Genomic DNA, 72,089 nt, shown 5'->3' with positions numbered 1-72,089 from the left:
AGTTGAGGTCACTTGGTCTATAGTACTGGCAGGTTTCGAATAAAGGCGGGGCTTTGGGAGCATGGCGAAATTCGCCATCACGCCATGGAAATACGTTTGTCTCTCATTTCTTCAATCATTGTGACATCGCCACACAATTTCTGATGAGTGATCCTACTCTGACCCCTAATAGAATTGGACAGCTGAAGTTTGTGGGCGTGGCCTATTTTCTGAAATAGCGCCCCCTAGGACCATTAAAACTGTCAGCCCCAAGCCGTGCTTTGACTGAGGATCACGAAATTTGGCACACTAATGTAGTGTCTCAGGACCTACAAAAAAGTCTCTTGGAGCCAAGCGCAATGTCGCACAGGAGGTCGGCCATTTTGGTCCAAGTACTCGATTTAGTGGTTTTCGCACACGTTATTAGGAGAATGATGTCTCGTCGCCCTTTCCACCGATCACCTTCAAACTCTTGCTATATACTCTTAAGACCTTAAGACATAGAGGAAAAGATTCAACCGTCGGATTTTAAATAAGTATAAAGGTGTGGGCGTGGCTAAGCCTCAAACTTTGACCAGTCGCCATTACGTTACTTGACTCAATAACTCCCTTGTGCATGATCAGATCAATTTCAAACTTTGTCCGTGTGATCACTGACCACATCTGAAGACAGTGACAATGTGGACAGCTGACATCACCTAAGCCCCGCCCCCTGACTACAGGAAGTCTTCTGTTTTATGGTGAAATTCCCATATTTGTCCCCTCTAATTTAGTCAACATAACACTAAGGTCATGCACTGTCTTCATGATGTTGTAATGACTATTCAGATCTGATAGCTTTTCAGAAAGGGAGGAGCTTTGATGCCATGGCGATTTATGGCGTGACGCTGTGACCTTACGTTTGACTGTAACTTCCACAAACAGCCTCCGATTTGCCAGGGACTGAACATCACATCACCAGTGTGGTAAAGATAGAGTATCTCCTAGTGGTGAGACGTGTAATGCTGGGCTCAGAGGGGATGCTGAATCAGGGTGAGGTGTGTACGAGGAGGCCGTTCACGGTTTCTGGTGTCGGGGTGGTTGACTTTCTGTTCTGCCAGACGTGCCCTGGTGCCCCCGGCTGCCAGCCAGGATGGACAAGCGCGGAGCTGGGTTTGGAGAGCGTCGGGGATGGAGCGGAGGGGGTGCGGAAGGAGGGCGAGCAGCTTCGCTGCGAGGGCCGAACGACGCTGCTTGCAGCTTTAATTAGGCCCGAGCAGCGAAGCGCTGCGAAGGCCTATTGTATCTGCTCCGTTTATTATTTTTTTTTTTCTTTCTTTTTCTTCCGCGTCTTTGGACGGCCTTTAGGGGGTCTTAGCATATCCAAAAACTCACCAAATTCTGGCCCAATATAGAAAGTGCGTGAAATTTACGTATTTCAATGGCAACGTGAAAGTTGGTAAAAAAATGTTTCAACAGCGCCCCCTGGAAAATTAAAAATACCCCTCCGCTTTGACCTTTTTTCATAGTAGAGTTATGAAATTTGGTACACTTGTAGAACTCAGCAATACGCACAGAAAAGCCTCTTGCACCCATGGTCAATATCAAACAGAAAGTCGGCCATTTTGGACTAAAGTGGCCATTTTGACCACGTTTTGGCCATTTCTAGGGTCTATATTTGGTTGAACAGTTTGGTCATTTTTCGCACGATCGTCTCAAAAATAGTGTGCGATCGAACAGAAGCGATGGACGATTAAAATGAGACAATAAAATTGACTTTTCGTAAATACTGAAGGGGCGGGACCAGGCCTCAAATTTCGAGCACTCGCCAAAAAAATTCAAATTGCTATAATTTCATAAATGAAAGAATTACAGTTAAAGTAACTTTCTATGGACAATCGGCATCGTCCCACGAAGACAAATGAATGGTCGATTGATGATGTCACATAAGCCCCGCCCCCTCAGGACTTAAAAGGTCAAGTTTTACTGGGAAATTTTCAAAAATTCGCCCTTTCAAGTAATCATCCCAAATTTGTAGCAGGTAACTGAAGACAAGTTGGGGTTGCTTGGCGTCACTTTATGGGAGTTTTCTGCAGAAGGCGGGGCTGTGACGGCGCGGCGAAGTCAGGCGTACCGATGTGGCCTTACGTTTGCCTCCCATTTCGCCATTTCTAGAGATATCGCCACAAAACCTCTTGGGAGTGATCCTAGTTCGGCCCCCCACAAAATGTGATGTGAACATCCGGTGGGCGTGGCCTATTTTCTGAAATAGCGCCCCCTAGGACCATTAAAACTGTCAGCCCCAAGCCATGCTTTGACTGAGGAGTACAAAATTTGGTACACTAATGTGGTGTCTCAGGACCTAGAAAAAAGTCTCTTGGAGCCAAGTGCAAAGTCGCGCAGGAAGTCGGCCATTTTGGTCCAAGGACTCGATTTAGTGGTATTCGCACACGTTGTTTGGAGAGTATTGCACCATTGCCCTTTTCATCAATCGCCTTCAACCATCTGCTATATACTCTTAAGACATAGATGAAAAAATTCAACCGTCGGATTTTATATAAGTATAAAGGTGTGGGCGTGGCTAAGCCTCAAACTTTGACCTGTCGCCACGCCACTCTTTTTTTCACAGCTCCCTATTGGACTCCTTTTAACCAATCACCAGCAATCTCTGGCAAATGGCAGCAGACAAGTTGAGGTCACTTGATCTATAGTACTGGCAGGTTTCGAATAAAGGCGGGGCTTTGGGAGCATGGCGAAATTCGCCATCACGCCATGGAAATACGTTTGTCTCTCATTTCTTCAATCATTGTGACATCGCCACACAATTTCTGATGAGTGATCCTACTCTGACCTCTAATAGAACTGCACAGCTGAAGTTTGTGGGCGTGGCCTATTTAATGAAATAGCGCCCCCTAGGACCATTAAAACTGTCAGCCCCAAGCCATGCTTTGACTGAGGATTACGAAATTTGATACACTAATGTGGGGTCTCAGGACCTACAAAAAAGTCTCTTGGAGCCAAGTGCAAAGTCGTGCAGGAAGTCGGCCATTTTGGTCCAAGTACTCGATTTAGTGGTATTCGCACACGTTGTTTGGAGAGTGTTGCACCATTTCCCTTTTCACCAATCGCCTTCAAACATCTGCTATATACTCTTAAGACATAGATGAAAAAATTCAACCGTCGGATTTTATATAAGTATAAAGGTGTGGGCGTGGCTAAGCCTCAAACTTTGACCTGTCGCCACGCCACTCTTTTTTTCACAGCTCCCTATTGGACTCCTTTTAACCAATCACCAGCAATCACTGGCAAATGGCAGCAGACAAGTTGAGGTCACTTGATCTATAGTACTGGCAGGTTTCGAATAAAGGCGGGGCTTTGGGAGCATGGCGAAATTCGCCATCACGCCATGAAAATACGTTTGTCTCTCATTTCTTCAATCATTGTGACATCACAACAAAATGTCTGATGAGTGATCCTAGTCTGACCCCCAATAGAAATGGACAGCTGAAGTTTGTGGGCGTGGCCTATTTTCTTAAATAGCGCCCCCTAGGACCATTAAAACTGTCAGCCCCAAGCCATGCTTTGACTGAGGATTACGAGATTTGATACACTAATGTGGGGTCTCAGGACCTACAAAAAAGTCTCTTGGAGCCATGTGCAAAGTCGCACAGGAAGTCAGCCATTTTGGTCCAAGTACTCGATTTAGTGGTTTTCGCACACGTTGTTTGGAGAGCGTTGCACCATCGCCCTTTTCACCAATCGCCTTCAAACTTCTGCTATATACTCTTAAGACAAAGGGAGAAAAATTCAACCATCGGATTTTATATAAGTATAAAAGTGTGGGCGTGGCTAAGCCTCAAACTTTGACCTTTCGCCATTACATTACTTGACTTAACTCCCATCTGCATGATCAGATCTATATCAAACTGTGTCTGTGTGATCATTGACCACATCTCAAGACAATGACAATGTGGACAGCTGACATCACCTAAGCCCCGCCCCCTGACTACAGGAAGTCTATTTTTTATGGTGAAATGCCCATATTTGTCCCCTCTAATTTAGTCAACATGACACTAAGGTCATGCACTGTCTTCATGATGTTGTAATGACCATTCAGATCTGCTAGCTTTTCAGAAAGGGAGGGGCTTTGATGCCATGGCGATTTCTTACTCTGACCCCTAATAGAATTGGACAGCTGAAGTTTGTGGGCGTGGCCTTTTTTCTGAAATAGCGCCCCCCTAGGACCATTAAAACTATCAGCCCCAAGCCATGCTTTGACTGAGGATCACGAAATTTGGCACACTAATGTAGTGTCTCAGGACCTACAAAAAAGTCTCTTGGAGCCAAGTACAATGTCGCACAGGAGGTCGGCCATTTTTGTCCAAGTACTCGATTTAGTGGTTTTCGCACACGTTATTAGGAGAATGATGTCTCGTCGTCCTTTCCACCGATCACCTTCAAACTCCTGCTATATACTCTTAAGACATAGAGGAAAAAATTCAACCGTTGGATTTTAAATAAGTATAAAGGTGTGGGCGTGGCTAAGCCTCAAACTTTGACCAGTCACCATTATGTTACTTGACTTAATAACTCCCATGTGCATGATCAGATCAATTTCAAATTTTGTCTGTGTGATCACTGACCCCATCTAACTTCCACAAACAGCCTTCGATATGCTCGAGACTGAACATCACATCACCAGTGTGGTAAAGATAGAGAATCTCCTAGTGGTGAGACGTGTAATGGTGGGCTAAGAGGGGATGCTGAGTCAGGGTGAGGTGTGGACGCGGAGGCCGTTCACGGTTTCTGGTGTCGGGGTGGTTGACTTTCTGTTCTGCCAGACGTGCCCTGGTGCCCCCGGCTGCCGGCCAGGATGGAGAAGCGCGGAGCTGGGTTTGGAGAGCGTCGCGGATGGAGCGGAGGGGTTGCGGAAGGAGGGCGAGCAGCTTCGCTGCGAGGGCCGAACGACGCTGCTTGCAGCTTTAATTATTATTACGCTTTCTTTTTTCTTCCGCGTCTTTGGCTGGCCTTTAGGGGGTCTTAGCATATCCAAAAAGTCACCAAATTCTGGCCCAATATAGAAAGTGCGTGAAATTTACGTATTTCACTGGCAATGCGAAAGTTCATAAAAAAGTGGCTGAACAGCGCCCCCTAGAAAGTGAAAAATACCCCTCTCCATAAAGCTTAGTTTATCGTACAGTTATGAAATTTGGCATACTTGTAGTACTCAACAGTCCACACGGAAAAGTCTCTTGCAACCATGGTCAATATCAAACAGGAAGTCGGCCATTTTAGGTTGAAATGGCGATTTTTAGCCATTTTGGCCATTTCTAGGGTCTATATTTGGTTGAACAGTTTGGTCATTTTTCGCACGATCGTCTCAAAAATAGTGTGCGATCGAACAGAAGCGATGGATGATTCAAATGAGAAAATAAAATTGACTTTTCGTAAATACTGAAGGGGCGGGGCCAGGCCTCAAAGTTTGAGCACTCGCCAAGAAAATTCAAATTACTATAATTTCATAAATGAAAGAATTACAGTTAAAGTAATGTTCTATGGACAATCGTCATCGCCCCCCGAAGCCAAATGAATGGTCGATTGATGATGTCACATAAGCTCCGCCCCCTCAAGACTTAAAAGGTCAAGTTTTACTGGGAAATTTTCCAAAATTCACCCTTTCAAATAATCATCCCAAATTTGTAGCAGCTAACTGAAGACAAGTTGGGGTTTCTTGGCGTCACTTTATGGGAGTTTTCTGCAGAAGGCGGGGCTGTGGCGGCGCAGCGAAATCAGGCGTACCGACGTGGCCTTACGTTTGCCTCCCATTTCGTCATTTCTAGAGATATCGCCACGACACTTCTTGGGAGTGATCCTAGTCCGGCCCCCAAAAGAATCTGATGTGAACATCCGGTGGGCGTGGCCTATTTTCTGAAATAGCGCCCCCTAGGACCATTAAAACTGTCAGCCCCAAGCCTTGCTTTGACTGAGGAGTACGAAATTTGGTACACTAATGTGGTGTCTCAGGACCTACAAAAAAGTCTCTTGGAGTTAAGTGCGAAGTCGCACAGGAAGTCGGCCATTTTGGTCCAAGTACTCGATTTAGTGGTTTTTGCACACGTTGTTTGGAGAAGGATGCTCCATCACCCTTTTCACCAATCACCTTCAAACATCTGTTATACACTCTTAAGACATAGATGAAAAAATTCAACCGTCGGATTTTAAATAAGTATAAAGGTGTGGGCGTGGCTAAGCCTCAAACTTTGACCTGTCGCCACGCCACTCTTTTTTTCACAGCTCCCTATTGGGCTCCTTTTAACCAATCACCAGCAATCACTGGCTAATAGCAGCAGACAAGTTGAGGTCACTTGGTCTATAGTACTGGCAGGTTTCGAGTAAAGGCGGGGCTTTGGGAGCATGGCGAAATTCGCCATCATGCCATGGATATATGTTTGTCTCTCATTTCTTCAATTATTGTGACATCGCCACACACTTTCTGATGAGTGATCCTACTCTGACCCCTAATAGAATTGGACAGCTGAAGTTTGTGGGTGTGGCCTATTTTCTGAAATAGCGCCCCCTAGGACCATTAAAACTGTCAGCCCCAAGCCATGCTTTGACTGAGGATCACGAAATTTGGCACACTAATGTAGTGTCTCAGGACCTACAAAAAAGTCTCTTGGAGCCAAGCGCAATGTCGCACAGGAGGTCGGCCATTTTGGTCCAAGTACGCGATTTAGTGGTTTTCGCACACGTTATTAGGAGAATGATATCTCGTCGCCCTTTCCACCGATCACCTTCAAACTCCTGCTATATACTCTTAAGACATAGAGGAAAACATTCAACCGTCGGATTTTAAATAAGTATAAAGGTGTGGGCGTGGCTAAGCCTCAAACTTTGACCAGTCGCCATTACGTTACTTGACTTAATAACTCCCATGTGCATGATCAGATCAATTTCAAACTTTGTGTGATCACTGACCACATCTCAAGACAGTGACAATGTGGACAGCTGGCATCACCTAAGCCCCGCCCCCTGACTACAGGAAGTCTACTGTTTTATGGTGAAATGCCCATATTTGTCCCCTCTAATTTAGTCAACATGACACTAAGGTCATGCACTGTCTTCATGATGTTGTAATGACCATTCAGATCTGATAGCTTTTCAGAAAGGGAGGGGCTTTGATGCCATGGTGAATTCTGGCGTGATGCTGTGACCTTACGTTTGACTGTAACTTCCACTAACAGTCTCCGATCTGCCCGAGACTGAACATGGCAATCAACAATCATGCCCTTTATTCAACGAGGCACACACGGTTGGTGAAAGTTGTGTAATGTCACCACAGCGCCCCCTACACACCATTAAAACTGTAATAACTCCTACAGATGAGGTCGTAACTGCACCAAACTTGCTATGTGTACTCACACAATGGCACCCACCACAATCCTGTGGTAAGTTGTTGATATCGCTTTAGCTCCGCCCCCTGACAGATATTAGGCCCTGAATAACACATGCATGATGCAATTCACACCAAACTGCACACAAATGACTGTCATCAACCTACAAACTTCTTCATGGAATATTTCCTAAATTTGGGACAGCGCCCCCTAGATACAAAAAACCTTTGTAACTTCTGCAAAAAAGCTGCAAACTACATCAAACTTTGTGGGAGTAATCACACAACTGCAATCAACACATGTATGTGATCAATTGTTCAATTCACTTTAACTCCGCCCACTTACAGCTTTTTGTCTCTAGATGACCCATGCAACGTTTGATTGATGCCAAATTAACAGAAAACCATCTTTGATGACCAAAGATGACCTCTATGGCATTTAGTTGTAAATGATCACAACGCCCCCTAGAAGGGTTCAAACTTTATTAACTTCTAAAGTCAAAGTCAGAATGGCATTATACTTGGCTTGTGACATCACGTGACTGCACCAAGCACATTGATGTGGTTGTTGGTTCAAATCCCTGTAGCTCCGCCCCTTTCAGCTCACTGGCTTTAGATAACACACACAACGTCCGTTTGATGCCAAAATAACAGAAAACTGTCTTTGTCAACCAAAGCTGACCTCAATGGGATTTTTCTGGACTTGATCACAGCGCCCCCTAGATAACTTTAACTTTCGATAACTTTAATAAACATGGGGAGAAAAGCACTAAAGTTGGTCTGTGTCATCACACCAACAGTGTGGTAAAGATAGAGTATGCCCTAGTGGTGAGACATGTAATATAATGGTAGGCTCAGAGGGGATGCTGAGTCAAGGTGAGGTGTGGACGAGGTGAACTTTAGCTGTTCTTGGTGTCGGTGTGGTGGACGTTTCAGTCTGTGGACGTGCCCTGGTGCCCCGGGCTGCCGGCCAGGACGGAGCGGCGGGGAGCTGGGTTTGGAGAGCGTCGGGGATGGAGCGGAGGGGGTGCGGACGGAGGGCGAGCAGCTTCGCTGCGAGGGCCGAACGACGCTGCTTGCAGCTTTAATTAGGCCCGAGCAGTGAAGCTGCGAAGGCCTATTGTATCTGCTCCGTTTATTATTACGCTTTCTTTCTTTCTTTTTTCTTCCGCGTCTTTGACTGGCCTTTAGGGGGTCTTAGCATATCCAAAAAGTCACCAAATTCTGGCCCAATATAGAAAGTGCGTGAAATTTACGTATTTCACTGGCGATGTGAAAGTTCATAAAAAAATGGCTAAACAGCGCCCCCTAGAAAGTGAAAAATACCCCTCTCCATAAAGCTTAGTTTATCGTACAGTTATGAAATTTGGTACACTTGTAGAACTCAACAATACGCACAGAAAAGCCTCTTGCATCCATGGTCAATATCAATCAGGAAGTCGGCCATTTTGGACTAAAGTGGCCATTTTGACCCTGTTTCGGCCATTTCTTGGGTCTATATTTGGTTGAACAGTTTGGTCATTTTTCGCACGATCGTCTCAAAAATAGTGTGCGATCGAACAGAAGCGACGGACGATTAAAATGAGACAATAAAATTGACTTTTCGTAAATACTGAAGGGGCGGGACCAGGCCTCAAAGTTCGAGCACTCGCCAAAAAAATTCAAATTGCTATAATTTCATAAATGAAAGAAATACAGTTAAAGGAACTTTCTATGGACAATCATCATCGCCCCCCAAAGACAAATGAATGGTCAATTGATGATGTCACATAAGCCCCGCCCCTTCAGGACTTAAAAGGTCAAGTTTTACTGGGAAATTTTCCAAAATTTGCCCTTTCAAATAATCATCCCAAATTTGTATCAGGTAACTGAAGACAAGTTGGGGTTGCTTGGCGTCACTTTATGGGAGTTTTCTGCAGAAGGCGGGGCTGTGGCGGCGCGGCGAACTCAGGCGTACCACTTAGGCCTTACGTTTGCCTCCCATTTCGTCATTTCTAGAGATATCGCCACGAAACTTCTTGTGAGTGATCCTAGTCCGGCCCCCCAAAAAATCTGATGTGACATTCCGGTGGGCGTGGTCTATTTTCTGAAATAGCGCCCCCTAGGACCATTAAAACTGACAGCCCCAAGCCATGCTTTGACTGAGGATTACGAAATGTGGTACACTAATGTGGTGTCTCAGGACCTACAAAAAAGTCTCTTGGAGCCAAGTGCAAAGTCGCACAGGAAGTCGGCCATTTTGGTCCAAGTGCGCGATTTAGTGGTTTTTGCACACGTTGTTTGGAGAGTGATGCTCCGTCGCCCTTTTCACCAATCGCCTTCACACTTCTGCTATATACTCTTAAGACATAGATGAAAAAATTCAACCGTCGGATTTTAAATAAGTATAAATGTGTGGGCGTGGCTAAGCCTCAAACTCTGACCTGTCGCCACGCCACTCTTTTTTTCACAGCTCCCTATTGGACTCCTTTTATCCAATCACCACCAAACAGTGGCAAGTAGCAGCAGACAAGTTGAGGTCACTAGGTCTATAGTACTGGCAGGTTTCGAATAAAGGCGGGGCTTTGGGAGCATGGCGAAATTTGCCATCACGCCATGGAAATACGTTTGTCTCTCATTTCTTCAATCATTGTGACATTGCCACACAATTTCTGATGAGTGATCCTACTCTGACCCCTAATATAATTGGACAGCTGAAGTTTGTGGGCGTGGCCTATTTTCCGAAACAGTGCCCCCTAGGACCATTAAAACAGTCAGCCCCAAGCCATGCTTTGACTGAGGATCACAAAATTTGGCACACTAATGTAGTGTCTCAGGACCTACAAAAAAGTCTCTTGGAGCCAAGCGCAATATCACACAGGAGGTCGGCCATTTTTGTGCAATTACTCAATTTAGTGGTTTTCGCACACGTTATTAGGAGAATGATATCTCCTCGCCCTTTCCACCAATCACCTTCAAACTTCTGCTATATACTCTTAAGACATAGATGAAAAAATTCAACCGTCGGATTTTAAATAAGTATAAAGGTATGGGCGTGGCTAAGCCTCAAACTTTGACCAGTCGCCATTACTTTATTTGACTTAATAACTCCCATGTGCATGATCAGATCAATTTCATACTTTGTCTGTGTGATCACTGACCACATCTGAAGACAGTGACAATGTGGACAGCTGACATCACCTAAGCCCCTCCCCCTGACTACAGGAAGTCTATTGTTTTATGGTGAACTGCCCATATTTGTCCCCTCTAATTTAGTCAAGATGACACTAACGTCATGCACTGTCTTCATGATGTTGTAATGACCATTCAGATCTGATAGCTTTTCAGAAAGTGAGGGGCTTTGATGCCATGGCGATTTCTGGCGTGACGCTGTGACCTTACGTTTGACTGTAACTTCCACAAACAGCCTCCGATTTGCCCGAGACTGAACATCACATCACCAGTGTGGTAAAGATAGAGTATCTCCTAGGGGTGAGACATGTAATGGTGGGCTCAGAAGGGATGCTGAGTCAGGGTGAGGTGTGGACGAGGAGGCCTTTCACGGTTTCCGGTGTTGGGGTGGCTGACTTTCTGTTTCGACAGGCATGCCCTGATGCCCTCGGCTGCCGGCCAGGATGGAGAAGCGCGGAGCCGGGTTTGGAGAGCGTCGGGGATGGAGCGGAGGGGGTGCTGAAGGAGGGCGAGCAGCTTCGCTGCGAGGGCCGAACGACGCTGCTTGCAGCTTTAATTATTATTATTATTTTTTTTTTCTTTTTTTTTCTTCCGCGTCTTTGGATGGCCTTTAGGGGGTCTTAGCATATCCAAAAAGTCACCAAATTCTGGCCCAATATAGAAAGTGCGTGAAATTTACGTATTTCACTGGCAACGTGAAAGTTGGTAAAAAAATGTTTCAACAGCGCCCCCTGGAAAATTAAAAATACCCCTCCGCTTTGACCTTTTTTCATAGTAGAGTGATGAAATTTGGTACACTTGTAGAACTCAACAATACGCACAGAAAAGCCTCTTGCACCCATGGTCAATATCAAACAGGAAGTCGGCCATTTTGGACTAAAGTGGCCATTTTGACCCCGTTTTGGCCATTTCTAGGGTCTATATTTGGTTTAACAGTTTGGTCATTTTTCGCACGATTGTCTCAAAAATAGTGTGCGATCGAACAGAAGCGATGGACGATTAAAATGAGACAATAAAATTGACTTTTCGTAAATACTGAAGGGGCGGGACCAGGCCTCAAAGTTCGAGCACTCGCCAAAAAAATTCAAATTGCTATAGATTCATAAATGAAAGAATTACAGTTAAAGAAATGTTCTAAGGACAATCGTCGTCGACCTCCGAAGACAAATGAATGGTCGATTGATGATGTCACATAAGCCCCGCCCCCTCAGGACTTAAAAGGTCAAGATTTACTGGGAAATTTTCCAAAATTCGCCCTTTCCAATAACCACCCCAAATTTGTAGCGGGTAACTGAAGACAAGTTGGGGTTGCTTGGCGTCACTTTATGGGAGTTTTCTCCAGAAGGCGGGGCTGTGGCGGCGCGGCGAAGTCAGGCGTACCGCTTAGGCCTTACGTTTGCCTCCCATTTCGTCATTTCTAGAGATATCGCCACAAAACCTCTTGGGAGTGATCCTAGTTCAGCCCCCCACAAAATGTGATGTGAACATCCGGTGGGCGTGGCCTATTTTCTGAAATAGCGCCCCCTAGGACCATTAAAACTGTCAGCCCCAAGTCATGCTTTGACTGAGGATTATGAAATTTGGCACACTAATGTGGTGTCTCAGGACCTACAAAAAAGTCTCTTGGAGCCAAGTGCAAAGTCGCACAGGAAGTCGGCCATTTTGGTCCAAGTACTCGATTTAGTGGTTTTCGCACACGTTGTTTGGAGAGTGATGCTCCATCGCCCTTTTCACCAATCGCCTTCAAACTTCTGCTATAGACTCTTAAGACATAAAGGAAAAAATTCAACCGTCGGATTTTAAATAAGTATAAAGGTGTGGGCGTGGCTAAGCCTCAAACTTTGACCTGTCACCACGCCACTCTTTTTTTCACAGCTACCTATTGGACTCCTTTTACCCAATCGCCAGCAATCTCTGGCGAATAGCAGCTGACAAGTTGAGGTCACTTAGTCTCCAGTACTGGCAGGTTTTGAAAAAAGGCGGGGCTTTGGGAGCATGGCAAAATTCACCATCACGCCATGGCAATACGTTTGCCTCTCATTTCTTCAATTATCGTGCCATCACCACAAAATGTCTGGTGAGTGATCCTAGTCTGACCCCCAATAGATTTGGACAGCTGTAGTTTGTGGGCGTGGCCTATTTTCTGAAATGGCGCCCTCTAGGACCATTAAAACTGTCAGCCCCTAGCCATGCTTTGACTGAGGAGTACGAAATCTGGTACACTAATGTGGTGTCTCCGGTCCTACAAAAAAGTCTCTTGGAGCCAAGTGCAAAGTCGCACAGGAAGTCGGCCATTTTGGTCCAAGTAGTCGATTTAGTGGTTTTCGCACACGTTGTTTGGAGAGTGTTACACCATTGCCCTTTTCACCAATCACCTTCAAACTTCTGCTATAGACTCTTAAGACAAAGGGGAAAAAATTCAACCTACGGATTTTAAATAAGTATAAAGGTGTGGGCGTGGCTAAGCCTCAAACTTTGACCTGTCGCCACGCCACTCTTTTTTTCACAGCTCCCTATTGGACTCCTTTTAACCAATCACCAGCAATCACTGGCAAATAGCAGCAGACAAGTTGAGGTCACTTGGTCTATAGTACTGGCAGCTTTCGAATAAAGGCGGGGCTTTGGGAGCATGGCGAAATTCGCCATCACGCCATGGAAATACGTTTGTCTCTCATTTCTTCAATCATTGTGACATCGCCACACAATTTCTGATGAGTGATCCTACTCTGACCCCTAATAGAACTGGACAGCTGAAGTTTGTGGGCGTGGCCTATTTTCTGAAATAGCGCCCCCTAGGACCATTAAAACTGTCAGCCCCAAGCCGTGCTTTGACTGAGGATCACGAAATTTGGCACACTAATGTAGTGTCTCAGGACCTACAAAAAAGTCTCTTGGAGCCAAGCGCAATGTCGCACAGGAGGTCGGCCATTTTGGTCCAAGTACTCGATTTAGTGGTTTTCGCACACGTTATTAGGAGAATGATGTCTCGTCGCCCTTTCCACCGATCACCTTCAAACTCTTGCTATATACTCTTAAGACATAGAGGAAAAGATTCAACCGTCGGATTTTAAATAAGTATAAAGGTGTGGGCGTGGCTAAGCCTCAAACTTTGACCAGTCGCCATTACGTTACTTGACTCAATAACTCCCTTGTGCATGATCAGATCAATTTCAAACTTTGTCCGTGTGATCACTGACCACATCTGAAGACAGTGACAATGTGGACAGCTGGCATCACCTAAGCCCCGCCCCCTGACTACAGGAAGTCTTCTGTTTTATGGTGAAATGCCCATATTTGTCCCCTCTAATTTAGTCAACATGACACTAAGGTCATGCACTGTCTTCATGATGTTCTAATGACTATTCAGATCTGATAGCTTTTCAGAAAGGGAGGAGCTTTGATGCCATGGCGATTTCTGGCGTGACGCTGTGACCTTACGTTTGACTGTAACTTCCACAAACAGCCTCCGATTTGCCAGAGACTGAACATCACATCACCAGTGTGGTAAAGATAGAGTATCTCCTAGTGGTGAGACGTGTAATGCTGGGCTCAGAGGGGATGCTGAATCAGGGTGAGGTGTGGACGAGGAGGCCGTTCACGGTTTCTGGTGTCGGGGTGGTTGACTTTCTGTTCTGCCAGACGTGCCCTGGTGCCCCCGGCTGCCGTCCAGGATGGACAAGCGCGGAGCTGGGTTTGGAGAGCGTCGGGGATGGAGCGGAGGGGGTGCGGAAGGAGGGCGAGCAGCTTCGCTGCGAGGGCCGAACGACGCTGCTTGCAGCTTTAATTAGGCCCGAGCAGCGAAGCGCTGCGAAGGCCTATTGTATCTGCTCCGTTTATTATTTTTTTATTTTTTCTTTCTTTTTTTTTCTTTTTTCTTTTTTTTTCTTCCGCGTCTTTGGACAGCCTTTAGGGGGTCTTAGCATATCCAAAAACTCACCAAATTCTGGCCCAATATAGAAAGTGCGTGAAATTTACGTATTTCACTGGCAACGTGAAAGTTGGTATAAAAATGTTGCAACAGCGCCCCCTGGAAAATTAAAAATACCCCTCCGCATTGACCTTTTTTCATAGTAGAGTGATGAAATTTGGTACACCTGTAGAACTCAACAATACGCACAGAAAAGCCTCTTGCACCCATGGTCAATATCAAACAGGAAGTCGGCCATTTTGGACTAAAGTGGCCATTTTTACCCCGTTTTGGCCATTTCTAGGCTCTATATTTGGTTGAACAGTTTGGTCATTTTTCGCACGATTGTCTCAAAAATAGTGTGCGATCGAACAGAAGCGTTCGACGAATCAAATGAGAAAATAAAATTGACTTTTCGTAAATGCTGAAGGGGCGGGGCCAGGCCTCAAAGTTCGAGCACTCGCCAAAAAAATTCAAATTGCTATAATTTCATAAATGAAAGAATTACAGTTAAAGTAATTTTCTATGGACAATCGTCATCACCCCCCGAAGACAAATGAATGGTTGATTGATGATGTCACATAAGCCCCGCCCCCTCAGGCCTTAAAAGGTCAAGTTTTACTGGGAAATTGTCCAAAATTCACCCTTTCAACTAATCACCCCATATTTGTAGCAGGTAACTGAAGACAAGTTGGGATTGCTTGGCGTCACTTTATGGGAGTTTTCTCCAGAAGGCGGGGCTGTGGCGGCGCGGCGAAGTCAGGCGTACCGATGTGGCCTTACGTTTGCCTCCCATTTCATCATTTCTTGAGATATCGCCACAAAACCTCTTGGGAGTGATCCTAGTCCGGCCCCCCAAAAAATGTGATGTGAACATCCGGTGGGCGTGGCCTATTTTATGAAATAGCGCCACCTAGGATCATTAAAACTGTCAGCCCCAAGCCATGCTTTGACTGAGGATTACGAAATTTGGTACACTAATGTGGTGTCTCATGACCTACAAAAAAGTCTCTTGGAGCCTAGTGCAAAGTTGCACAGGAAGTCGGCCATTTTGGTCCAAGTACGCGATTTACTGGTTTTCGCACACGTTGTTTAGACAGTGATGCTCCATCGCCCTTTTCACCAATCGCCTTCAAACTTCTGCTATATACTCTTAAGACATAAAGTAAAAAATTCAACCGTCGGATTTTAAATAAGTATAAAGGTGTGGGCGTGGCTAAGCCTCAAACTTTGACCTGTCGCCACGCCACTCTTTTTTTCACAGCTCCCTATTGGACTCCTTTTACCCAATCACCAGCAATCTCTGGCAAATAGCAGCTGAAGAGTTGAGGTCACTTGGTCTACAGTACTGGCAGGTTTTGAAAAAAGGCGGGGCTTTGGGAGCATGGCGAAATTCGCCATCACGCCATGGCAATACGTTTGCCTCTCATTTCTTCAATTATCGTGACATCGCCACAAAATGTCTGGTGAGTGATCCTAGTCTGACCCCCAATAGAATTGGGCAGCTGAGATTTGTGGGCGTGGCCTATATTCTGAAATGGCGCCCCCTAGGACCATTAAAACTGTCAGCCCCAAGACAAGGTTTGACTGAGGATTACGAAAATTGGTACACTCATGTAGGGTCTGTGGACCTACAAAAAAGTCTCTTGGAGCCAAGCGCAATTTCGCACAGGAGGTCGGCCATTTTGGTCCAAGTACTCGATTTAGTGGTTTTCGCACACGTTGTTTGGACATTGATGGCCCGTCACCCTTTACACCGATCACCTTCAAACTTATGCTATGTACTTTTAAGTCAAAGGGGAAAAATTTCAACCGTCGGATTTTAAATAAGTATAAAGGTGTGGGCGTGGCTAAGCCTCAAACTTTGACCTTTCGCCATGACATTACTTGACTTAATAACTCCCATGTGCATGATCAGATCTAATTCAAACTTTGTCTGTGTGATCACTGACCACATCTCAAGACAACGACAATGTGGACAGCTTACATCACCTAAGCCCCGCCCCCTGACAAAGGGAAGTCTATTGTTTTATGGTGAAATGCCCATATTTGTCCCCTCTAATTTAGTGAAAATGACACTCAGGTCATACAGTGTCTTCATGATGTTTTAATGACCATTCAGATCTGATAGCTTTCCAGAAAGGGAGGGGCTTTGATGCCATGGTGAATGCTGGCGTGACGCCATGACCTTACATTTGACTGTAACTTCCACAAACGGCCTCCGATTTGCCCGAAACTGAATATGGCAATGAACAATCATGCCCTTTAGCCAATGAGGCACAAACGGTTGGTGAATGTTATATAATGTCACCAAAGCTGACCTCAATGGGACTTTTCTATAGTTGGTCACAGCGCCACCTAGATAACGTTATCCTTCGATAACTTTAAAAAACATGGTCAGAATAGCATTAAAGTTGGTCACTGTCATCACACCACCAGTGTGGTAAAGATAGAGGATTCCCTAGTGGTGAGACATAAAATATAATGGTGAGCTCAAAGGGGATGCTGAGTCAGGGTGAGGTGCGGACAAGGTGGCCGTTAGCCGTTTCTGGTGTTGGGGTGGTCGACGTTTGTGTTCTGCGGACGTGCCCTGGTGCCCAGGGCTGCCGGCCAGGCCGGAGCGGCGCGGAGCTGCGAGGGCCGAACGACGCTGCTTGCAGCTTTAATTATTAGGCCCGAGCAGCGAAGCGCTGCGAAGGCCTATTGTATCTGCTCCGTTTATTAGGCCCGAGCAGCGAAGCGCTGCGAAGGCCTATTGTATCTGCTCCGTTTCTTTTTTTTTTTCTTTCTTTCTTCTTTTTTTTTCTTTTTTTTTCTTCCGCGTCTTTGGACGGCCTTTAGGGGGTCTTAGCATATCCAAAAACTCACCAAATTCTGGCCCAATATAGAAAGTGCGTGAAATTTACGTATTTCACTGGCAATGTGAAAGTTGGTATAAAAGTGTTTCAACAGCGCCCCCTGGAAAATTAAAAATACCCCTCCGCATTGACCTTTTTTCATAGTAGAGTGATAAAATTTGGTACACCTGTAGAATTCAACAATACGCACAGAAAAGCCTCTTGCACCCATGGTCAATATCAAACAGGAAGTCGGCCATTTTGGACTAAAGTGGCCATTTTTACCCCATTTTGGCCATTTCTAGGCTCTATATTTGGTTAAACAGTTTGGTCATTTTTCGCACGATTGTCTCAAAAATAATGTGCGATCGAACAGAAGCGATGGACGAATCAAATGAGAAAATAAAACTGACTTTTCGTAAATACTGAAGAGGCGGGGCCAGGCCTCAAAGTTCGAGCACTCGCCAAAAAAATTCAAATTGCTATAATTTCATAAATGAAAGAATTACAGTTAAAGTAATTTTCTATGGACAATCGTCATCGCCCCCCGAAGACAAATGAATGGTTGATTGATGATGTCACATAAGCCCCGCCCCCTCACGCCTTAAAAGGTCAAGTTTTACTGGGAAATTGTCCAAAATTCGCCCTTTCAACTAATCACCCCATATTTCTAGCAGGAAACTGAAGACAAGTTGGGGTTGCTTGGCGTCACTTTATGGGAGTTTTCTCCAGAAGGCGGGGCTGTGGCGGCGCGGCGAAGTCAGGCGTACCGACGTGGCCTTACGTTTGCCTACCATTTCGTCATTTCTAGAGATATCGCCACAAAACCTCTTGTGAGTGATCCTAGTCCAGCCTCCAAAAAAATTTGATGTGAACATCCGGTGGGCGTGGCCTATTTTCTGAAATAGCGCCCCCTAGGACCATTAAAACTGTCAGCCCCAAGCCATGCTTTGACTGAGGATTTCGAAATTTGGTACACTAATGTGGTGTCTCAGGACCTACAAAAAAGTCTCTTGGAGCCAAGTGCAAAGTTGCACAGGAAGTCAGCCATTTTGGTCCAAGTACTCGATTTACTGGTTTTCGCACACGTTGTTTGGAGAGTGATGCTCCATCGCCCTTTTCACCAATCGCCTTCAAGCTTCTGCTATATACTCTTAAGACATAAAGGAAAATTTTCAACCGTCGGATTTTAAATAAGTATAAAGGTGTGGGCGTGGCTAAGCCTCAAACTTTGACCTGTCGCCACGCCACTCTTTTTTTCACAGCTCCCTATTGGATTCCTTTTACCCAATCAACAGCAATCTCTGGCAAATAGCAGCTGACAAGTTGAGGTCACTTGGTCTGCAGTACTGGCAGGTTTCGAAAAAAGGCAGGGCTTTGGGAGCATGGCGAAATTTGCCATCACGCCATGGCAATACGTTTGCCTCTCATTTCTTCAATTATCGTAACATCGTCACAAAATGTCTGGTGAGTGATCTGAGTCTGACCCCCAATAGAACTGGACAGCTGAAGTTTGTGGGCGTGGCCTATTTTCTGAAATAGCGCCCCCTAGGACCATTAAAACTGTCAGCCCCAAGCCAAGCTTTGACTGAGGATCACGAAATTTGGTACACTAATGTAGTGTCTCAGGACCTACAAAAAAGTCTCTTGGAGCCAAGTGCAAAGTCGCACAGGAGGTCGGCCATTTTGGTCCAAGTACTTGATTTAGTGGTTTTCGCACATGTTGTTTGGACCTTGATGCCCCGTCGCCCTTTTCACCGATCACCTTCAAACATCTGCTATGTGCTCTTAAGACAAAGGGGAAAAAATTCAACCGTCGGATTTTAAATAAGTATCAAGGTGTGGGCGTGGCTAAGCCTCAAACTTTGACCTTTCGCCATTACATTACTTGACTTAACTCCCATGTGCATGATCAGATCGTATATCAAACGTTGTCTGTGTGATCACTGACCACATCTGAAGACAATGATAATGTGGACAGCTGACATCACCTATGCCCCGCCCCCTGACTATTGGAAGTCTAGTTTTATGGTGAAATGCCCATATTTGTCCCCTCTAATTTAGTCAACATGACACTAAGGTCATGCACTGTCTTCATGATGTTGTAATGACCATTCAGATCTGCTAGCTTTTCAGAAAGGGAGGGGCTTTGATGCCATGGCGAATTCTGGCATGACGCCGTGACCTTACAATTCAATTTAATGGTGAGCTCAGAGGGGATGCTGAGTCAGGGTGAGGTGCGGACTAGGAGGCCATTTGCGGTTTCTGGTGTCGGGGTGGTTGACGTTTCTGTTCTGCCAGACGTGCCCTGGTGCCCCGGGCTGCCGGCCAGGCCGGAGCGGCGCGGAGCTGCGAGGGCCGAACGACGCTGCTTGCAGCTTTAATTTTTCTTTTTTTTTCTTTTTTTTTCTTCCGCGTCTTTGGGTGGCCTTTAGGGGGTCTTAGCATATCCAAAAAGTCACCAAATTCTGGCCCAATATAGAAAGTGCGTGAAATTTACGTATTTCACTGTCAACATGAAAGTTGGTATAAAAATGTTTCAACAGCGCCCCCTGGAAAATTAAAAATACCCCTCCGCATTGACCTTTTTTCATAGTAGAGTGATGAAATTTGGTACACCTGTAGAACTCAACAATACGCACAGAAAAGCCTCTTGCACCCATGGTCAATATCAAACAGGAAGTCGGCCATTTTGGACTAAAGTGGCCATTTTTACCCCGTTTTGGCCATTTCTAGGCTCTATATTTGGTTGAACAGTTTGGTCATTTTTCGCACGATTGTCTCAAAAATAGTGTGCGATCGAACAGAAGCGATGGACGATTAAAATGAGAAAATAAAACTGACTTTTCGTAAATACTGAAGGGGCGGGACCAGGCCTCAAAGTTCGAGCACTCGCCAAAAAAATTCAAATATCTTTAATTTCATAAATAAAAGAATTACATTTAAAGTAATTTTCTATGGACAATCGTCATCGCCCCCCGAAGACAAATGAATGGTTGATTGATGATGTCACATAAGCCCCGCCCCCTCAGGCCTTAAAAGGTCAAGTTTTACTGGGAAATTGTCCAAAATTCGCCCTTTCAACTAATCACCCCATATCTGTAGCAGGTAACTGTAGACAAGTTGGGATTGCTTGGCGTCACTTTATGGGAGTTTTCTCCAGAAGGCGGGGCTGTGGCGGCGCGGCGAAGTCAGGCGTACCGACGTGGCCTTACGTTTGCCTCCCATTTCGTCATTTCTAAAGATATCGCCACAAAACCTCTTGTGAGTGATCCTAGTCCAGCCCCCCAAAAAATTTGATGTGAACATCCGGTGGGCGTGGCCTATTTTATGAAATAGCGCCCCCTAGGACCATTAAAACTGTCAGCCCCAAGCCATGCTTTGACTGAGGATTTCGAAATTTGGTACACTAATGTGGTGTCTCAGGACCTACAAAAAAGTCTCTTGGAGCCAAGTGCAAAGTTGCACAGGAAGTCAGCCATTTTGGTCCAAGTACGTGATTTACTGGTTTTCGCACACGTTGTTTGGAGAGTGATGCTCCATCGCCCTTTTCACCAATCGCCTTCAAACATCTGCTATATACTCTTAAGACATAAAGTAAAAAATTCAACCGTCGGATTTTAAATAAGTATAAAGGTGTGGGCGTGGCTAAGCCTCAAACTTTGACCTGTCGCCACGCCACTCTTTTTTTCACAGCTCCCTATTGGACTCCTTTTACGCAATCACCAGCAATCTCTGGCAAATAAAAGCTGACAAGTTGAGGTCACTTGGTCTACAGTACTGGCAGGTTTTGAAAAAAGGCGGGGCTTTGGGAGCATGGCGAAATTCGCCATCACGCCATGGCAATACGTTTGCCTCTCATTTCTTCAATTATCGTGACATCGCCACAAAATATCTGGTGAGTGATCCTAGTCTGACCCCCAATAGAATTGGGCAGCTGAGATTTGTGGGCGTGGCCTATATTCTGAAATATCGCCCCCTAGGACCTTTAAAACTGTCAGCCCCAAGACAAGGTTTGACTGAGGATTACGAAAATTGGTACACTCATGTAGGGTCTCTGGACCTACAAAAAAGTCTCTTGGAGCCAAGCGAAATTTCGCACAGGAGGTCGGCCATTTTGGTCCAAGTACTCGATTTAGTGGTTTTCGCACACGTTGTTTGGACATTGATGGCCCGTCGCCCTTTACACAGATCACCTTCAAACTTATGCTATGTACTTTTAAGTCAAAGGGGAAAAAAATCAACCGTCGGATTTTAAATAAGTATAAAGGTGTGGGCGTGGCTAAGCCTCAAACTTTGACCTTTCGCCATGACATTACTTGACTTAATAACTCCCATGTGCATGATCAGATCTAATTCAAACTTTGTCTGTGTGATCACTGACCACATCTCAAGACAACGACAATGTGGACAGCTGACATCACCTAAGCCCCGCCCCCTGACAACAGGAAGTCTATTGTTTTATGGTGAAATGGCCATATTTGTCCCCTCTAATTTAGTGAAAATGACACTCAGGTCATACATTGTCTTCATGATGTTTTAATGACCATTCAGATCTGATAGCTTTCCAGAAAGGGAGGGGCTTTGATGCCATGGTGAATGCTGGCGTGACGCCATGACCTTACATTTGACTGTAACTTCCACAAACGGCCTCCGATTTGCCCGAAACTGAATATGGCAATGAACAATCATGCCCTTTAGCCAATGAGGCACAAACGGTTGGTGAATGTTATATAATGTCACCAAAGCTGACCTCAATGGGACTTTTCTGTAGTTGGTCACAGCGCCACCTAGATAACGTTATCCTTCGATAACTTTAAAAAACATGGTCAGAATAGCATTAAAGTTGGTCACTGTCATCACACCACCAGTGTGGTAAAGATAGAGGATTCCCTAGTGGTGAGACATAAAATGTAATGGTGAGCTCAAAGGGGATGCTGAGTCAGGGTGAGGTGCGGACAAGGTGGCCGTTAGCCGTTTCTGGTGTTGGGGTGGTCGACGTTTGTGTTCTGCGGACGTGCCCTGGTGCCCAGGGCTGCCGGCCAGGCCGGAGCGGCGCGGAGCTGCGAGGGCCGAACGACGCTGCTTGCAGCTTTAATTAGGCCCGAGCAGCGAAAGCGCTGCGAAGGCCTCTTGTTTTTGCTCTGATTATTCTTTCTTTTTTGTTATTCTTAGCCCGCTTTGAACGGCTTTTTGGGGACCTTAACATACCCCAAAACTCACAATATTTTGCACACTTGTCAGGCCTGGTGAAAAATTTGATATTTTAAAGGTCCCAAAAAAATCGCAAAGAAAATGGCTGAACAGCGCCCCCTACAAAATGAAAAAAACCCCTCTCCATAAAGCTTAGTTTATCGTACAGTTATGAAATTTGGTACACTTATAGTACTCAACGGTCCGCACAGAAAAGTCTCTTGCAAGCATGGTCAATATCAAACAGGAAGTCGGTCATTTTGGGTTGAAATGGCGATTTTTAGCCGTTTTGGCCGTTTTTAGGGTCCGTTTCTGATTGGATTGCTCGATCATTTTTCGCACGATTGTCTCAAAATTTGTGGAAAATTGCTCAGAAGGGATGGGCGAACAAAATGAGACGAGGATTCTGAGTTTTCGTATATGTTGAAGGGGCGGGGCCAGGCCTCAAAGTTTGACTACTCGCCAAAAATATTTAAATTGCTATAACTTCATAACTGAATGGAATAGAGTTACCAAACTTTCTGTGGTCATTCGTCATCCACCCACAAAGTAAATTGAATGGTCAGATGATGACATCACACAAGCCCCGCCCCCTCAGGACCAAAAAGATCAAGTTTTACTGTGAAAGGTCCCAAATTGCCCCATTTCACTTAATCACCACGAATTTGTAGCTGGTAACTCAAGACAAGTGGGGGTTGCTTGGCGTCACTTTATAGGAGTTTTCGGCAGAGGGCGGGGCTGTGGCGGCGCGGCGAAGTCAGGCATACCACCGTGGCCTTACGTTTGCCTCCCATTTCGTCATTTCTAAAGATATTGTCACGAAACTTCTTGTGAGTGATCCTAGTCCGGTCCCTCACAAAATTTGTTGTGAACATCCGGTGGGCGTGGCCTATTTTCTGAAATAGCGCCCCCTAGGACCATTAAAACTGTCAGCCCCAAGCCATGCTTTGACTGAGGATTACGAAATTTGGTACACTAATGTGGGGTCTCAGGACCTACAAAAAAGTCTCTTGGAGCCAAGTGCAAAGTCGCACAGGAAGTCGGCCATTTTGGTCCAAGTACTCGATTTAGTGGTTTTCGCACACGTTGTTTGGAGAGTGATGCTCCGTCGCCCTTTTCACCAATCGCCTTCAAACGTCTGCTATATACTCTTAAGACTTAAAGGAAAAAATTCAACCGTCGGATTTTAAATAAGTATAAAGGTGTGGGCGTGGCTAAGCCTCAAACTTTGACTTGTCGCCACGCTACTCTTTTTTTCACAGCTCCCTATTGGGCTCCTTTTACCCAATCACCAGGAATCTCTGGCAAATAGCAGCACACAAATTGAGGTCACTTGTTCTCCAGTACTGGCAGGTTTTGAAAAAAGGCGGGGCTTTGGGAGCATGGCGAATTTTGCCATAAAGCCATGGAAATACGCTTGCCTCTCATTTCTTCATTTATCGTGATATCACCTCGATATTTGTTGTGAGTGATCCTAGTCTGACCCCCAATAGAAATAGACAGCTGAAGTTTGTGGGCGTGGCCTATTTTCTGAAATAGCGCCCCCTAGGACCATTAAAACTGTCAGCCCCTAGCCATGCTTTGACTGAGGATTAGGAAATTTGATACACTAATGTGGTGTCTCAGGACCTACAAAAAAGTCTCTTGGAGCTAAGTGCAAATTCGCACAGGAAATCGGCCATTTTGGTCCAAGTACTCGATTTAGTGGTTTTCGCACACGTTGTTTGGAGAGTGATGCTCCGTTACCCTTTTCACCAGTCGCCTTCAAACTTCTGCTATGTACTCTTAAGACAAAGGTGAAAAAATTCAACCGTCGGATTTTAAATAAGTATAAAGGTGTGGGCGTGGCTAAGCCTCAAACTTTGACCTTTCGCCATTACATTACTTGACTTAATAACTCCCATGTGCATTATCAGATCTATATCAAACTTTGTCTGTGTGATCACTGACCACATCTCAAGACAATGACAATGTGGACAGCTGACATCACCTAAGCCCCGCCCCCTGAATACAGGAAGTCTATTGTTTTATGCTGAAATGCCCATATTTGTCCCCTCTAATTTAGTCAACATGACACTAAGGTCATGCTCGGTCTTCATGATGCTGTAATGACCATTCAGATCTGAGAGCTTTCCAGATAGGGAGGGGATTTGATGCCATGGCGAATTCTAGCGTGGCGCCATGACCTTACGTTTGACTGCAACTTCCACAAACAGCCTCCGATCTGCCCGAGACTGAACATGGCAATGAACAATCATGCCCTTTAGCCAACGAGTCACAAACGGTTGGTGAACGTTGTATGATATCACCACAGTGCCCCCTACATACCTTTAAAACTGTAATAACTCCTCCAGACGAGGTTTTAACTGCACCAAACTTGCTATGTGTCATCACACAAAGGCACCCAACACAATCCTGTGGTAATTGGTTCATATCGCTTTAGCTCCGCCCCCTTGCAGATATTAAGCCCTGAATAACACATGCATGATGCAATTCACACCAAACTGCACACAAATGACTTTCATCAACCTACAAACTTCTTCATGGAATATTTCCTAAATTTGGGACAGTGCCCCCTAGTTTCAAAAAACCTTTGTAACTTCTGCAAAAAAGCTCCTAACTATATCAAAGTTGGTGAGAGTCATCACACAACTGCAATCAACACATGTAGATGCTCACTTGTTCAAATCACTTTAACTCCGCCCACTTACAGCTTTTTGTCTCTAGATGACCCATGCAACGTTTGATTGATGCCAAATTAACTGAAAACCATTTTTGATGACCAAAGATGACCTCTATGGGATTTAGTTGTAAATGGTCACAGCGCCCCCTAGATAGGTTTAGACTTTATTAACTTCTAAAGACAAAGCCAGAATGGCATTATAATTGGCTTGTGACATCACGTGACTGCACAAAACACATTGATGTGGTTGTTGGTTCAAATCCCTGTAGCTCCGCCCCTTTCAGCTCACTGGCTCTAGATAACACACACAACATCCATTTGATGCCAAAATAACAGAAAACCGTTGTGGTCAGCCAAAGCAGACCTCAATGGGATTTTTCTGTAGTTGGTCACAGCGCCCCCTAGATAACTTTATCTTTTGATAACTTTAAAAAACATTGTCAGAAAAGCTTTACAGTTGGTCTGTGTCATCACAACACCAGTGTGGTAAAGAAAATAGTATGCCCTAGTGGTGAGGCGTGTAATATAATGGTGGGCTCAGAGGGGATGCTGAGTCAGGGTGAGGTGTGGACGAGGTGACCGTTAGGGGTTTCTGGTGTCAGGGTGGTGGACTTTTCTGTTCCGCGGACGTGCCCTGGTGCCCCGGGCTGCCCGCCAGGCCGGAGCGGCGCGGAGCTGCGAGGGCCGAACGACGCTGCTTGCAGCTTTAATTAGGCCCGAGCAGCGAAAGCGCTGCGAAGGCCTCTTGTTTTTGCTCTGATTATTCTTTCTTTTTTGTTATTCTTAGCCCGCTTTGAACGGCTTTTTGGGGACCTTAACATACCCCAAAACTCACAATATTTTGCAAACTTGTCAGGCCTGGTGAAAAATTTGATATTTTAAAGGTCCCAAAAAAATCACAAAGAAAATGGCTGAACAGCGCCCCCTAGAAAGTGAAAAAAAACCCTCTCCATAAAGCTTAGTTTATCGTACAGTTATGAAATTTGGTACACTTGTAGTACTCAACAGTCCGCACAGAAAAGTCTCTTGCAACCATGGTCAATATCAAACAGGAAGTCGGCCATTTTGGGTTGAAATGGCGATTTTTTGCAGTTTTTGCCGTTTTTAGGGTCCGTTCCTGATTGGATTGCTCGATCATTTTTCGCATGATTGTCTCACAAATTGTGTAAAATTGCTCAGAAGGGATGGGCGAACAAAATGAGACAATAAAATTGACTTTTCGTAAATACAGAAGGGGCGGGGCCAGGCCTCGAAGTTTGACTACTCGCCAAAAATTTTTAAATTGCTATAACTTCATAAATGAATGGAATAGAGTTACCAAACTTTCTGTGGTCATTCGTCATCCACCCACAAAGTAAACTGAATGGTCGGATGATGACATCACACAAGTCCCGCCCCCTCAGGACCAAAAAGGTCAAGTTTTACTGTGAAAGGTCCCAAATTGCCCCATTTCACTTAATCACCACAAATTTGTAGCTGGTAACTAAAGACAAGTAAGGGTTGCTTGGCGTCACTTCATGGGAGTTTTCGGCAGAGGGCGGGGCTGTGGCAGCGCGGCGAAGTAAGGCGTACCGCCGTGGCCTTACGTTTGCCTCCCATTTAGTCATTTCTTAAGATATCGTCGCGAAACTTCTTGTGAGTGATCCTAGTCTGGCCCCTCAAAAAATCTGATGTGAACAACCGGTGGGCGTGGCCTATTTTCTGAAATAGCGCCCCCTAGGACCATTAAAACTGTCAGCCCCAAGCCATGCTTTGACTGAGGATTACGAAATTTGGTACAATAATGTGGTGTCTCAGGACCTACAAAAAAGTCTCTTGGAGCCAAGTGCAAAGTTGCACAGGAAGTCGGCCATTTTGGATCAAGGACGCGATTTAGTGGTTTTCGCACACGTTGTTTGTAGAGTGATGCTCCGTCGCCCTTTTCACCAATCTCCTTCAAACTTCTGCTATATACTCTTAAGACATAGGGGAAAAAATTCAACCGTCGGATTTTTCAAAAGTTGAAAGGTGTGGGCGTGGCTAAGCCTCAAACTTTGACCTGTCGTCACGCCACTCTTTTTTTCACAGCTCCCTACTGGACTCCTTTTACCCAATCACCAGGATTCTGTGGCAAACAGCAGTAGACAAGTTGAGGTTACTTGGTCTCTAGTACTGGCATGTTTCGAGAAAAGGCGGGGCTTTGGGAGCATGGCGAAAATCGCCATCACGCCGTGGAAATACGTTTGCCTCTCATTTCTTCAGTTATCGTGATATCGCTACGAAACTTCGGGTGAGTGATTCTAGTCTGACCCCCAAGAGAAATAGATAGATGAAGTTTGTGGGCGTGGCCTATTTTCTTAAATAGCGCCCCCTAGAGCCATTAAAACTGTCAGCCCCAAGCCATGCTTTGACTGAGGATGACAAAATTTGGAACACTAATGTGGTGTCTCAGGACCTACAAAAAAGTCTCTTGGAGCCAAGCACAAAGTCGCACAGGAAGTCGGCCATTTTGGTCCAAGTACTCGAATTAGTGGTTTTCGCACACCTTGTTTGGACAGTGATGCTCCATCGCCCTTTTCACCAATCGTCTTCAAACTTCTGCTATATACTCTTAAGACATAAAGTAAAAAATTCAACCGTCGGATTTTAAATAAGTATAAAGGTGTGGGCGTGGCTAAGCCTCAAACTTTGACCTGTCGCCACGCCACTCTTTTTTTCACAGCTCCCTATTGGACTCCTTTTACCCAATCACCAGCAATCTCTGGCAAATAGCAGCTGACAAGTTGAGGTCACTTGGTCTACAGTACTGGCAGGTTTTGAAAAAAGGCGGGGCTTTGGGAGCATGGCGAAATTCGCCATCACGCCATGGCAATACGTTTGCCTCTCATTTCTTCAATTATCGTGACATCGCCACAAAATGTCTGGTGAGTGATCCTAGTCTAACCCCCAATAGAATTGGGCAGCTGAGATTTGTGGGCGTGGCCTATATTCTGAAATGGCGCCCCCTAGGACCATTAAAACTGTCAGCCCCAAGACAAGGTTTGACTGAGGATTACGAAAATTGGTACACTCATGTAGGGTCTGTGGACCTACAAAAAAGTCTCTTGGAGCCAAGCGCAATTTCGCACAGGAGGTCGGCCATTTTGGTCCAAGTACTCGATTTAGTGGTTTTCGCACACGTTGTTTGGACATTGATGGCCCGTCACCCTTTACACCGATCACCTTCAAACTTATGCTATGTACTTTTAAGTCAAAGGGGAAAAAATTCAACCGTCGGATTTTAAATAAGTATAAAGGTGTGGGCGTGGCTAAGCCTCAAACTTTGACCTTTCGCCATGACATTACTTGACTTAATAACTCCCATGTGCATGATCAGATCTAATTCAAACTTTGTCTGTGTGATCACTGACCACATCTCAAGACAACGACAATGTGGACAGCTTACATCACCTAAGCCCCGCCCCCTGACAACAGGAAGTCTATTGTTTTATGGTGAAATGCCCATATTTGTCCCCTCTAATTTAGTGAAAATGACACTCAGGTCATACAGTGTCTTCATGATGTTTTAATGACCATTCAGTTCTGATAGCTTTCCAGAAAGGGGGGGGCTTTGATGCCATGGTGAATGCTGGCGTGACGCCATGACCTTACATTTGACTGTAACTTCCACAAACGGCCTCCGATTTGCCCGAAACTGAATATGGCAATGAACAATCATGCCCTTTAGCCAATGAGGCACAAACGGTTGGTGAATGTTATATAATGTCACCAGAGCTGACCTCAATGGGACTTTTCTGTAGTTGGTCACAGAGCCACCTAGATAACGTTATCCTTCGATAACTTTAAAAAACATGGTCAGAATAGCATTAAAGTTGGTCACTGTCATCACACCACCAGTGTGGTAAAGATAGAGGATTCCCTAGTGGTGAGACATAAAATATAATGGTGGGCTCAAAGGGGATGCTGAGTCAGGGTGAGGTGCGGAAAAGGTGGCCGTTAGCAGTTTCTGGTGTTGGGGTGGTCGACGTTTGTGTTCTGCAGACGTGCCCTGGTGCCCCGGGCTGCCGGCCAGGCCGGAGCGGCGCGGAGCTGCGAGGGCCGAACGACGCTGCTTGCAGCTTTAATTAGGCCCGAGCAGCGAAGCGCTGCGAAGGCCTATTGTATCTGCTCCGTTTCTTTTTTTTCTTTCTTTCTTCTTTTTTTTTCTTTTTTTTTCTTCCGCGTCTTTGGACGGCCTTTAGGGGGTCTTAGCATATCCAAAAACTCACCAAATTCTGGCCCAATATAGAAAGTGCGTGAAATTTACGTATTTCACTGGCAATGTGAAAGTTGGTATAAAAGTGTTTCAACAGCGCCCCCTGGAAAATTAAAAATACCCCTCCGCATTGACCTTTTTTCATAGTAGAGTGATAAAATTTGGTACACCTGTAGAATTCAACAATACGCACAGAAAAGCCTCTTGCACCCATGGTCAATATCAAACAGGAAGTCGGCCATTTTGGACTAAAGTGGCCATTTTTACCCCATTTTGGCCATTTCTAGGCTCTATATTTGGTTAAACAGTTTGGTCATTTTTCGCACGATTGTCTCAAAAATAATGTGCGATCGAACAGAAGCGATGGACGAATCAAATGAGAAAATAAAACTGACTTTTCGTAAATACTGAAGAGGCGGGGCCAGGCCTCAAAGTTCGAGCACTCGCCAAAAAAATTCAAATTGCTATAATTTCATAAATGAAAGAATTACAGTTAAAGTAATTTTCTATGGACAATCGTCATCGCCCCCCGAAGACAAATGAATGGTTGATTGATGATGTCACATAAGCCCCGCCCCCTCACGCCTTAAAAGGTCAAGTTTTACTGGGAAATTGTCCAAAATTCGCCCTTTCAACTAATCACCCCATATTTCTAGCAGGAAACTGAAGACAAGTTGGGGTTGCTTGGCGTCACTTTATGGGAGTTTTCTCCAGAAGGCGGGGCTGTGGCGGCGCGGCGAAGTCAGGCGTACCGAAGTGGCCTTACGTTTGCCTACCATTTCGTCATTTCTAGAGATATCGCCACAAAACCTCTTGTGAGTGATCCTAGTCCAGCCTCCAAAAAAATTTGATGTGAACATCTGGTGGGCGTGGCCTATTTTCTGAAATAGCGCCCCCTAGGACCATTAAAACTGTCAGCCCCAAGCCATGCTTTGACTGAGGATTTCGAAATTTGGTACACTAATGTGGTGTCTCAGGACCTACAAAAAAGTCTCTTGGAGCCAAGTGCAAAGTTGCACAGGAAGTCAGCCATTTTGGTCCAAGTACTCGATTTACTGGTTTTCGCACACGTTGTTTGGAGAGTGATGCTCCATCGCCCTTTTCACCAATCGCCTTCAAGCTTCTGCTATATACTCTTAAGACATAAAGGAAAATTTTCAACCGTCGGATTTTAAATAAGTATAAAGGTGTGGGCGTGGCTAAGCCTCAAACTTTGACCTGTCGCCACGCCACTCTTTTTTTCACAGCTCCCTATTGGATTCCTTTTACCCAATCAACAGCAATCTCTGGCAAATAGCAGCTGACAAGTTGAGGTCACTTGGTCTGCAGTACTGGCAGGTTTCGAAAAAAGGCAGGGCTTTGGGAGCATGGCGAAATTTGCCATCACGCCATGGCAATACGTTTGCCTCTCATTTCTTCAATTATCGTAACATCGCCACAAAATGTCTGGTGAGTGATCTGAGTCTGACCCCCAATAGAACTGGACAGCTGAAGTTTGTGGGCGTGGCCTATTTTCTGAAATAGCGCCCCCTAGGACCATTAAAACTGTCAGCCCCAAGCCAAGCTTTGACTGAGGATCACGAAATTTGGTACACTAATGTAGTGTCTCAGGACCTACAAAAAAGTCTCTTGGAGCCAAGTGCAAAGTCGCACAGGAGGTCGGCCATTTTGGTCCAAGTACTTGATTTAGTGGTTTTCGCACATGTTGTTTGGACCTTGATGCCCCGTCGCCCTTTTCACCGATCACCTTCAAACATCTGCTATGTGCTCTTAAGACAAAGGGGAAAAAATTCAACCGTCGGATTTTAAATAAGTATCAAGGTGTGGGCGTGGCTAAGCCTCAAACTTTGACCTTTCGCCATTACATTACTTGACTTAACTCCCATGTGCATGATCAGATCGTATATCAAACGTTGTCTGTGTGATCACTGACCACATCTGAAGACAATGATAATGTGGACAGCTGACATCACCTATGCCCCGCCCCCTGACTATTGGAAGTCTAGTTTTATGGTGAAATGCCCATATTTGTCCCCTCTAATTTAGTCAACATGACACTAAGGTCATGCACTGTCTTCATGATGTTGTAATGACCATTCAGATCTGCTAGCTTTTCAGAAAGGGAGGGGCTTTGATGCCATGGCGAATTCTGGCATGACGCCGTGACCTTACAATTCAATTTAATGGTGAGCTCAGAGGGGATGCTGAGTCAGGGTGAGGTGCGGACTAGGAGGCCATTTGCGGTTTCTGGTGTCGGGGTGGTTGACGTTTCTGTTCTGCCAGACGTGCCCTGGTGCCCCGGGCTGCCGGCCAGGCCGGAGCGGCGCGGAGCTGCGAGGGCCGAACGACGCTGCTTGCAGCTTTAATTATTATTATTAGGCCCGAGCAGTGAAGCTGCGAAGGCCTATTGTATCTGCTCCGTTTATTCTTTTTTTTTTAGGCCCGAGCAGCGAAAGCGCTGCGAAGGCCTCTTGTTTTTGCTCTGTTTATTATTTTTTATTATTCCGTGTCCGCTTTGAACGGCTTTTTGGGGACATTAACATACCCCAAAACTCACAATATTTTGCACACTTGTCAGGCCTGGTGAAAAATTTGATATTTTAAAGGTCCCAAAAAAATCGCAAAGAAAATGGCTGAACAGCGCCCCCTAGAAAGTGAAAAAAACCCTCTCCATAAAGCTTAGTTTATTGTACAGTTATGAAATTTGGTACACTTGTAGTACTCAACAGTCCGCACAGAAAAGTCTCTTGCAAGCATGGTCAATATCAAACAGGAAGTCGGCCATTTTGGGTTGAAATGGCGATTTTTTGGCGTTTTGGCCGTTTTTAGGGTCCGTTTCTGATTGGATTGCTTGATCATTTTTCGCACGATCGTCTCAAAAATGGTGTACAATTGCTCAGAAGGGATGGGCGAACAAAATGAGACAATAAAATTGACTTTTTGTAAATACTGAAGGGGCGGGGCCAGGCCTCGAAGTTTGACTACTCGCCATAAAAATTTAAACTGCTATAACTTCATAACTGAATTGAATAGAGTTACCAAACTTTCTGTGGTCATTCGTCATCCACCCACAAAGTAGATTGAATGGTCGGATGATGACATCACACAAGCCCCGCCCCCTCAGGACCAAGAAGATCAAGTTTTACTGTGAGAGGTCCCAAATTGCCCCATTTCACTTAATCGCCACGCATTTGTAGCTGGTAACTCAAGAAAAGTGGGGGTTGCTTGGCATCACTTTATGGGAGTTTTCGGCAGAAGGCGGGGCTGTGGCGGCGCGGCGAAGTCAGGCGTACCGCCGTGGCCTTACGTTTGCCTCCCATTTCGTCATTTCTAAAGAAATCGTCACGAAACTTCTTGTGAGTGATCCTAGTCCGGCCCCCCAAAAGACCTGATGTGAACATCCGGTGGGCGTGGCCTATTTTCTGAAATAGCGCCCCCTAGGACCATTAAAACTGTCAGCCCCAAGCCAGGCTTTGACTGAGGATTACGAAATTTGGTACACTAATGTGGTGTCTCAGGACCTACAAAAAAGTCTCTTGGAGCCAAGTGCAAAGTTGCACAGGAAGTCGGCCATTTTGGTCCAAGTACGTGATTTAGTGGTTTTCGCACACGTTGTTTGGAGAGTGATGCTCTGTCGTCCTTTTCACCAATCGCCTTCAAACTTCTGCTATATACTCTTAAGACATAGAGGAAAAAATTCAACCGTCGGATTTTAAATAAGTATAAAGGTGTGGGCGTGGCTAAGCCTCAAACTTTGACCTTTCGCCAGGCCACTCTTTTTTTCACAGCTCCCTATTGGACTCCTTTTACCCAATCACCAGGAATCTCTGGTAAATAGCAGCAGACAAGTTGAGGTCACTTGGTCTCCAGTACTGGAAGGTTTTGAAAAAAGGCGGGGCTTTGGGAGCATGGCGAAATTCGCCATCACGCCATGGAAATACGTTTGCCTCTCATTTCTGCATTTATCGTGATATCACCTCGAAATTCGTTGTGAGTGATCCTAGTCTAACCCCCAATAGAAATGGTCAGCTTAAGTTTGTGGGCGTGGCCTATTTTCTGAATTAGCGCCCCCTAGGACCATTAAATTTGTCAGCCCCAAGCCATGCTTTGACGGAGGATTACGAAATTTGGTACACTAATGTGGTGTCTCAGGACCTACAAAAAACTCTCTTGGAGCCAAGTGCAAAGTCGCACAGGAAGTCGGCCATTTTGGTCCAAGTGCGCGATTTAGTGGTTTTCACACACGTTGTTTGGAGAGTGATGCTCCGTCGCCCTTTTCACCAATCGCCTTCAAGCTTCTGCTATATACTCTTAAGACATAGAGGAAAAAATTCAACCGTCTGATTTTAAATAAGTATAAAGGTGTGGGCGTGGCTAAGCCTCAAAATTTGACCTTTCGCCACGCCACTCTTTTTTTCACAGCTCCCTATTGGACTCCTTTTACCCAGTCACCAGGAAACTCTGGTAAATAGCAGCAGACAAGTTGAGGTCACTTGGTCTCCAGTACTGGAAGGTTTTGAAAAAAGGCGGGGCTTTGGGAGCATGGCGAAATTCGCCATCACGCCATGGAAATAAGCTTGCCTCTCATTTCTTCAATTATCGTGATATCACCTCGAAATTTGTTGTGAGTGATCCTAGTCTGACCCCCAATAGAAATGGTCAGCTTAAGTTTGTGGGCGTGGCCTATTTTCTGAATTAGCGCACCCTAGGACCATTAAAACTGTCAGCCCCAAGCCATGCTTTGACTGAGGATTACGAAATTTGGTACACTAATGTGGTGTCTCAGGACCTACAAAAAAGTCTCTTGGAGCCAAGTGCAAAGTCGCACAGGAAGTCGGCCATTTTGGTCCAAGTGCGCGATTTACTGGTTTTCGCACACGTTGTTTGGAGAGTGATGCTCCATTGCCCTTTTCATCAATCGCCTTCAAACTTCTGCTATATACTATTAAGACACAGAGGAAAAAATTCAACCATCGGATTTTAAATAAGTATAAAGGTGTGGGCGTGGCTAAGCCTCAAACTTTGACCTTTCGCCATTACATTACTTGACTTAATAACTCCCATGTGCAGGATCAGATCGTATATCAAACTGTGTCTGTGTGATCACTGACCACATCTCAAGGCAACGTCATTGTGGACAGCTGACATCACCTAAGCCCCGCCCCCTGAGAACAGGAAGTATATTGTTTTATGGTGAAATGCCCATATTTGTCCCCTCTAATTTAGTCAACATGACACTAAGGTCATGCACTGTCTTCATGATGTTTTAATGACCATTCAGATCTGATAGCTTTCCAGATAGGGAGGGGCTTTGATGCCATGGCGAATTCTGGCATGACGCCGTGACCTTACGTTTGATCGTAACTTCCACAAACAGCCTCCCATCTGCACGAGACTGAACATGGCAATCAACAATCATGCCCTTTAGCCAATGAGACACAAACGGCTGGTGAAATTTGTATAATGTCACCACAGCTCCCCCTACACACCATTAAAACTGTAATAACTCCTACAGACGAGGTCTTAACTGCACCAAACTTGGTGGGCTCAGAGGGGATGCTGAGTCAGGGTGAGGTGCGGACGAGGTGATCATTTGCGGTTTCTGGTGTCGGGGTGGTCGACATTTCTGTTCCGCGGACGTGCCCTGGTTCCCCGGGCTGCTGGCTAGGCCGGAGCGGCGCGGAGCTGCGAGGGCCGAACGACGCTGCTTGCAGCTTTAATTTTCTTTTTTTTTTTTCTTTTTCTTCCGCGTCTTTGGGTGGCCTTTAGGGGGTCTTAGCATATCCAAAAACTCACCAAATTCTGGCCCAATATAGAAAGTGCGTGAAATTTACGTATTTCACTGGCAACGTGAACGTTGGTACAAAAATGTTTCGACAGCGCCCCCTAGAAAATTAAAAATACCCCTCTGCTTTGACCTTTTTTCATAGTAGAACGATGAAATTTGGTACACTTGTAGAACTCAACAATACGCACAGAAAAGCCTCTTGCACCCATGGTCAATATCAAACAGGAAGTCGGCCATTTTGGACTAAAGTGGCCATTTTGACCCCGTTTTGGCCATTTCTAGGGTCTACATTTGGTTGAACAGTTTGGTCATTTTTCGCACGATTGTCTCAAAAATAGTGTGCGATCGAACAGAAGCGATGGATGAATCAAATGAGCAAATAAAATTGACTTTTCGTAAATACTGAAGGGGCGGGGCCAGGCCTCAAAGTTCAAGCACTCGCCAAAAAAATTCAAATTGCTTTAATTTCATAAATGAAAGAATTACAGTTAAAGTAATTATCTATGGACAATCGGAATCGCCCCCCAAAGACAAATGAATGGTCGATTGATGATGTCACATAAGCACCGCCCCCTCAGGCCTTAAAAGGTCAAGTTTTACTGGGAAATTTTCCAAAATTCGCCCTTTCAACTAATCACCCCAAATTTGTAGCAGGTAACTGAAGACAAGTTGGGGTTGCTTGGCGTCACTTTATGGAAGTTTTCTGCAGAAGGCGGGGCTGTGGCGGCGCGGCGAAGTCAGGCGTACCGATGTGGCCTTACGTTTGCCTCCCATTTCGTCATTTCTAGCGATATCGCCACAAAACCTCTTGGGAGTGATCCTAGTTCGGCCCCCCACAAAATGTGATGTGAACATCCAGTGGGCGTGGCCTATTTTCTGAAATAGCGCCCCCTAGGACCATTAAAACTGTCAGCCCCAAGTCATGCTTTGACTGAGGAGTACGAAATTTGGTTTCCTAATGTGGTGTCTCAGGACCTACAAAAAAGTCTCTTGGAGCCAAGTGCAAAGTCGCACAGGAAGTCGGCCATTTTGGTCCAAGTACTCGATTTAGTGGTTTTCGCACACGTTGTTTGGAGAGTGATGCTCCATCGCCCTTTTCACCAATCGCCTTCAAACTTCTGCTATACACTCTTAAGACATAAAGGAAAAAATTCAACCGTCGGATTTTAAATAAGTATAAAGGTGTGGGCGTGGCTAAGCCTCAAACTTTGACCTGTCGCCACGCCACTCTTTTTTTCACAGCTCCCTATTGGACTCCTTTTAACCAATCGCCAGCAATCACTGGCAAATAGCAGCAGACAAGTTGAGGACACTTGGTCTTTAGTCCTGGCAGGTTTCGAATAAAGGCGGGGCTTTGGGAGCATGGCGAAATTCGCCATCACGCCATGGCAATAAGTTTGCCTCTCATTTCTTCAATTATCGTGCCATTGCCACAAAATGTCTGGTGAGTGATCCTAGTCTGACCCCCAATAGAACTGGACAGCTGTAATTTGTGGGCGTGGCCTATTTTCTGAAATAGCGCCCCCTAGGAACAATAAAACTGCCAGCCACAAGCCATGCTTTGACTGAGGAGTACGAAAATTGGTACACTAATGTGGTGTCTCAGGCCCTACAAAAAAGTCTCTTGGAGCCAAGAGCAAAGTCGCACAGGAAGTCGGCCATTTTGGTCCAAGTACTCGATTTAGTGGTTTTCGCACACATTGTTTGGATAAGGATTCTCCATCACCCTTTTCAACAATCACCTTCAAACATCTGCTATACACTCTTAAGACATAGATGAAAAAATTCAACCGTCGGATTTTAAATAAGTATAAAGATGTGGGCGTGGCTAAGCCTCAAACTTTGACCTGTCGCCACGCCACTCTTATTTTCACAGCTCCCTATTGGACTCCTTTTAACCAATCACCAGCAAACACTGGCAAATAGCAGCAGACAAGTTGAGGTCACTTGGTTTATAGTACTGGCAGGTTTCGAATAAAGGCGGGGCTTTGGGAGCATGGCGAAATTTGCCATCACGCCATGGAAATACGTTTGTCTCTCATTTCTTCAGTCATTGTGACATCGCCACACAAGTTCTGAAGAGTGATCCTACTCTGACCCCTAATAGAATTGGACAGCTGAAGTTTGTGGGCGTGACCTATTTTCTGAAACACCGCCCCCTAGGACCATTAAAACAGTCAGCCCCAAGCCATGCTTTGACTGAGGATCACAAAATTTGGCACACTAATGTAGTGTATCAGGACCTACAAAAAAGTCTCTTGGAGCCAAGAGCAATGTCCTACAGGAGGTCGGCCATTTTGGTCCAAGTACTCAATTTAGTGTTTTTCGCACACGTTATTAGGAGAATGATATCTCCTCGCCCTTTCCACCGATCTCCTTCAAACTTCTGCTATATACTCTTAGGACATAGAGGAAAAAATTCAACCGTCGGATTTTAAATAAGTATAAAGGTGTGGGCGTGGCTAAGCCTCAAACTTTGACCAGTCGCCATTACCTTATTTGACTTAACAACTCCCATGTGCATGATCAGATCAATTTCATACTTTGTCTATGTGATCACTGACCACATCTGAAGACAGTGACAATGTGGAGAGCTGACATCACCTAAGCCCCGCCCCCTGACTACAGGAAGTCTATTGTTTTATGGTGAACTGCCCATATTTGTCCCCTCTAATTTAGTCAAGATGACACTAAGGTCATGCACTGTCTTCATGATGTTGTAATGACCATTCAGATCTGATAGCTTTTTAGAAAGTGAGGGGCTTTGATGCCATGGCGATTTCTGGCGTGACGCTGTGACCTTACGTTTGACTGTAACTTCCACAAACAGCCTCCGATTTGCCCGAGACTGAACATCACATCACCAGTGTGGTAAAGATAGAGTATCTCCTAGTGGTGAGACATGTAATGGTGGGCTCAGAAGGGATGCTGAGTCAGGGTGAGGTGTGGACGAGGAGGCCTTTTACTGTTTCCGGTGTCGGGGTGGCTGAGTTTCTGTTCCGCCAGGCATGCCCTGGTGCCCTCGGCTGCCGGCCAGGATGGAAAAGCGCGGAGCCGGGTTTGGAGAGCGTCGGGGATGGAGCGGAGGGGGTGCAGAAGGAGGGCGAGCAGCTTCGCTGCGAGGGCCGAACGACGCTGCTTGCAGCTTTAATTTTTTTTCTTCCGCGTCTTTGGGTGGCCTTTAGGGGGTCTTAGCATATCCAAAAAGTCACCAAATTCTGGCCCAATATAGAAAGTGCGTGAAATTTACGTATTTCACTGGCGATGTGAAAGTTCATAAAAAAGTGGCTGAACAGCGCCCTCTAGAATGTGAAAAATACCCCTCTCCATAAAGCTTAGTTTATCGTACAGTTATGAAATTTGGTTTACTTGTAGTACTCAACAGTCCGCACAGAAAAGTCTCTTGCAACCATGGTCAATATCAAACAGGAAGTCGGCCATTTTGGGTTGAAATGGAGATTTTTAGCCGTTTTGGCCATTTCTAGGGTCTATATTTGGTTGAACAGTTTGGTCATTTTTCGCACGATTTTCTCAAAAATAGTGTACTATCGAACAGAAGCGATGGACGATTCAAATGAGAAAATAAAATTGACTTTTCGTAAATACTGAAGGGGCGGGGCCAGACCTCAAAGTTCGAGCTCTCGCCAAAAAAATTCAAATTGCTATAATTTCATAAATGAAAGAATTAGAGTTAGAGTAACTTTCTATGGATAATTGTCATTGCCCCCCGAAGACAAATGAATGGTCGATTGATGATGTCACACAAGCCCCGCCCCCTCAGGACTTAAAAGGTCAAGTTTTACTGGGAAATTTTCCAAAATTCGCCCTTTCGAATAATCAGCCCAAATTTGTAGCAGTTAACTGAAGAGAAGGTGGCGTTGCTTGGCGTCACTTTATGGGTGTTTTCTGCAGAAGGCGGGGCAGTGGCGGCGCGGCGAAGTCAGGCGTACCGCTGAGGCCTTACGTTTGCCTCCCATTTCGTCATTTCTAGAGATATCGCCACGACACTTCATGGGAGTCATCCTAGTCCGGCCCCAAAAAGAATCTGATGTGAACATCCGCTGGGCGTGGCCTATTTTCTGAAATAGCGCCCCCTATGACCATTAAAACTGTCAGCCCCAAGCCATGCTTTGACTGAGGAGTACAAAATTTGGTACACTATTGTGGTGTCTCAGGACCTACAAAAAAGTCTCTTGGAGCCAAGTGCAAAGTTGCACAGGAAGTCGGCCATTTTGGTCCAAGTACTCGATTTAGTGGTTTTCGCACACGTTGTTTGGAGAGTGTTACACCATTGCCCTTTTCACCAATCACCTTCAAACGTCTGCTATAGACTCTTAAGATAAAGGGGAAAAAATTCAACCAACGGATTTTAAATAAGTATAAAGGTGTGGGCGTGGCTAAGCCTCAAACTTTGACCTGTCGCTACGCCACTCTTTTTTTCACAGCTACCTATTGGACTCCTTTTAACCAATCACCACCAATCACTGGCAAATAGCAGCAGACAAGTTGAGGTCACTTGGACTATAGTACTGGCAGGTTTCGAATAAAGGCGGGGCTTTGGGAGCATGGCGAAATTCGCCATCACGCCATGGAAATACGTTTGTCTCTCATTTCTTCAATCATTCTGACATCGCCAAACAATTTCTGATGAGTGATCCTACTCTGACCCCTAATAGAATTGGACAGCTTAAGTTTGTGGGCGTGGCCTATTTTCTGAAATAGCGCCCCCTAGGACCATTAAAACTGTCAGCCCCAAGCCATGCTTTGACTGAGGATCAGGAAATTTGGCACACTAATGTAGTGTCTCAGGACCTACAAAAAAGTCTCTTGGAGCGAAGCGCAATGTCGCACAGGAGGTCGGCCATTTTGGTCCAAGTACTCGATTTAGTGGTTTTCGCACACGTTATTAGGAGAATGATGTCTCGTCGCCCTTTCCACCGATCACCTTCAAACTCCTGCTATATACTCTTAAGACATAGAGGAAAAAATTCAACCGTCGGATTTTAAATAAGTATAAAGGTGTGGGCGTGGCTAAGCGTCAAACTTTGACCAGTCGCCATTACGTTACTTGACTCAATAACTCCCTTGTGCATGATCAGATCAATTTCAAACTTTGTCTGTGTGATCACTGACCACATCTGAAGACAGTGACAATGTGGACAGCTGGCATCACCTAAGCCCCGCCCCCTGACTACAGGAAGTCTACTGTTTTATGGTGAAATGCCCATATTTGTCCCCTCTAATTTAGTCAACATGACACTAAGGTCATGCACTGTCTTCATGATGTTGTAATGACTATTCAGATCTGATAGCTTTTCAGAAAGGGAGGAGCTTTGATGCCATGGCGATTTCTGGCGTGACGCTGTGACCTTACATTTGACTGTAACTTCCACAAACAGCCTCCGATTTGCCCGAGACTGAACATCACATCACCAGTGTGGTAAAGAAAGAGTATCTCCTGGTGGTGAGACGTGTAATGCTGGGCTCAGAGGGGATGCTGAATCAGGGTGAGGTGTGGATGAGGAGGCCGTTCGCGGTTTTTGGTGTCGGGGTGGTTGACTTTCTGTTCTGCCAGACATGCCCTGGTGCCCCCGGCTGCCGGCCAGGATGGACAAGCACGGAGCTGGGTTTGGAGAGCGTCTGGGATGGAGCGGAGGGGGTGCGGACAGAGGACGAGCAGCTTCGCTGCGAGGGCCGAACGACGCTGCTTGCAGCTTTAATTATTATTAGGCCCGAGCAGTGAAGCTGCGAAGGCCTATTGTATCTGCTCCGTTTATTCTTTCTTTCTTTCTTTCTTTTTTCTTCCGCGTCTTTGAATGGCCTTTAGGGGGTCTTAGCATATTCAAAAAGTCACCAAATTCTGGCTCAATATAGAAAGTGCGTGAAATTTACGTATTTCACTGGCGATGTGAAAGTTCGTAAAAAAGTGGCTGGACAGCGCCCCCTAGAAAGTGAAAAATACCCCTCTCCATAAAGCTTAGTTTATCGTACGGTTATGAAATTTGGTATACTTGTAGTACTCCACAGTCCGCACAGAAAAGTCTCTTGCAACCATGGTCAATATCAAACAGGAAGTCGGCCATTTTGGGTTGAAATGGCGAATTTTAGCCATTTTGGCCATTTCTAGGGTCTATATTTGGTTGAACAGTTTGGTCATTTTTCGCACGATCGTCTCAAAAATAGTGTGCAATCGAACAGAAGCGATGGACGATTCAAATGAGAAAATAAAATTGACTTTTCGTAAATACTGAAGGGGCGGGGCCAGGCCTCAAAGTTCGAGCACTCGCCAAAAAAATTCAAATTGCTATAATTTCATAAATGAAAGAATTACAGTTAAAGTAACTTTCTGTGGACAATCGTCATCGCCCCCCGAAGACAAATGAATGGTCGATTGATGATGTCACATAAGCCCCGCCCCCTCAGGACTTAAAAGGTCAAGTTTTACTGGGAAATTTTCTAAAATTCGCCCTTTCAAATAATCATCCCAAATTTGTACCAGTTAACTGAAGACAAGTTGGGGTTGCTTGGCGTCACTTTATGGGAGTTTTCTGCAGAAGGCGGGGCTGTGGCGGCACGGCGAAGTCAGGCGTACCACTTAGGCCTTACGTTTGCCTCCCATTTCGTCATTTCTAAAGATATCGCCACGAAACTTCTTGGGAGTGATCCTAGTCCTGCCCCCCAAAAAATGTGATGTGAAAATCCGGTGGGCGTGGCCTATTTTCTGAAATAGCGCCCCCTAGGAGCATTAAAACTGTCAGCCCCAAGCCATGCTTTGACTGAGGATTACGAAATTTGGTACACTAATGTGGTGTCTCAGGACCTACAAAAAAGTCTCTTGGAGCCAAGAACCAAGTCGCACAGGAAGTCGGCCATTTTGGTCCAAGTACTCGATTTAGTGGTTTTCGCACACGTTGTTTGGAGAGTGTTGCACCATCGCCCTTTTCACCAATCACCTTCAAACTTCTGCTATAGACTCTTAAGACAAAGGGGAAAAAATTCAACCTACGGATTTTAAATAAGTATAAAGGTGTGGGCGTGGCTAAGCCTCAAACTTTGACCTGTCGCCACGCCACTCTTTTTTTTCACCGCTCCCTATTGGACTCCTTTTAACCAATCACCACCATTCACTGGCAAATAGCAGCAGACAAGTTGAGGTCACTTGGTCTATAGTACTGGCAGGTTTCGAATAAAGGCGGGGCTTTGGGATCATGGCGAAATTCACCATCACGCCATGGAAATACGTTTGTGTCTCATTTCTTCAATCATTGTGACATCACCACACAATTTCTGATGAGTGATCTTACTCTGACCCCTAATAGAATTGGACAGCTGAAGTTTGTGGGCGTGGCCTATTTTCTGAAATAGCGCCCCCTAGGACCATTAAAACTATCAGCCCCAAGCCATGCTTTGACTGAGGATCACGAAATTTGGCACACTAATGTAGTGTCTCAGGACCTACAAAAAAGTCTCTTGGAGCCAAGTACAATGTCGCACAGGAGGTCGGCCATTTTGGTCCAAGTACTCGATTTAGTGGTTTTTGCACACGTTATTAGGAGAATGATGTCTCGTCGTCCTTTCCACCGATCACCTTCAAACTCCTTCTATATACTCTTAAGACATAGAGGAAAAAATTCAACCGTCGGATTTTAAATAAGTATAAAGGTGTGGGCGTGGCTAAGCCTCAAACTTTGACCAGTCGCCATTACGTTACATGACTTAATAACTCCCATGTGCATGATCAGATCAATGTCAAACTTTGTCTGTGTGATCACTGACCACATGTGAAGACAGTGACAATGTGGACAGCTGACATCACCTAAGCCCCGCCCCCTGACTACAGGAAGTCTACTGTTTTATGGTGAAATGCCCATATTTGTCCCCTCTAATTAAGTCAACATGACACTAAGGTCATGCACTGTCTTCATGATGTTGTAATGACCATTCAGATCTGATAGCTTTTCAGAAAGGGAGGGGCTTTGATGCCATGGCGATTTCTGGCGTGACGCTGTGACCTTACGTTTGACTGTAACTTCCACAAACAGCCTCCGATTTGCCCGAGACTGAACATCACATCACCAGTGTGGTAAAGATAGAGTATCTCCTAGTGGTGAGACGTGTAATGGTGGGCTCAGAGGGGATGCTGAGTCAGGGTGAGGTGTGGACGAGGAGGCCGTTCACGGTTTCTGGTGTCGGGGTGGTTGACTTTCTGTTCTGCCAGACGTGCCCTGGTGCCCCCGGCTGCCGGCCAGGACGGAGAAGCGCGGAGCTGGGTTTGGAGAGCGTAGGGGATGGAGCGGAGGGGGTGCGGAAGGAGGGCGAGCAGCTTCGCTGCGAGGGCCGAACGACGCTGCTTGCAGCTTTAATTAGGCCCGAGCAGCGAAAGCGCTGCGAAGGCCTCTTGTTTTTGCTCCGTTTATTATAATTTTTTTTATTTATTATTCCGGTGCCGCTTTGAATGGCTTTTTGGGGATCTTAACATACCCCAAAACTCACAATATTTTGCACACTTGTCAGGCCTGGTGAAAAATTTGATATTTTAAAGGTCCCAAAAAAATCGCAAAGAAAATGGCTGAACAGCGCCCCCTAGAAAATGAAAAAAAACCCTCTCCATAAAGCTTAGTTTATCGTACCGTTATGAAATTTGGTACACTTATAGTACTCAATAGTCCGCACAGAAAAGTCTCTTGCAAGCATGGTCAATATCAAACAGGAAGTCGGCCATTTTGGGTTGAAATGGCGATTTTTTGCAGTTTTGGCCGTTTTTAGGGTCCGTTTCTGATTGGATTGCTCGATCATTTTTTGCACGATCATCTCAAAAATTGTGTAAAATTGCTCAGAAGAGATGGGCGAACAAAATGAGACAATAAAATTGACTTTTCGTAAATACTGAAGGGGCGGGGCCAGGCCTCGAAGTTTGACTACTCGCCAAAAATTTTTAAATTGCTATAACTTCATAACTGAATGGAATAGAGTTACCAAACTTTCTGTGGTCATTCGTCATCACCTCACAAAGTAAATTGAATGGTCGCATGATGACATCACACAAGCCCCGCCCCCTCAGGACCAAAAAGGTTAAGTTTTACTGTGAAAGGTCCCAAATTGCCCCATTTCACTAAATCACCACAAATTTGTAGCTGGTAACTCAAGACAATTGGGGGTTGCTTGGCGTCACATTATGTGAGTTTTCGGCAGAGGGCGGGGCTGTGGCGGCGCGGCGAAGTCAGGCGTACCGCCGTGGCCTTACGTTTGCCTCCCATTTCGTCATTTCTAAAGATATCATCACGAAACTTCTTGTGAGTGATCCTAGTCTGGCCCCCCAAAAGATCTGATGTGAACATCCGGTGGGCGTGGCCTATTTTCTGAAATAGCGCCCCCTAGGACCATTAAAACTGTCAGCCCCAAGCCATGCTTTGACTGAGGATTACGAAATTTGGTACACTAATGTGGTGTCTCAGGACCTACACAAAAGTCTCTTGGACCCAAGTGCAAAGTCGCACAGGAAGTCGGCCATTTTGGTCCAAGTACGCGATTTACTGGTTTTCGCACACCTTGTTTGGAGAGTGATGCTCCGTCGCCCTTTTCACCAATCTCCTTGAAACGTCTGCTATATACTCTTAAGACAAAGAGGAAAAAATTCAACCGTCGGATTTTTCAAAAGTTTAACGGTGTGGGCGTGGCTAAGCCTCAAACTTTGACCTGTCGCCACGCCACTCATTTTTTCACAGCTCCCTACTGGACTCCTTTTACCCAATCAGCAGGAATCTCTGGCAAACAGCAGTAGACAACTTGAGGTCACTTGGTATCCAGTACTGGCAGGTTTCAAAAAAAGGCGGGGCTTCAGGAGCATGGCGAAAATCGCCATCACGCCATGGAAGTATGTTTGCCTCTCATTTTTTCAGTTATCGTGATATCGCTACGAAACTTCTGGTGCGTGATCCTAGTCTGACCCCCAAGCGACATAGAGATCTGAAATTTGTGGGCGTGGCCTATTTTCTTAAATAGCGCCCCCTAGGACCATTTAAACTAATAGCCCCAAGCTACGCTTTGACTGAGGATTACGAAATTTGGTACACTAATGTGGTGTCTCAGGACCTACAAAAAAGTCTCTTGGAGCCAAGCGCAAAGTCGCACAGGAAGTCGGCCATTTTGGTCCAAGTACGCAATTTAGTGGTTTTCGCACACGTTGTTTGGAGAGTGATGCTCCGTTGCTCTTTTCACCAATCACTTTCACACTTCTGCTATATACTCTTAAGACGAAGGGGAAAAAATTCAACCGTCGGATTTTTCAAAAGTTGAAAGGTGTGGGCGTGGCTAAGCCTCAAACTTTGACCTTTCGCCACGCCACTCTTTTTTTCACATCTCCCTATTGGACTCCTTTTACCCAATCAATAGGAATCTCTGGCAAATAGCAGTAGACAAGTTGAGGTCACTTGGTATCCAGTACAGTTAGGTTTTGAAAAAAGGCGGGGCTTTGGGAGCATGGCGAAAATCGCCATCACGCCAAGGAAATACATTTGCCTCTCATTTCTTCAGTTTTCGTGATATCGCTACGAAACTTCTGGTGAGTGATCCTAGTCTGAGCCCCAAGAGAAATAGACAGCTGAAGTTTGTGGGCGTGGCCTATTTTCTTAAATAGCGCCCCCTAGAGCCATTAAAACTGTCAGCCCCAAGCCATGCTTTGACTGAGGATTATGAAATTTGGTACACTAATGTGGTGTCTCAGGACCTACAAAAAAGTCTCTTGGAGCCAAGAACAAAGTCGCACAGGAAGTCGGCCATTTTGGTCCAAGTACTCAAATTAGTGGTTTTCGCACACGTTGTTTGGAGAGTGATGCTCCGTCGCCCTTTTCACCAATCGCCTTCAAACTTCTGCCATGTACTCTTAAGACGTAGGGGAAAAAATTCAACCGTCGGATTTTTCAAAAGTTGAAAGGTGTGGGCGTGGCTAAGCCTCAAACTTTGACCTTTCGCCACGCCACTCTTTTTTTCCACAGCTTCCTATTGGACTCCTTTTACCCAATCACCCATAATCTCTGGCAAATAGCAGTAGACAACTTGAGGTCACTTGGTATCCAGTACTGGCAGGTTTCGAGTAAAGGCGGGGCTTTGGCAGCATGGTGAAAATCGCCATCACGCCATGGAAATACGTTTGCCTCTCATTTCTTCAGTTATTGTGATAGCGCTACGAAACTTCTTGTAAGTGATCCTAGCCTGAGCCCCAAGAGATATCCATAGCTGAAGTTTGTGGGCGTGGCCTATTGTCTTAAATAGCGCCTCTAGGACCATTTAAACTATCAGCCCCAAGCCATGCTTTGACTGAGGATTACGAAATTTGGTACACTAATGTGGTGTCTCAGGACCTACAAAAAAGTCTCTTTGAGCCAAGCACAACATTGCACAGGAAGTCGGCCATTTTGGTCCAAGTACGCGATTTAGTGGTTTTCGCACACGTTGTTTGGAGAGTGATGCTCCGTCGCCCTTTTCACCAATCGCCTTCAAACTTCTGCTATATACTCTTAAGACATAGGGGAAAAAATTCAACCGTCGGATTTTTCAAAAGTTGAAAGATGTGGGCGTGGCTAAGCCTCAAACTTTGACCTTTCGCCATTACTTTACTTGACTTAATAACTCCCATGTGCATGATCAGATCTTTTTCGAACTTTGTCTGTGTGATCATTGACCATATCTGTAAACAATGACAATGTGGACAGCTGACATCACCTAAGCCCCGCCCCCTGACTACAGGAAGCCTATTGTTTTATGGTGAACTGCCCATATTTGTCCCCTCTAATTTAGTCAACATGAAACAAAGGTCATGCACTGTCTTCATGATGCTGTATTGACCATTCAGATCTGATAGCTTTCCAGAAAGGGAGGGGCTTTGATGCCATGGCGAATTCTGGCGTAACGCCGTAATCTTAATATTCAATTTAATGGTGAGCTCAGAGGGGATGCTGAGTCAGGGTGAGGTGCGGACTAGGAGGCCATTCGCGGTTTCTGGTGTCGGGGTGGTTGACGTTTCTGTTCTGTCAGACGTGCACTGGTGCCCCGGGCTGCCGTCCAGACCGGAGCGGCGCGGAGCTGCGAGGGCCGAACGACGCTGCTTGCAGCTTTAATTAGGCCCGAGCAGCGAAAGCGCTGCGAAGGCCTCTTGTTTTTGCTCTGATTATTTATTAGGCCCGAGCAGCGAAGCGCTGCGAAGGCCTATTGTATCTGCTCCGTTTCTTTTTCTTTTTTTTTCTTTTTTTTTCTTCCGCGTCTTTGGATGGCCTTTAGGGGGTCTTAGCATATCCAAAAACTCACCAAATTCTGGCCCAATATAGAAAGTGCGTGAAATTTACATATTTCACTGGCAACGTGAAAGTTGGTAAAAAAATGTTTCGACAGCGCCCCCTGGAAAATTTAAAATACCCCTCCGCTTTGACCTTTTTTCATAGTAGAGTGATGAAATTTGGTACACTTGTAGAACTCAACAATACGCACAGAAAAGCCTCTCGCACCCATGGTCAAAATCAAACAGGAAGTCAGCCATTTTGGACTAAAGTGGCCATTTTGACCCCGTTTTGGCCATTTCTAGGGTCTATATTTGGTTGAACAGTTTGGTCATTTTTCGCACGGTGGTCTCAAAAATAGTGTGCGATCGAACAGAAGCGATGGACGATTAAAATGAGACAATAAAATTGACTTTTCGTAAATACTGAAGGGGCGGGACCAGGCCTCAAAGTTCGAGCACTCGCCAAAAAAATTCAAATTGCTATAATTTCATAAATGAAAGAATTACAGTTAAAGAAATGTTCTTTGGACAATCGTCATCGCCCTACGAAGACAAATGAATGGTCGATTGATGATGTCACATAAGCCCCGCCCCCTCAGGACTTAAAAGGTCAAGTTTTACTGGGAAATTTTCCAAAATTCGCCCTTTCAAATAATCAACCCAAATTTGTAGCAGGTAACTGAAGACAAGTTGGGGTTGCTTGGCGTCACTTTATGGGGGTTTTCTCCAGAAGGCGGGGCTGTGGCGGCGCGGCGAAGTCAGGTGTACCGACGTGGCCTTACGTTTGCCTCCCATTTTGTCATTTCTAGAGATATCGCCACAAAACTTCTTGGGAGTGATCCAAGTCCAGCCCCCCAAAAAATGTGATGTGAACATCCGGTGGGCGTGGCCTATTTTCTGAAATAGCGCCCCCTAGGACCATTAAAACTGCCAGCCCCAAGCCATGCTTTGACTGAGGAGTACAAAATTTGGTACACTAATGTGGTGTCTCAGGACCTACAAAAAAGTCTCTTGTGGCCAAGTGCAAAGTCGCACAGGAAGTCGGCCATTTTGGTCCAAGTACTCGATTTAGTGGTTTTCGCACACGTTGTTTGGAGAGTGATGCTCCGTCGCCCTTTTCACCAATTGTCTTCAAGCTTCTGCTATATACTCTTAAGACATAGATGAAAAAATTCAACCGTCGGATTTTAAATAAGTTTAAAGGATTGGGCGTGGCTAAGCCTCAAACTTTGACCTGTCGCCACACCACTCTTTTTTTCACAGCTCCCTATTGGACTCCTTTTACCCAATCACCAGCAATCTCTGGCAAATAGCAGCTGACAAGTTGAGGTCACTTGGTCTCCAGTACTGGCAGGTTTCGAAAAAAGGCAGGGCTTTGGGAGCATGGCGAAATTCGCCATCACGCCATGGCTATACGTTTGCCTCTCATTTCTTCAATTATCGTGACATCGCCACAAAATGTCTGGTGAGTGATCCGAGTCTGACCCCCAATAGAACTGGACAGCTGAAGTTTGTGGGCGTGGCCTATTTTCTGAAATAGTGCCCCCTAGGACCATTAAAACTGTCAGCCCCAAGCCATGCTTTGACTGAGGATCACGAAATTTGGTACACTAATGTAGTGTCTCAGGACCTACAAAGAAGTCTCTTGGAGCCAAGCGCAAAGTCGCACAGGAGGTCGGCCATTTTGGTCCAAGTACTTGATTTAGTGGTTTTCGCACATGTTGTTTGGACCTTGATGCCCCGTCGCCCTTTTCACCGATCACCTTCAAACATCTGCTATGTACTCTTAAGACAAAGGGGAAAAAATTCAACCGTCGGATTTTAAATAAGTATAAAGGTGTGGGCGTGGCTAAGCCTCAAATTTTGACCTTTCGCCATTACATTACTTGACTTAACTCCCATGTGCATGATCAGATCGTATATCAAACGTTGTCTGTGTGATCACTGACCACATCTGAAGACAATGATAATGTGGACAGCTGACATCACCTAAGCCCCGCCCCCTGACTATTGGAAGTCCATTGATTTTTGGTGAAATGCCCATATTTGTCCCCTTTAATTTAGTCAACATGACACTAAGGTCATGCACTGTCTTCATGATGTTGTAATGACCATTCAGATCTGATAGCTTTCCAGATAGGGAGGGACTTTGATGCCATGGCGAATTCTGGCGTGACGCCATGACCTTTTGTTTGACTGTAACTTCCACAAACAGCCTCCAATCTGCCCGAGACTGAACATTGCAATGAACAATCATGCCCTTTAGCCAACGAGGCACAAACGGTTGGAGAATGTTGTGTAATATCACCACAGCGCCCCCTACATACCTTTAAAACTGTAACAACTCCTACAGAAGAGGTCGTAATTGCATCAAACTTGCCATATGTTATCACACAAAGGAACCCAACACAATCATGTGGTAATTGGTAGATATAGCTTTAGCTCCGCCCCTTGACAGATATTAGGCCCTGAATAACACATGCATGATGCAATTCACACCAAACTGCACACAAATGACTCTTATCAACCTAGAAACTTCTTCATGGAATATTTCCTAAATTTGGAACAGCACCCCCTAGATACAATAAAACCTTTGTTACTTCTGCAAAAAAGCTCCAAACTATATTAAACTTGATGGGAGTCATCACACAACTGCAATCAACACATGTATGTGCTCACTTTTTCAAATCACTTTAACTCTGCCCACTTGCAGCCTTTTGTCTCTAGATGACACATGCAACAATTGATTGGTACCAAATTAACAGGAAACCATCTTTGATGACCAAATATACCTCTATGGGATTTAGTTGTAAATGGTCACAGCACCCCTAGATAGGTTCAAACTTTATTAACTTCTAAAGACAAAGTCAGAATGGCAATATACTTGGCTTGTGACATCACATGACTGCACCAAACACATTGATGTCGTTGTTGGTTTTAATCCCTGTAGCTCTGCCCCTTTCAGCTCACTGGTTCTAGAAAGAACACACAGTGTCTGATTGATGTCAAAATAACAGAAAACCATCTTTGTCAACCAAAGCTGACCTCAATGGGTCACAACGCACTCTAGATAAATTTGACCTACGATAACTTAAAAAAACGTGGTCAGAAAAGCATTAAAGTTTGTCTCTGTTATCACACCACCAGTGTGGTAAATATAGAGTATGCCCTAGTGGTGAGACGTGTAATATAATGGTGGGCTCAAAGGGGATGCTGAGTCAGGGTGAGGTGCGGATGAGGTGACCGTTAGCAGTTTCTGGTGTCGGGGTGGTTGACGTTTCTGTTTCGCAGACGTAGCCTGGTGCCCCGGGCTGCCGGCCAGGCCGGAGCGGCGCGGAGCTGCGAGGGCCGAACGACGCTGCTTGCAGCTTTAATTAGGCCCGAGCAGTGAAGCTGCGAAGGCCTATTGTATCTGCTCCGTTTATTATTAGGCCCGAGCAGTGAAGCTGCGAAGGCCTATTGTATCTGCTCCGTTTATTATTACGCTTTCTTTCTTTCTTTTTTCTTCCGCGTCTTTGACTGGCCTTTAGGGGGTCTTAGCATATCCAAAAAGTCACCAAATTCTGGCCCAATATTGAAAGTGCGTGAAATTTACGTATTTCACTGGCAATGTGAAAGTTCATAAAAGAATGGCTGAACAGCGCCCCCTAGAAAGTGAAAAATACCCCTCTCCATAAAGCTTAGTTTATCGTACAGTTATGAAATTTGGTACACTTGTAGAACTCAACAATACGCACAGAAAAGCCTCTTGCATCCATGGTCAATATCAAACAGGAAGTCGGCCATTTTGGACTAAAGTGGCCATTTTGACCCTGTTTCGGCCATTTCTTGGGTCTATATTTGGTTGAACAGTTTGGTCATTTTTCGCACGATCGTCTCAAAAATAGTGTGCGATCGAACAGAAGCGACGGACGATTAAAATGAGACAATAAAATTGACTTTTCGTAAATACTGAAGGGGCGGGACCAGGCCTCAAAGTTCGAGCACTCGCCAAAAAAATTCAAATTGCTATAATTTCATAAATGAAAGAATTACAGTTAAAGTAACTTTCTATGGACAATCATCATCGCCCCCCGAAGACAAATGAATGGTCAATTGATGATGTCACATAAGCCCCGCCCCTTCAGGACTTAAAAGGTCAAGTTTTACTGGGAAATTTTCCAAAATTTGCCCTTTCAAATAATCATCCCAAATTTGTATCAGGTAACTGAAGACAAGTTGGGGTTGCTTGGCGTCACTTTATGGGAGTTTTCTGCAGAAGGCGGGGCTGTGGCGGCGCGGCGAACTCAGGCGTACCACTTAGGCCTTACGTTTGCCTCCCATTTCGTCATTTCTAGAGATATCGCCACGAAACTTCTTGTGAGTGATGCTAGTCCGGCCCCCCAAAAAATCTGATGTGACATTCCGGTGGGCGTGGTCTATTTGTTGAAATAGCGCCCCCTAGGACCATTAAAACTGACAGCCCCAAGCCATGCTTTGACTGAGGATTACGAAATGTGGTACACTAATGTGGTGTCTCAGGACCTACAAAAAAGTCTCTTGGAGCCAAGTGCAAAGTCGCACAGGAAGTCGGCCATTTTGGTCCAAGTGCGTGATTTAGTGGTTTTCGCACACGTTGTTTGGAGAGTGATGCTCCGTCGCCCTTTTCACCAATCGCCTTCACACTTCTGCTATATACTCTTAAGACATAGATGAAAAAATTCAACCGTCGGATTTTAAATAAGTATAAAGGTGTGGGCGTGGCTAAGCCTCAAACTCTGACTTGTCGCCACGCCACTCTTTTTTTCACAGTTCCCTATTGGACTCCTTTTATCCAATCACCACCAAACAGTGGCAAATAGCAGCAGACAAGTTGAGGTCACTAGGTCTATAGTACTGGCAGGTTTCGAATAAAGGCGGGGCTTTGGGAGCATGGCGAAATTCGCCATCACGCCATGGAAATACGTTTGTCTCTCATTTCTTCAATCATTGTGACATTGCCACACAATTTCTGATGAGTGATCCTACTCTGACCCCTAATATAATTGGACAGCTGAAGTTTGTGGGCGTGGCCTATTTTCCAAAACAGTGCCCCCTAGGACCATTAAAACAGTCAGCCCCAAGCCATGCTTTGACTGAGGATCACAAAATTTGGCACACTAATGTAGTGTCTCAGGACCTACAAAAAAGTCTCTTGGAGCCAAGCGCAATGTCGCACAGGAGGTCGGCCATTTTGGTGCAATTACTCAATTAAGTGGTTTTCGCACACGTTATAAGGAGAATGATATCTCCTCGCCCTTTCCACCGATCACCTTCAAACTCCTGCTATATACTCTTAAGACATAGAGGAAAAAAATTCAACCGTCGGATTTTAAATAAGTATAAAGGTATGGGCGTGGCTAAGCCTCAAACTTTGACCAGTCGCCATTACTTTATTTGACTTAATAACTCCCATGTGCATGATCAGATCAATTTCATACTTTGTCTGTGTGATCACTGACCACATCTGAAGACAGTGACAATGTGGACAGCTGACATCACCTAAGCCCCGCCCCCTGACTAAAGGAAGTCTATTGTTTTATGGTGAACTGCCCATATTTGTCCCCTCTAATTTAGTCAAGATGACACTAAGGTCATGCACTGTCTTCATGATGTTGTAATGACCATTCAGATCTGATAGCTTTTCAGAAAGTGAGGGGCTTTGATGCCATGGCGATTTCTGGCGTGACGCTGTGACCTTACGTTTGACTGTAACTTCCACAAACAGCCTCCGATTTGCCCGAGACTGAACATCACATCACCAGTGTGGTAAAGATAGAGTATCTCCTAGGGGTGAGACATGTAATGGTGGGCTCAGAAGGGATGCTGAGTCAGGGTGAGGTGTGGACGAGGAGGCCTTTCACGGTTTCCGGTGTTGGGGTGGCTGACTTTCTGTTCCGACAGGCATGCCCTGATGCCCTCGGCTGCCGGCCAGGATGGAGAAGCGCGGAGCCGGGTTTGGAGAGCGTCGGGGATGGAGCGGAGGGGGTGCTGAAGGAGGGCGAGCAGCTTCGCTGCGAGGGCCGAACGACGCTGCTTGCAGCTTTAATTTTTTTTTTTTCTTTCTTTCTTTCTTTTTTTTTCTTCCGCGTCTTTGGATGGCCTTTAGGGGGTCTTAGCATATCCAAAAAGTCACCAAATTCTGGCCCAATATAGAAAGTGCGTGAAATTTACGTATTTCACTGGCAACGTGAAAGTTGGTAAAAAAATGTTTCAACAGCGCCCCCTGGAAAATTAAAAATACCCCTCCGCTTTGACCTTTTTTCATAGTAGAGTGATGAAATTTGGTACACTTGTAGAACTCAACAATACGCACAGAAAAGCCTCTTGCACCCATGGTCAATATCAAACAGGAAGTCGGCCATTTTGGACTAAAGTGGCCATTTTGACCCCGTTTTGGCCATTTCTAGGGTCTATATTTGGTTTAACAGTTTGGTCATTTTTCGCAGGATCGTCTCAAAAATAGTGTGCGATCGAACAGAAGCGATGGACAATTAAAATGAGACAATAAAATTGACTTTTCGTAAATACTGAAGGGGCGGGACCAGGCCTCAAAGTTCGAGCACTCGCCAAAAAAATTCAAATTGCTATAGATTCATAAATGAAAGAATTACAGTTAAAGAAATGTTCTAAGGACAATCGTCGTCGCCCTCCGAAGACAAATGAATGGTCGATTGATGATGTCACATAAGCCCCGCCCCCTCAGGACTTAAAAGGTCAAGATTTACTGGGAAATTTTCCAAAATTCGCCCTTTCCAATAATCACCCAAAATTTGTAGCGGGTAACTGAAGACAAGTTGGGGTTGCTTGGTGTCACTTTATGGGAGTTTTCTCCAGAAGGCGGGGCTGTGGCGGCGCGGCGAAGTCAGGCGTACCGCTTAGGCCTTACGTTTGCCTCCCATTTCGTCATTTCTAGAGATATCGCCACAAAACCTCTTGGCAGTAATCCTAGTTCAGCCCCCCACAAAATGTGATGTGAACATCCGGTGGGCGTGGCCTATTTTCTGAAATAGCGCCCCCTAGGACCATTAAAACTGTCAGCCCCAAGTCATGCTTTGACTGAGGATTATGAAATTTGGCACACTAATGTGGTGTCTCAGGACCTACAAAAAAGTCTCTTGGAGCCAAGTGCAAAGTCGCACAGGAAGTCGGCCATTTTGGTCCAAGTACTCGATTTAGTGGTTTTCGCACACGTTGTTTGGAGAGTGATGCTCCATCGCCCTTTTCACCAATCGCCTTCAAACTTCTGCTATAGACTCTTAAGACATAAAGGAAAAAATTCAACCGTCGGATTTTAAATAAGTATAAAGGTGTGGGCGTGGCTAAGCCTCAAACTTTGACCTGTCACCATGCCACTCTTTTTTTCACAGCTACCTATTGGACTCCTTTTACCCAATCGCCAGCAATCTCTGGCGAATAGCAGCTGACAAGTTGAGGTCACTTAGTCTCCAGTACTGGCAGGTTTTGAAAAAAGGCGGGGCTTTGGGAGCATGGCAAAATTCACCATCACGCCATGGCAATACGTTTGCCTCTCATTTCTTCAATTATCGTGCCATCACCACAAAATGTCTGGTGAGTGATCCTAGTCTGACCCCCAATAGATTTGGACAGCTGTAGTTTGTGGGCGTGGCCTATTTTCTGAAATGGCGCCCTCTAGGACCATTAAAACTGTCAGCCCCTAGCCATGCTTTGACTGAGGAGTACGAAATCTGGTACACTAATGTGGTGTCTCCGGTCCTACAAAAAAGTCTCTTGGAGCCAAGTGCAAAGTCGCACAGGAAGTCGGCCATTTTGGTCCAAGTAGTCGATTTAGTGGTTTTCGCACACGTTGTTTGGAGAGTGTTACACCATTGCCCTTTTCACCAATCACCTTCAAACTTCTGCTATAGACTCTTAAGACAAAGGGGAAAAAATTCAACCTACGGATTTTAAATAAGTATAAAGGTGTGGGCGTGGCTAAGCCTCAAACTTTGACCTGTCGCCACGCCACTCTTTTTTTCACAGCTCCCTATTGGACTCCTTTTAACCAATCACCAGCAATCACTGGCAAATAGCAGCAGACAAGTTGAGGTCACTTGGTCTATAGTACTGGCAGGTTTCGAATAAAGGCGGGGCTTTGGGAGCATGGCGAAATTCGCCATCACGCCATGGAAATACGTTTGTCTCTCATTTCTTCAATCATTGTGACATCGCCACACAATTTCTGATGAGTGATCCTACTCTGACCCCTAATAGAATTGGACAGCTGAAGTTTGTGGGCGTGGCCTATTTTCTGAAATAGCGCCCCCTAGGACCATTAAAACTGTCAGCCCCAAGCGTGCTTTGACTGAGGATCACGAAATTTGGCACACTAATGTAGTGTCTCAGGACCTACAAAAAAGTCTCTTGGAGCCAAGCGCAATGTCGCACTGGAAGTCGGCCATTTTGGTCCAAGTACTCGATTTAGTGGTTTTCGCACACGTTATTAGGAGAATGATGTCTCGTCGCCCTTTCCACCGATCACCTTCAAACTCTTGCTATATACTCTTAAGACATAGAGGAAAAGATTCAACCGTCGGATTTTAAATAAGTATAAAGGTGTGGGCGTGGCTAAGCCTCAAACTTTGACCAGTCGCCATTACGTTACTTGACTCAATAACTCCCTTGTTCATGATCAGATCAATTTCAAACTTTGTCCGTGTGATCACTGACCACATCTGAAGACAGTGACAATGTAGACAGCTGGCATCACCTAAGCCCCGCCCCCTGACTACAGGAAGTCTTCTGTTTTACGGTGAAATCCCCATATTTGTCCCCTCTAATTTAGTCAACATGACACTAAGGTCATGCACTGTCTTCATGATGTTGTAATGACTATTCAGATCTGATAGCTTTTCAGAAAGGGAGGAGCTTTGATGCCATGGCGATTTCTGGCGTGACGCTGTGACCTTACGTTTGACTGTAACTTCCACAAACAGCCTCCGATTTGCCAGAGACTGAACATCACATCACCAGTGTGGTAAAGATAGAGTATCTCCTAGTGGTGAGACGTGTAATGCTGGGCTCAGAGGGGATGCTGAATCAGGGTGAGGTGTGGACGAGGAGGCCGTTCACGGTTTCTGGTGTCGGGGTGGTTGACTTTCTGTTCCGCCAGACGTGCCCTGGTGCCCCCGGCTGCCGGCCAGGATGGACAAGCGCGGAGCTGGGTTTGGAGAGCGTCGGGGATGGAGCGGAGGGGGTGCGGAAGGAGGGCGAGCAGCTTCGCTGCGAGGGCCGAACGACGCTGCTTGCAGCTTTAATTAGGCCCGAGCAGCGAAAGCGCTGCGAAGGCCTCTTGTTTTTGCTCTGATTATTATTAGGCCCGAGCAGCGAAAGCGCTGCGAAGGCCTCTTGTTTTTGCTCTGATTATTATTATTTTTTGTTATTCCGTGCCCCCTTTGAACAGCTTTTTGGGGACCTTAACATACCCCAAAACTCACAATATTTTGCACACTTGTAAGGCCTGGTGAAAAATTTGATATTTTAAAGTTCCCAAAAAAATCGCAAAGAAAATGGCTGAACAGCGCCCCCTACAAAGTGAAAAAAAACCCTCTCCATAAAGCTTAGTTTATCGTACAGTTATGAAATTTGGTACACTTGTAGTACTCAACAGTCCGCACAGAAAAGTCTCTTGCAACCATGGTCAATATCAAACAGGAAGTCGGCCATTTTGGGTTGAAATGGCAATTTTTTGCCGTTTTTGCCGTTTTTAGGGTCCGTCTCTGATTGGATTGCTCGATCATTTTTCGCACGATCGTCTCAAAAATTGTGTAAAATTGCTCAGAAGGGATGGGCGAACAAAATGAGATAAGGATTCTGAGTTTTCGTATATGTTGAAGGGGCGGAGCCAGGCCTCAAAGTTTGACTACTCGCCAAAAAAATTTAAATTGCTATAACTTCATAATTGAATGGAATAGAGTTACCAAACTTTCTGTGGTCATTTGTCATCGACCCACAAAGTAAATTGAATGGTCGGTTGATGACATCACACAAGCCCCGCCCCCTCAGGACCAAAAAGGTCAAGTTTTACTGTGAAAGATCCCAAATTGCCCCATTTCACTTAATCACCACAAATTTGGAGCTGGTAATTCAAGGCAAGTGGGGGTTGCTTGGCGTCACTTTATGGGAGTTTTCGGCAGAGGGCGGGGCTGTGGCGGCGCGGCGAAGTATGGCGTACCGCCGTGGCCTTACGTTTGCCTCCCATTTCTTTATTTCTAAAGATGTCGTCACGAAACTTCTTGTGAGTGATCCTAGTCTGGCCCCCCAAAAAATCTGACGTGAACATCCGGTGGGCGTGGCCAATTTTCTGAAATAGCGCCCCCTAGGACCATTAAAACTGTCAGCCCCAAGCCATGCTTTGACTGAGGATTACGAAATTTGGTACACTAATGTGGTGTCTCAGGACCTACAAAAAAGTCTCTTGGAGCCAAGTGCAAAGTCGCACAGGAAGTCGGCCATTTTGGTCCAAGTGCGCGATTTAGTGGTTTTCACACACGTTGTTTGGAGAGTGATACTCCGTCGCCCTTTTCACCAATCACTTTCAAACTTCTGCTATATAGTCTTAAGACATAGAGGAAAAAATTCAACCGTCGGATTTTAAATAAGTATAAAGGTGTGGGCGTGGCTAAGCCTCAAACTTTGACCTTTCGCCACGCCACTCTTTTTTTCACAGCTCCTTATTGGACTCCTTTTACCCAATCACCAGGAATCTCTGGTAAATAGCAGCAGGCAAGTTGAGGTCACTTGGTCTCCAGTACTGGAAGGTTTTGAAAAAAGGCGGGGCTTTGGGAGCATGGCGAAATTCGCCATCACGCCATGGATATACGTTTGCCTCTCATTTCTTCATTTATCGTGATATCACCTCGACCATTGTTGTGAGTGATCCTAGTCTGACCCCCAATAGAAAAGGTCAGCTTAAGTTTGTGGGCGTGGCCTATTTTCTGTATTAGCGCCCCCTAGGACCATTAAAACTGTCAGCCCCAAGCCATGCTTTGACTGAGGATTACGAAATTTGGTACAATAATGTGGTGTCTCAGGACCTACAAAAAAGTCTCTTGGAGCCAAGTGCAAAGTCGCACAGGAAGTCGGCCATTTTGGTCCAAGTGCGCGATTTAGTGGTTTTCACACACGTTGTTTGGAGAGTGATGCTCCGTCGCCCTTTTCACCAATCGCCTTCGAGCTTCTGCTATTTACTCTTAAGACATAGAGGAAAAAATTCAACCGTCGGATTTTAAATAAGTATAAAGGTGTGGGTGTGGCTAAGCCTCAAACTTTGACCTTTCGCCACGCCACTCTTTTTTTCACAGCTCCCTATTGGACTCCTTTTACCCAATCACCAGGAATCTCTGGTAAATAGCAGCAGGCAAGTTGAGGTCACTTGGTCTCCAGTACTGGAAGGTTTTGAAAAAAGGCGGGGCTTTGGGAGCATAGCGAAATTCGCCATCACGCCATGGAAATACGTTTGCCTCTCATTTCTTCATTTATCGTGATATCACCTCAAAATTTGTTATGAGTGATCCTAGTCTGACCCCCAATAGAAATGGTCAGTTTAAGTTTGTGGGCGTGGCCTATTTTCTGAATTAGCGCCCCCTAGGACCATTAAAACTGTCAGCCCCAAGCCATGCTTTGACTGAGGATTACGAAATTTGGTCCCCTAATGTGGTGTCTCAGGACCTACAAAAAAGTCTCTTGGAGCCAAGTGCAAAGTCGCACAGGAAGTCGGCCATTTTGGTCCAAGTACTCGATTTAGTGGTTTTCGCACACGTTGTTTGGAGAGTGATGCTCCATCGCCCTTTTCACCAATCACCTTCAAACTTCTGCTATATCCTCTTAAGACATAGAGGAAAAAATTCAACCGTCGGATTTTAAATAAGTATAAAGGTGTGGGCGTGGCTAAGCCTCAAACTTTGACCTTTCGCCACGCCACTCTTTTTTTCACAGCTCCCTATTGGACTCCTTTTACCCAATCACCTGGAATCTCTGGTAAATAGCAGCTGACAAGTTGAGGTCACTTGGTCTACAGTACTGGCAGGTTTTGAAAAAAGACGGGGCTTTGGGAGCATGGCGAAATTCGCCATCACGCCATGGCAATACGTTTGCCTCTCATTTCTTCAATTATCGTGACATCGCCACAAAATGTCTGGTGAGTGATCCTAGTCTGAACCCCAATAGAAATGGGCATCTGAGATTTGTGGGCGTGGCCTATATTCTGAAATAGCACCCCCTAGGACCATTAAAACTGTCAGCCCCAAGACAAGGTTTGACTGAGGATTACGAAAATTGGTACACTCATGTAGGGTCTCTGGACCTACAAAAAAGTCTCTTGGAGCCAAGCGCAATTTCGCACAGGAGGTCGGCCATTTTGGTCCAAGTACTCGATTTAGTGGTTTTCGCACACGTTGTTTGGACATTGATGGCCCGTTGCCCTTTACACCGATCACCTTCAAACTTATGCTATGTACTTTTAAGTCAAAGGGGAAAAAATTCAACCGTCGGATTTTAAATAAGTATAAAGGTGTGGGCGTGGCTAAGCCTCAAACTTTGACCTTTCGCCATGACATTACTTGACTTAACTCCCATGTGCATGATCAGATCTAATTCAAACTTTGTCTGTGTGATCACTGACCACATCTCAAGACAACAACAATGTGGACAGCTGACATCACCTAAGCCCCGCCCCTGACAACAGGAAGTCTATTGTTTTATGGTGAAATGCCCATATTTGTCCCCTCTAATTTAGTGAAAATGACACTCAGGTCATACAGTGTCTTCATGATGTTTTAAAGACCATTCAGATCTGATAGCTTTCCAGAAAGGGAGGGGCTTTGATGCCATGGTGAATGCTGGCGTGACGCCATGACCTTACATTTGACTGTAACTTCCACAAACAGCCTCCGATTTGCCCGAAACTGAATATGGCAATGAACAATCATGCCCTTTAGCCAATGAGGCACAAGCGGTTGGTGAATGTTATATAATGTCACCAAAGCTGACCTCAATGGGACTTTTCTGTAGTTGGTCACAGCGCCACCTAGATAACGTTATCCTTCGATAACTTTAAAAAACATGGTCAGAATAGCATTAAAGTTGGTCACTGTCATCACACCACCAGTGTGGTAAAGATAGAGGATTCTCTAGTGTTGAGACATAAAATATAATGGTGGGCTCAAAGGGGATGCTGAGTCAGGGTGAGTTGCGGACAAGGTGGCCGTTAGCAGTTTCTGGTGTTGGGGTGGTCGACGTTTGTGTTCTGCGGACGTGCCCTGGTGCCCCGGGCTGCCGGCCAGGCCGGAGCGGCGCGGAGCTGCGAGGGCCGAACGACGCTGCTTGCAGCTTTAATTATTTTTTGTTATTCCGTGCCCCCTTTGAACGGCTTTTTGGGGACCTTAACATACCCCAAAACTCACAATATTTTGCAAACTTCTCAGGCCTGGTGAAAAATTTGATATTTTAAAGGTCCCAAAAAAATCGCAAAGAAAATGGCTGAACAGCGCCCCCTACAAAGTGAAAAAAAACCCTCTACATAAAGCTTAGTTTATCGTACAGTTATGAAATTTGGTACACTTGTAGAACTCAACAGTCCGCACAGAAAAGTCTCTTGCAAGCATGGTCAATATCAAACAGGAAGTCGGCCATTTTGGGTTGAAATGGCGATTTTTAGCCGTTTTTGCCGTTTTTAGGGTCCGTTTCTGATTGGATTGCTCGATCATTTTTCGCACGATCGTCTCAAAACTTGTGTAAAATTGCTCAGAAGGAATGGGCGAACAAAATGAGACAAGGATTCTGAGTTTTCGTATATGTTGAAGGGGCGGGGCCAGGCCTCGAAGTTTGACTACTCGCCAAAAAATTTAAAATTGCTATAACTTAATAACTGAAAGGAATAGAATTACCAAACTTTCTGTGGTCATTCGTCATCCAGCCACAAAGTAAATTGAATGGTCGGATGATGACATCACACAAGCCCCGCCCCCTCAGGACCAAAAAGGTCAAGTTTTACTGTGAAAGGTCCCAAATTGCCCCATTTCACTTAATCACCACAAACTTGTAGCTGGTAACTCAAGACAAGTGGAGGTTGCTTGGCGTCACTTTATGGGAGTTTTCGGCAGAAGGCGGGGCTGTGGCGGCGCGGCGAAGTCAGGCGTACCGCCATGGCCTTACGTTTGCCTTCCATTTCGTCATTTCTAAAGATATCGTCACGAAACTTGTTGTGAGTGATCCTAGTCCGGCCCCTCAAAAGATCTGATGTGAACATCCGGTGGGCGTGGCCTATTTTCTGAAATAGGGCCCCCTAGGACCATTAAAACTGTCAGCCCCAAGCCATGCTTTGACTGAGGAGTACGAAATTTGGTACACTAATGTGGTGTCTCAGGACCTACAAAAAAGTCTCTTGGAGCCAAGTGCAAAGTTGCACAGGAAGTCGGCCATTTTGGTCCAAGTACGCAATTTAGTGGTTTTCGCACACGTTGTTTGGAGAGTGATGCTCCGTCGCCATTTTCACCAATCTGCTTCAAACTTCTGCCATCTGCTCTTAAGACATAGAGGAAAAAATTCAACCGTCGGATTTTTCAAAAGTTGAAAGGTGTGGGCGTGGCTAAGCCTCAAACTTTGACCTGTCGCCGCACCACTCTTTTTTTCACAGCTCCCTACTGGACTCCTTTTACCCAATCAGCAGGAGTCTCTGGCAAATAGCAGTAGACAACTTGAGGTCACTTGGTATCCAGTACTGGAAGGTTTCAAAAAAAGGCAGGGCTTTGGGAGCATGGCGAAAATCGCCATCACGCCATGGAAATACGTTTGCCTCTCATTTCTTCATTTATCGTGATATCGTTACGAAACTTCTGGTGAGTGATCCTAGTCTGACCACAAAGAGACATAGACAGCTGAAATATGTGGGCGTGGCCTAATTTCTGAAATAGCGCCCCCTAGGACCATTTAAACTAATAGCCCCAAGCCATGCTTTGACTGAGGATTACGAAATTTGGTACACTAATGTGGTGTCCCAGGACCTACAAAAAAGTCTCTTGGAGCCAATCACAAAATTGCACAGGAAGTCGGCCATTTTGGTCCAAGTACGCGATTTAGTGGTTTTCGCACACGTTGTTTGGAGAGTGATGCTCCGTCGCCCTTTTCACCAATCGCCTTCAAACTTCTGCTGTATACTCTTAAGGCATAGGGGAAAAAATTCAACCGTCGGATTTTTCAAAAGTTGAAAGGTGTGGGCGTGGCTAAGCCTCAAACTTTGACCTGTCGCCGCGCCACTCTTTTTTTCACAGCTCCCTACTGGACTCCTTTTACCCAATCGGCAGGAGTCTCTGGCAAATAGCAGTAGACAACTTGAGGTCACTTGGTATCCAGTACTGGAAGGTTTCAAAAAAAGGCGGGGCTTTGGGAGCATGTCGAAAATCGCCATCACGCCATGGAAATACGTTTGCCTCTCATTTCTTCATTTATCGTGATATTGTTACGAAACTTCTGGTGAGTGATCCTAGTCTGACCCCAAAGAGACATAGACACCTGAAATATGTGGGCGTGGCCTAATTTCTGAAATAGCGCCCCCTAGGACCATTTAATTTATTAGCCCCAAGCCATGCTTTCACTGAGGATTACGAAATTTGGTACACTAATGTGGTGTCCCAGGACCTACAAAAAAGTCTCTTGGAGCCAAGCACAAAATTGCACAGGAAGTCGGCCATTTTGGTCCAAGTACGCGATTTAGTGGTTTTCGCACACGTTGTTTGGAGAGTGATGCTCCTTCGCCCTTTTTACCAATCGCCTTCAAACTTCTGCTATATACTCTTAAGGCATAGGGGAAAAAAGTCAACCGTCGGATTTTTCAAAAGTTGAAAGGTGTAGGCGTGGCTAAGCCTCAAACTTTGACCTTTCGCCATTACTTGACTTAATAACTCCCATGTGCATGATCAGATCTTTTTCGAACTTTGTCTGTGTGATCATTGACCATATCTGTAAACAATGACAATGTGGACAGCTGACATCATCTAAGCCCCGCCCCCTGACTAAAGGAAGTTATTATTTTATGCTGAAATGCCCATATTTGTCCCCTCTAATTTAGTCAACATGACACCTAGGTCATGCACTGTCTTCATGATGCTGTAATGGCCATTCAAATCTGATAGCTTTCCAGAAAGGGAGGGGCTTTAATGCCATGGCGAATTCTGGCGTAACGCCGTAACCTTACAATTCAATTTAATGGTGAGCTCAGAGGGGATGCTTAGTCAGGGTGAGGTGCGGACTAGGAGGCCATTTGCTGTTTCCGGTGACGGGATGATTGACGTTTCTGTTCTGCCAGACATGCCCTGGTGCCCCGGGCTGCCGGCCAGGCCGGAGCGGCGCGGAGCTGCGAGGGCCGAACGACGCTGCTTGCAGCTTTAATTATTTTTTGTTATTCCGTGCCCCCTTTGAACAGCTTTTTGGGGACCTTAACATACCCCAAAACTCACAATATTTTGCACACTTGTCAGGCCTGGTGAAAAATTTGATATTTTAAAGGTCCCAAAAAAATCGCAAAGAAAATGGCTGAACAGCGCCCCCTACAAAGTGAAAAAAACCCCTCTCCATAAAGCTTAGTTTATCGTACAGTTATGAAATTTGGTACACTTGTAGTACTCAACAGTCCGCACAGAAAAGTCTCTTGCAACCATGGTCAATATCAAACAGGAAGTCGGCCATTTTGGGTTGAAATGGCGATTTTTTGCCGTTTTTGCCGTTTTTAGGGTCCGTTTCTGATTGGATTGCTCGATCATTTTTCGCACGATCGTCTCAAAAATTGTGTAAAATTGCTCAGAAGGGATGGGCGAACAAAATGAGATAAGGATTCTGAGTTTTCGTATATGTTGAAGGGGCGGAGCCAGGCCTCGAAGTTTGACTACTCGCCAAAAATATTTAAATTGCTATAACTTCATAACTGAATGGAATAGAGTTACCAAACTTTCTGTGGTCATTCGTCATCCACCCACAAAGTAAATTGAAAGGTCGGATGATGACATCACACAAGCCCCGCCCCCTCAGGACCAAAAAGATCAAGTTTTACTGTGAAAGGTCCCAAATTGCCCCATTTCACTTAATCACCACAAATTTGTAGCTGGTAACTCAAGACAAGTGGGGGTTGCTTGGCGTCACTTTATGGGAGTTTTCGGCAGAGGGCGGGGCTGTGGCGGCGCGGCGAATTCAGGCGTACCGCCTTGGCCTTACGTTTGCCTCCCATTTCGTCATTTCCAAAGATATCGTCACGAAACTTCTTGTGAGTGATCCTAGTCCGGCCCCCCAAAAGATCTGATGTGAACATCTGGTGGGCGTGGCCTATTTTCTGAAATAGCGCCCCCTAGGACCATTAAAACTGTCAGCCCCAAGCCATGCTTTGACTGAGGATTACGAAATTTGGTACACTAATGTGGTGTCTCAGGACCTACAAAAAAGTCTCTTGAAGCCAAGTGCAAAGTCGCACAGGAAGTCGGCCATTTTGGTCCAAGTGCGCGATTTAGTGGTTTTCACACACGTTGTTTGGAGAGTGATACTCCGTCGCCCTTTTCACCAATCACTTTCAAACTTCTGCTATATAGTCTTAAGACATAGAGGAAAAAATTCCACCGTCGGATTTTAAATAAGTATAAAGGTGTGGGCGTGGCTAAGCCTCAAACTTTGACCTTTCGCCACACCACTCTTTTTTTCACAGCTCCTTATTGGACTCCTTTAACCCAATCACCAGGAATCTCTGGTAAATAGCAGCAGGCAAGTTGAGGTCACTTGGTCTCCAGTACTGGAAGGTTTTGCAAAAAGGCGGGGCTTTGGGAGCATGGCGAAATTCGCCATCACGCCATGGAAATACGTTTGCCTCTCATTTCTTCATTTATCGTGATATCACCTCGACCATTGTTGTGAGTGATCCTAGTCTGACCCCCAATAGAAAAGGTCAGCTTAAGTTTGTGGGCGTGGCCTATTTTCTGTATTAGCGCCCCCTAGGACCATTAAAACTGTCAGCCCCAAGCCATGCTTTGACTGAGGATTACGAAATTTGGTACACTAATGTGGTGTCTCAGGACCTACAAAAAAGTCTCTTGGAGCCAAGTGCAAAGTCGCACAGGAAGTCGGCCATTTTGGTCCAAGTGCGCGATTTAGTGGTTTTCACACACGTTGTTTGGAGAGTGATGCTCTGTCGCCCTTTTCACCAATCGCCTTCGAGCTTCTGCTATATACTCTTAAGACATAGAGGAAAAAATTCAACCGTCGGATTTTAAATAAGTATAAAGGTGTGGGCGTGGCTAAGCCTCAAACTTTGACCTTTCGCCACGCCACTCTTTTTTTCACAGCTCCCTATTGGACTCCTTTTACCCAATCACCTGGAATCTCTGGTAAATAGCAGCTGACAAGTTGAGGTCACTTGGTCTACAGTACTGGCAGGTTTTGAAAAAAGGCGGGGCTTTGGGAGCATGGCGAAATTCGCCATCACGCCATGGCAATACGTTTGCCTCTCATTTCTTCAATTATCGTGACATCGCCACAAAATGTCTGGTGAGTGATCCTAGTCTGACCCCCAATAGAAATGGGCATCTGAGATTTGTGGGCGTGGCCTATATTCTGAAATAGCGCCCCCTAGGACCATTAAAACTGTCAGCCCCAAGACAAGGTTTGACTGAGGATTACGAAAATTGGTACACTCATGTAGGGTCTCTGGCCCTACAAAAAAGTCTCTTGGAGCCAAGCGCAATTTCGCACAGGAGGTCGGCCATTTTGGTCCAAGTACTCGATTTAGTGGTTTTCGCACACGTTGTTTGGACATTGATGGCCCGTTGCCCTTTACACCGATCACCTTCAAACTTATGCTATGTACTTTTAAGTCAAAGGGGAAAAAATTCAACCGTCGGATTTTAAATAAGTATAAAGGTGTGGGCGTGGCTAAGCCTCAAACTTTGACCTTTCGCCATGACATTACTTGACTTAATAACTCCCATGTGCATGATCAGATCTAATTCAAACTTTGTCTGTGTGATCACTGACCACATCTCAAGACAACGACAATGTGGACAGCTGACATCACCTAAGCCCCGCCCCCTGACAACAGGAAGTCTATTGTTTTATGGTGAAATGCCCATATTTGTCCCCTCTAATTTAATGAAAATGACACTCAGGTCATACAGTGTCTTCATGATGTTTTAAAGACCATTCAGATCTGATAGCTTTCCAGAAAGGGAGGGGCTTTGATGCCATGGTGAATGCTGGCGTGACGCCATGACCTTACATTTGACTGTAACTTCCACAAACGGCCTCCGATTTGCCCGAAACTGAATATGGCAATGAACAATCATGCCCTTTAGCCAATGAGGCACAAACGGTTGGTGAATGTTATATAATGTCACCAAAGCTGACCTCAATGGGACTTTTCTGTAGTTGGTCACAGCGCCACCTAGATAACGTTATCCTTCGATAACTTTAAAAAACATGGTCAGAATAGCATTAAAGTTGGTCACTGTCATCACACCACCAGTGTGGTAAAGATAGAGGATTCCCTAGTGGTGAGACATAAAATATAATGGTGGGCTCAAAGGGGATGCTGAGTCAGGGTGAGTTGCGGACAAGGTGGCCGTTAGCAGTTTCTGGTGTTGGGGTGGTCGACGTTTGTGTTCTGCGGACGTGCCCTGGTGCCCCGGGCTGCCGGCCAGGCCGGAGCGGCGCGGAGCTGCGAGGGCCGAACGACGCTGCTTGCAGCTTTAATTATTATTATTATTTATTATTCCGTGCGCGAAACGAATGGCTTTTTTGGGACCTTAATATACCCCAAAACTCACAATATTTTGCAAACTTGTCAGGCCTGGTGAAAAATTTGATATTTTAAAGGTCCCAAAAAAATCACAAAGAAAATGGCTGAACAGCGCCCCCTAGAAAGTGAAAAAAACCCCTCTCCATAAAGCTTAGTTTATCGTACAGTTATGAAATTTGGTACACTTGTAGTACTCAACAGTCCGCACAGAAAAGTCTCTTGCAACCATGGTCAATATCAAACAGGAAGTCGGCCATTTTGGGTTGAAATGGCGATTTTTTGCAGTTTTTGCCGTTTTTAGGGTCCGTTCCTGATTGGATTGCTCGATCATTTTTCGCACAATCGTCTCAAAGATTGTGTAAAATTGCTAAGAAGGGATGGGCGAACAAAATGAGATGAGAATTCTGAGTTTTCGTATATGTTGAAGGGGCGGGGCCAGGCCTCGAAGTTTGACTACTCGCCAAAAATATTTAAATTGCTATAACTTCATAACTGAATGGAATAGAGTTACCAAACTTTCTGTGGTCATTCGTCATCCACCCACAAAGTAAATTGAATGGTCGGATGATGACATCACACAAGCCCCGCCCCCTCAGGACCAAAAAGATCAAGTTTTACTGTGAAAGGTCCCAAATTGCCCCATTTCACTTAATCACCACAAATTTGTAGCTGGTAACTCAAGACAAGTGGGGGTTGCTTGGCGTCACTTTATGGGAGTTTTCGGCAGAGGGCGGGGCTGTGGCGGCGCGGCGAATTCAGGCGTACCGCCGTGGCCTTACGTTTGCCTCCCATTTCGTCATTTCCAAAGATATCGTCACGAAACTTCTTGTGAGTGATCCTAGTCCGGCCCCCCAAAAGATCTGGTGTGAACATCTGGTGGGCGTGGCCTATTTTCTGAAATAGCGCCCCCTAGGACCATTAAAACTGTCAGCCCCAAGCCATGCTTTGACTGAGGATTACGAAATTTGGTACACTAATGTGGTGTCTCAGGACCTACAAAAAAGTCTCTTGGAGCCAAGTGCAAAGTCGCACAGGAAGTCGGCCATTTTGGTCCAAGTGCGCGATTTAGTGGTTTTCACACACGTTGTTTGGAGAGTGATACTCCGTCGCCCTTTTCACCAATCACTTTCAAACTTCTGCTATATAGTCTTAAGACATAGAGGAAAAAATTCAACCGTCGGATTTTAAATAAGTATAAAGGTGTGGGCGTGGCTATGCCTCAAACTTTGACCTTTCGCCACGCCACTCTTTTTTTCACAGCTCCTTATTGGACTCCTTTTACCCAATCACCAGGAATCTCTGGTAAATAGCAGCAGGCAAGTTGAGGTCACTTGGTCTCCAGTACTGGAAGGTTTTGAAAAAAGGCGGGGCTTTGGGAGCATAGCGAAATTCGCCATCACGCCATGGAAATACGTTTGCCTCTCATTTCTTCATTTATCGTGATATCACCTCAAAATTTGTTGTGAGTGATCCTAGTCTGACCCCCAATAGAAATGGTCAGTTTAAGTTTGTGGGCGTGGCCTATTTTCTGAATTAGCGCCCCCTAGGACCATTAAAACTGTCAGCCCCAAGCCATGCTTTGAGTGAGGATTACGAAATTTGGTCCACTAATGTGGTGTCTCAGGACCTACAAAAAAGTCTCTTGGAGCCAAGTGCAAAGTCGCACAGGAAGTCGGCCATTTTGGTCCAAGTACTCGATTTAGTGGTTTTCGCACACGTTGTTTGGAGAGTGATGCTCCATCGCCCTTTTCACCAATCACCTTCAAACTTCTGCTATATCCTCTTAAGACATAGAGGAAAAAATTCAACCGTCGGATTTTAAATAAGTATAAAGGTGTGGGCGTGGCTAAGCCTCAAACTTTGACCTTTCGCCACGCCACTCTATTTTTCACAGCTCCCTATTGGACTCCTTTTACCCAATCACCTGGAATCTCTGGTAAATAGCAGCTGACAAGTTGAGGTCACTTGGTCTACAGTACTGGCAGGTTTTGAAAAAAGGCGGGGCTTTGGGAGCATGGCGAAATTCGCCATCACGCCATGGCAATACGTTTGCCTCTCATTTCTTCAATTATCGTGACATCGCCACAAAATGTCTGGTGAGTGATCCTAGTCTGACCCCCAATAGAAATGGGCATCTGAGATTTGTGGGCGTGGCCTATATTCTGAAATAGCGCCCCCTAGGACCATTAAAACTGTCAGCCCCAAGACAAGGTTTGACTGAGGATTACGAAAATTGGTACACTCATGTAGGGTCTCTGGCCCTACAAAAAAGTCTCTTGGAGCCAAGCGCAATTTCGCACAGGAGGTCGGCCATTTTGGTCCAAGTACTCGATTTAGTGGTTTTCGCACACGTTGTTTGGACATTGATGGCCCGTTGCCCTTTACACCGATCACCTTCAAACTTATGCTATGTACTTTTAAGTCAAAGGGGAAAAAATTCAACCGTCGGATTTTAAATAAGTATAAAGGTGTGGGCGTGGCTAAGCCTCAAACTTTGACCTTTCGCCATGACATTACTTGACTTAATAACTCCCATGTGCATGATCAGATCTAATTCAAACTTTGTCTGTGTGATCACTGACCACATCTCAAGACAACGTCATTGTGGACAGCTGACATCACCTAAGCCCCGCCCCCTGACAACAGGAAGTCTATTGTTTTATGGTGAAATGCCCATATTTGTCCCCTCTAATTTAGTCAACATGACACTAAGGTCATGCACTGTCTTCATGATGTTGTAATGACCATTCAGATCTGATAGCTTTCCAGATAGGGAGGGGCTTTGATGCCATGGCGAATTCTGGCATGACGCCGTGACCTTACAATTCAATTTAAGGTTGAGCTCAGAGTGGATGCTGTGTCAGGGTGAGGTGCGGACTAGGATGCCATTTGCGGTTTCTGGTGTCGGGGTGGTTGATGTTTCTGTTCTGCCAGACGTGCCCTGGTGCCCCGGGCTGCCGGCCAGGCCGGAGCGGCGCGGAGCTGCGAGGGCCGAACGATGCTGCTTGCAGCTTTAATTAGGCCCGAGCAGCGAAGCGCTGCGAAGGCCTATTGTATCTGCTCCGTTTATTTTTCTTTTTTCTTTTTTTTTCTTCCGCGTCTTTGGGTGGCCTTTAGGGGGTCTTAGCATATCCAAAAAGTCACCAAATTCTGGCCCAATATAGAAAGTGCGTGAAATTTACGTATTTCACTGACAACATGAAAGTTGGTATAAAAATGTTTCAACAGCGCCCCCTGGAAAATTAAAAATACCCCTCCGCATTGACCTTTTTTCATAGTAGAGTGATGAAATTTGGTACACCTGTAGAACTCAACAATACGCACAGAAAAGCCTCTTGCACCCATGGTCAATATCAAACAGGAAGTCGGCCATTTTGGACTAAAGTGGCCATTTTTACCCCGTTTTGGCCATTTCTAGGCTCTATATTTGGTTGAACAGTTTGGTCATTTTTCGCACGATTGTCTCAAAAATAGTGTGCGATCGAACAGAAGCGATGGACGATTAAAATGAGAAAATAAAACTGACTTTTCGTAAATACTGAAGGGGCGGGACCAGGCCTCAAAGTTCGAGCACTCGCCAAAAAAATTCAAATATCTTTAATTTCATAAATAAAAGAATTACATTTAAAGTAATTTTCTATGGACAATCGTCATCGCCCCCCGAAGACAAATGAATGGTTGATTGATGATGTCACATAAGCCCCGCCCCCTCAGGCCTTAAAAGGTCAAGTTTTACTGGGAAATTGTCCAAAATTCGCCCTTTCAACTAATCACCCCATATTTGTAGCAGGTAACTGTAGACAAGTTGGGATTAATTGGCGTCACTTTATGGGAGTTTTCTCCAGAAGGCGGGGCTGTGGCGGCGCGGCGAAGTCAGGCGTACCGACGTGGCCTTACGTTTGCCTCCCATTTCGTCATTTCTAAAGATATCGCCACAAAACCTCTTGTGAGTGATCCTAGTCCAGCCCCCCAAAAAATTTGATGTGAACATCCGGTGGGCGTGGCCTATTTTATGAAATAGCGCCCCCTAGGACCATTAAAACTGTCAGCCCCAAGCCATGCTTTGACTGAGGATTTCGAAATTTGGTACACTAATGTGGTGTCTCAGGACCTACAAAAAAGTCTCTTGGAGCCAAGTGCAAAGTTGCACAGGAAGTCAGCCATTTTGGTCCAAGTACGTGATTTACTGGTTTTCGCACACGTTGTTTGGAGAGTGATGCTCCATCGCCCTTTTCACCAATCGCCTTCAAACATCTGCTATATACTCTTAAGACATAAAGTAAAAAATTCAACCGTCGGATTTTAAATAAGTATAAAGGTGTGGGCGTGGCTAAGCCTCAAACTTTGACCTGTCGCCACGCCACTCTTTTTTTCACAGCTCCCTATTGGACTCCTTTTACGCAATCACCAGCAATCTCTGGCAAATAAAAGCTGACAAGTTGCGGTCACTTGGTCTACAGTACTGGCAGGTTTTGAAAAAAGGCGGGGCTTTGGGAGCATGGCGAAATTCGCCATCACGCCATGGCAATACGTTTGCCTCTCATTTCTTCAATTATCGTGACATCGCCACAAAATGTCTGGTGAGTGATCCTAGTCTGACCCCCAATAGAATTGGGCAGCTGAGATTTGTGGGCGTGGCCTATATTCTGAAATATCGCCCCCTAGGACCTTTAAAACTGTCAGCCCCAAGACAAGGTTTGACTGAGGATTACGAAAATTGGTACACTCATGTAGGGTCTCTGGACCTACAAAAAAGTCTCTTGGAGCCAAGCGAAATTTCGCACAGGAGGTCGGCCATTTTGGTCCAAGTACTCGATTTAGTGGTTTTCGCACACGTTGTTTGG

This window comes from Nothobranchius furzeri, chromosome 17, assembly GCF_043380555.1.
Source record: "Nothobranchius furzeri strain GRZ-AD chromosome 17, NfurGRZ-RIMD1, whole genome shotgun sequence".
In the NCBI taxonomy this organism is placed as follows: domain Eukaryota; kingdom Metazoa; phylum Chordata; class Actinopteri; order Cyprinodontiformes; family Nothobranchiidae; genus Nothobranchius; species Nothobranchius furzeri.
This window is presented reverse-complemented; position numbering follows the sequence as displayed.